At 44.0% G+C, this 72,089-nt stretch overlaps 1 protein-coding gene across 3 annotated transcripts; it reads left to right on the top strand.

Annotated features, from left to right (window-relative positions):
• Window positions 1–19,414: 19,414 nt before the first annotated feature.
• Window positions 19,415–26,512, top strand: rdh14a (retinol dehydrogenase 14a). 3 transcript variants are annotated; one of them, XR_008085961.1, is made up of 3 exons: window positions 19,415–20,194; window positions 23,878–24,865; window positions 25,105–26,512. XR_008085961.1 is itself a non-coding variant. In XM_035742403.2 (2 exons), exons 1-2 carry the CDS (start codon window positions 19,952–19,954, stop codon window positions 24,493–24,495), a joined length of 861 nt encoding a protein of 286 aa, XP_035598296.1. In that variant the 5' UTR covers window positions 19,415–19,951; the 3' UTR covers window positions 24,496–24,958. The 3 variants fall into 3 exon arrangements, 1 of the variants encoding a protein (XP_035598296.1); XR_008085960.1 differs by having other exon boundaries at window positions 24,989–26,512; XM_035742403.2 differs by lacking the exon at window positions 25,105–26,512 and having other exon boundaries at window positions 23,878–24,958.
• The last annotated feature ends 45,577 nt before the right edge of the window (window positions 26,513–72,089 follow it).

Here is a 72,089-nt window from a genome sequence, read left to right as displayed (position 1 = left end):
TTAAACACTATATCCACATGTAATGACCCAGTAATACCTGTAGTTAATTAAACACTATATCCACATGTAATGACCCAGTAATACCTGTAGTTAAACACTATATCCACATGTAATATATCCCAGTAATACCTGTAGTTAATTAAACACTATATCCACATGTAATGACCCAGTAATACCTGTAGTTAATTAAACACTATATCCACATGTAATGACCAGTAATACCAGTAATACCTGTAATACCTAGTTAATTAAACACTATATCCACATGTAATGACCCAGTAATACCTGTAGTTAATTAAACACTATATCCACATGTAATGACCCAGTAATACTTGTAGTTAATTAAACACTATATCCACATGTAATGACCCAGTAATACCTGTAGTTAATTAAACACTATATCCACATGTAATGACCCAGTAATACCTGTAGTTAAACACTATATCCACATGTAATGACCCAGTAATACCTGTAGTTAATTAAACACTATATCCACATGTAATGACCCAGTAATACCTGTAGTTAAACACTATATCCACATGTAATGACCCAGTAATACCTGTAGTTAATTAAACACTATATCCACATGTAATGACCCAGTAATACCTGTAGTTAAACACTATATCCACATGTAATGACCCAGTAATACCTGTAGTTAATTAAACACTATATCCACATGTAATGACCCAGTAATACCTGTAGTTAATTAAACACTATATCCACATGTAATGACCCAGTAATACCTGTAGTTAAACACTATATCCACATGTAATGACCCAGTAATACCTGTAGTTAATTAAACACTATATCCACATGTAATGACCCAGTAATACCTGTAGTTAATTAAACACTATATCCACATGTAATGACCCAGTAATACCTGTAGTTAATTAAACACTATATCCACTGTAGTTAATTAAACACTGTATCCACATGTAATGACCCAGTAATACCTGTAGTTAATTAAACACTATATCCACATGTAATGACCCAGTAATACCTGTAGTTAATTAAACACTATATCCACATGTAATGACCCAGTAATACCTGTAGTTAATTAAACACTATATCCACATGTAATTACCCAGTTTATTTATTGGTTGAAACGAAATTGACCTCAACCCAGATCTCATGTAAATTACATTGCCTTTCTTGTGTATTTTATTCTCGCTCGACCCATCGACTCCAAGTCCTCCAGCTGCAGATGAGGGCTTACTCCTGGACCTCCTTGTCATCCAAACAGCCAAGAGCCCCCCTTAGATAAAACGGACCATGTTTATTATGGGACGAGGGGGAGAGAAAGGAGTCCGGGTCACGTCTGCTCTGCATGGCTAGCAGGTGGCTCTCCCAAACATGGCATAGCAACCAAACGAGGGAGGAGAGGGGAGCAGTGGAGGATTGAGAACTACAGTATCCACACAAGAACAGTGCCCAGAGAGAGAGAGAGAGAGTGAGTGAGTGTGTCAGAGAGAGAGAAAGAGTGAGTGAGTGAGTGAGTGTGTGATATAGAGTGAGACAGAGAGAGAGTGTGAGAGAGTTTAGAGAGAGAAAAGAGAGAGAGAGATTAGAGTATATTTTAGAGAGAGAGTGAGTGAGTGTGTGTGTGTGTGATATAGAGTGAGACAGAGAGAGAGTGAGAGTGAGAGAGTGTGTTTTAGAGAGGGAGAGAGAGAGAGAGAGAGAGTATCCACACAAGAACAGAGAGAGAGAGAGAGAGATAGAATGAGAGAGAGTGAGAGTAAGTGAGTGTGTGATAGCGAGAATGAGAGAGAGAGAGAGAGAGAGAGAGAGAGAGAGAGAGAGAGAGAGAGAGAGAGATAGAGAGAGAGAAAGAGAGAGAGAGTGTGTGATATAGAGTGAGACAGAGAGTTAGTGAGAGAGTGTGTTTTAGAGAGAGAGAGAGAGCTATAGAGAGAGAGATAGAATGAGAGAGAGTGAGAGTAAGTGAGTGTGTGATAGCGAGAGTGAGGGTTGGAGAGAGAGAGAGAGTTTTAGAGAGAGAGAGAGATATAGTGTTATAAAGAGAGAGAGAGAGAGAGAGAGAGAGAGAGAGAGAGAGAATGAGAGAGAGTGAGAGTAAGTGAGTGTGTGATTGAGAGAGAGTGAGAGAGAGTGAGTGAGTGAGTGAGTGAGTGAGTGAGTGAGTGAGTGAGTGAGTGAGTGAGTGAGTGAGTGAGTGAGTGAGTGAGATAGAGAGAGCGATGCTACCATACGTAGGATCCCTGACCAGATAGTCACTGATTAGATTACAGGGAAGTACTTGTATTATTATCTGGGTAACTTCTTGTCTGAGGGGCAGGATGGTGCAAAGACTGCATTGTGGGTAAGTGCAGACTCTGTATGTAAAACGCAAAAAAGAAAATAAGGAAATGTCGCCCCTATGTGGTTTCAGTTTGACACAAGGATCTACACAATCCAAACTGATCCATCTTGGATCAAACTGGATCTGATTGGACAAGAAAAACATGATTTCCCCATTACTTTAACCAAACCAAGGCAGATGCATTCATGTTAAGCTCCAATTGACTGAGATATCATTCAGTATGTGCAGCTAGGACAGACCATTTCAAGTGTCAACTCTCACTCTCTCAGTCCAGAACATGCTGGCGTACAAATGAAACGCACCTCTGACAGTACACCTTGGAAGACTGGAAGACCACAATCTGATGGACCACAATTGATTGAACAGCAACATTGCCTCATCATGAGAACACAGTATCCTAGCGTGCTTACAAGGACAGGGAGCAGATTTTTTTTTCTCTCACTACTCTGGTAGCAGTACACTGAGGTAAGTTCACAAATCAGGATCCTTTTCTTACTGGAAACTGCTGCTCTAAGTTCTCTATAAATGTAGTCCTCACTCCATCATTCATTAACATGTAAATAATTAAGTAATACGCACACCAGGCCATTACCACAAAAACTTCAATTGAAACCACAGTAAGTGAAAGAAAATAAATACAACATCCCCTTTCATCTTAAAAAAAAGGAGGAAAAACTAGACCCTTTTTCCCCTTCGATGTAAAGTGAACCAATGCGGCTCGATGGTATATCGTCTTTCAAATGTACCCAAAAGCTGAAAAAACAGGAGATGTTGACCTTGGAGACGTGGAGAGTGGTGGAATCACAGATTTACTATTACGTCAAGACGACTCGTCTCAAGCGAAAGGAGTATACTCACCGGTTAGTGTATTACAGTCACGCACTAACACACACTGGATTACCTACCAAGACAGGTGAATAACCCACCTGGTGCAAGGCCTCACCATTTGCAGTAGAACCGCAGGCACTGTCTCAAGTGCTCTGCAGTACCTCATGTCAAACTCAATTCCACAACCTGTCAGGAGATTGGTTGACCAACTGACTTCTTTAATTATTTGTTATTTTTCTATTTTCTTCTTATTTTTTCATTTTTGTAATTTTATTTATGTATTGTTTACTTCAGTTTATTTAGTAAATACTTTAACACTTATTCTTTCTTAAAACTGCATTGCTGGTTAAGGGGTTGTAGGTAAGCATTTCACTGTAATATTTTGATTTGATTTTTACTCACAATGACAGACCACTGCACTGTATGCGTCAGACGTAGCATAGCAACGAGTCAGAGAGCATTCAGTTATTTTTAGTCGGAAAAGGGGAGAAAAAAAAAAGGTGATCTGGTTATCAGCCATTTTGGTTGTTACAGATGGTGAAAGGTGGCAAGCTGCCTACCATCCAGTCCCTGGACAATTATGACAATGTTTTAATGTCTGACTTTTTAGCAGACTAAAAGTGATAAATGTAGTTCATTGCTTCTCCTGCGGTCAGCCGTGCCAAGAAAGACAAGCAGGGAGAAGGTCAACACAGTTAGGCAAAGCAGCGCTGAGGGGGAGTCTGAAGGAGGTTAAGTGTCCCCCCTCACTCCCTCAATCCATATCTCCCTTATTGTTGCACACAATGATGAATGGCTCTGGAAGACATAATGGGAGCCCTTCGGTAAGCAACAGTTTGGACCACAGGGTTGAATATAGCATTAGTACTCTCCTGAGCTTACACACAATACATACTCACACTTTCCCCCTCTCTCCACTTTCCCCCTGTCTCCACTTTCCCCCTCTCTCCACTTTCCCCCTCTCTCCACTTTCCCCCTCTCTCCACTTTCCCCCTCTCTCCACTTTCCCCCTGTCTCCACTTTCCCCCTGTCTCCACTTTCCCCCTCTCTCCACTTTCCCCCTCTCTCCACTTTCCCCCTGTCTCCACTTTCCCCCTCTCTCCACTTTCCCCCTCTCTCCACTTTCCCCCTCTCTCCACTTTCCCCCTCTCTCCACTTTCCCCCTCTCTCCACTTTCCCCCTGTCTCTATAGCCTATAAACCTGATTAACATCAGGATCAGAAGCGAGCAGGTAGGTATCTTAATTTTTTTTTTTAACTGCAAGACTACATAAAATATAAACATATTTATTTGTTTAGCTTGACACCTCTCTATTCCACTGGCCTCTCAAACAGGTAGATAAATCTTCTGGGACAGAAGAATCTTGGATCACCACTTATCATAAGAGTACACACATGCAACAACGTGGATCAAATTCTTCTGTGTGAGACGAGGACGAGGCAAACGAAACTTGACACCTCTCAAAAAAAAAGTATGGTTGAAAGAATGCTTTTCTTCACACTTATTCTCTTTCCAAAGGTCTTTGCTCAGGTTTTCCGGTGGATGGGAAATCGGGTACAGGATCATGTCAAACGTTTTTTTTTTTCTCTGAAGAAAGGCATGAGGCGAATAGCCCAAAATTCAACCTACTGCCGGACGCAATTGGGAAGTGATTGAACCTGAAACCCATTTTCATATTAGTGTAACGACCATTATGGAAACAGGAAGCTAATTAGCCAATGGCGTTGCGAGTTGGTCCAACTTGGCAAAGCTTGGTTGCACTGCAATGCACGAGCTGGAAACGGAAAAGGTTATCTGACATCCAATTGAAATCTTTTCTTTGTACTTTTCAGCAACCTGTCATTGATTTATTTTACAACTTCCCAGAAAGTTTACCTTACACCATTACACCAGCTATTGCCAATGCCACATCATCAATAGAGCACAATATTTACATCATGAAGGTGCTACAATTTACCTTCAGACTTAGGGCTTGATTCAATCAGATCCGCTTCAGCCAACATCCACTATATAACCTACAGTTTCTCGTTCTGAACTCCTAGCGGAAATGGGGCGGCTGACAATAATAGCAAGAGCAGCTGCTGACCGATTTGATGCACCAACCGGACATCACCATTAATGCTTGATCTGACTGGCCTTAGAGAGGTCATACGGCGAGCAGGGTCAGTTGACCTACTCTGTCTTGGTGAGACCTGCTACTTATCTTTTCATCTCCATGGATATATTTGCTTCTTGTTTTTGATCAGTAACACATGGGCGGTCTGGATGATGACGACTGAAGTTTCCTTCATTGTCCATCCTGGTCCACAACGAGCTACAAACACACACACACACACACACACACACACACACACACACACACACACACACACACACACACACACACACACACACACACACACACACACACACACGAACACACGAACACACACACACACACACACACACACACACACACACACACACACACACACACACACACACACACACACACACACACACACACACACACACGAACACACACACACACACACACACACACACACACACACACACACACACACACACACACACACACACACACACACACACACACACACACACACACACACACACACACACACACACACACACACACACACACACACGTTCGGGCTCGTAACAAGAAACCTGACAGAAACGTGAAGTGCTGAAACCCGAGCTACCTGAGCCAAGTCCCAAGGCAGTCCGTCAGAAGGCTGGTTGATGTATCGCTACGGTCGCATCGGTCATGGCGACTCGAGGAAACGGACGGACGTTTGCCCTGGGACGTCTTAGCAATGAGTGTTAACATCCAGAGTGGAGACAGGCCTATCACTCGTCTGCAGCCTCCACGCCCCAACATCAGCATCCATTAATCACAGCCAAGCCTTGGCCAGCGCTGGTGACACACGGGGACTAGAGTTGTCATTCAGGCCATACATTATGTCAGTTGAAGCTGTTTTTTATTAACAGCATGACTGATTGCTTTTTAATTGTTTTATTTTTCTCTTTATTTTTTCTGCTCATGTGGGAACAGATTGGATGGATCGTGGGAATCGCTGGACTCAAAGGCCGTTGCAAAGGTCAGAACGGAGACCTTGGAGAAGAGAGAAGAGAGCTGTCTTTTATTGCCGTTAATTTGTTTTAATTGAAAATAGAATGTTCATTTATTTTGTTTATTCAGGGTGATGTCACAGACAGGTTCCAATGAAGTGTTCCGATGACATTTGGACTTGGACGGGCCTCAGTTGAACATCTGACCCATATCTTTACTTTAAATAAATAAACCAAATCAGGGTTTTGGACACTCTCCTCCTAGGTAAACGTAGTGATCTGCTGTCAACGGCGATTTGCGCTCTGGCAACAGTGTTTGTGGGTGAAGGATTGGATAAAGTGTGACCTTTGGCTTAACCCCAGTAGACAAACTGTGTCACCCCTTACTTGTCTTTTGAAGAAAAAACATTTTTTTTTTAGATCGATCCCAAGATCTAAACTGAATGGAAGGAGAGAGCACAACTCAATGTAAACCATTGTTTTTAACAGCCAGATCACATCAATTATTTTACTAAATCTTTCCAAAAAGGATTAGAGAAGAAAATCATTAAATAAAATGAGAGAGAGTATCAACATGATTTATTTAATTCTCTGTCACTGGTTGTGTATTTGGAAATCACTAAGTCCAACTTGGACGGTGCATATCCAAATCTATCTGTAATGTGGCTATAAATGACCTTTACAGGGCTTCAGTAGGCGATGTTTCAATGACATGAGGGAATGCTTAAAAATTAGGAAAAAAAGCCCTGACTTCTAATTCTTTCTTACTTTTTTTTTTTAAGAGCGCTCTGTTTGAAACAACAAACACCACCGCATTCTATTGCCGTGGGTCAGTGCTGAGAACGGCCCTTCTCCTTGAGCTCAATACAAGCGACCATTTTTCATCTGCGGGCTCAGTCTGCAAGTAAAATAAACGGCAACTGCTCGCCCGATCGCATGGATGGTGTTATACCAGGAAAGCAAATCAAGACTTGCTGACAGAAAACTGCCACCATTTTCATGTAAGTGATCCTCAGGTGTAGGGACGCCATGACATCATAACTCCTACGGGCCCTGAGATAAAGTGTGGCCAGCCTACTGCAGTTTGAGTGCTAGGCACAGTGTGTGTGGTGTGTGTGGTGTGTGTGTGTGCGTGCGTGTGTGCGTGCGTGCGTGCGTGTGTGCGTGCGTGCGTGCGTGTATATACCATATAAGACAGAGCGAAAGAGAGAGTGGATACTGTGTTGAGAAGAAGAAAAATAAATCCTCTCACATTTAAACAGACATTTACTAGATGGTATAAGCTTAGTATTAACGTATTGCTGCCGGGTTAAATCCAATTTTGAAAGGACACCACATCAGGAGACCCAGTCCACCTCAGGAATGTCTCCAGTACCAAGTGGGGGAAGTGACAGTGTGAGTGACTGCAGACCTGGGAACATGCTGTACTTGGCCACCGAGGACCTCTAAAGTGTTTGGTTTATTTTCTTAAGAACTTGGACAGTGAAGAAAAAAAAAGAGGCGGTGGGAATTGTTTAATTAAAAGGAAAACTGAAAGAGGGTAGTGAGTGAGGAAAGTATATACAGTGTCTGGTCTGGAGTGTGAGGCTACAGCTGCCTTCCACAGAGAGGGTTAGGGCCAACCGCAGTTGGAGCGAATGGACTGGCTTGTGTTTGATATATTCCATACTGATTCCGCTCCAGCCATTAACACGAGCCCGTCCTCCGCAATTAAGGTGCTACCAACCTCCTTTGTGTTAAGGGGATACCGGTTCATTTTCTAAGATTATTTTTTAACATTCATTGACTGACCAAGAAAATGTGGTTCTAATCATGCAAAGCAAACTATTTAGATAAACTGAAACCGAACCACAAATTGTAATAGTATTTTATATGTTAACATAATGTTAACATTACTATAATGAAGTTATTATATAATAACAATTATTTTTCAATAACGTATTTTTATTAATTTAAAACCTTTTTTCATGTTGTTATACAGTGTTCATTTTCTTACAAGTATTTGCATACAATTAGTTTTAGTCTTCTGGGACACCTTCAGAGCACCTCAGTGAATTGAATAGCTCTAGGGCACCGTGCCTGGCTTTTCCCTGGCAGCAACGACTGACACTTGTTGTATTCATCCATCAGCCTGCGGTATGAGGGAAATTAGCAACGACAAGAATTCAGAGATAGAGGCGGCTTATGACACTGACAGGGTGAAAGACTGGACAGTGGAAAAAAGCTTTCTTTGACAGATTTAAAAACAACCAAAGAGCCTCAACCTGCGAGTAGTTTATTTGTGTTCACATCACAGTATGAGGCAATCAAACTAGGTCATTCCACACAAGTGACATTTTAACTCCTTTGCTTGTATGCTAGTATTCACAATTTAAAATACCTGCAGACCGAACCGAAGCAGTTTCATCCTGTACATGATTTAATATGGTAAAGGAAAGAAAACTGAAAGAGGACGAGGGACTGGAGATGTTGAGCACCAGCAACAGCATGAAGACCAGCCCCTAATGCCTGGAATGGCATTTCCTTTTGTGAAGGTATCTATCGGGTCTGTCTTTCATCTGTGATTTTTTTTTTTAATAATGGGTACCATGTCCAATACTGTCACTTGAACTGTAAATGTGTGGCATTTGAGTAGTTTTCTTAGCAGAATGTTATTAAATACATGTAAACAGGACTGGTTTGTCAGGTTCATCAACAATTCTAAACATTCTCACTTGTTTTAGTATGCCAAGCATAGTTATTATTAAGTCCATAGAACAGATGCAGTTCTCCATAGTTCTCCGTAGGTGCACTTTCTCCCTGGATTTTCTGTGAGGTTGTGATTTCTGAAGGCTAATGTGTTGTGTTTTGTGTAAACATAGTGCCCTGATGTGTTTTATGTAAACACCGTGCCCTGATGTGTTTTATGTAAACACAGTGCCCTGATGTGTTTTGTGTAAACACAGTGCCCTGATGTGTTTTGTGTAAACACAGTGCCCTGATGTGTTTTGTGTAAACACAGTGCCCTGATGTGTTTTGTGTAAACACAGTGCCCTGATGTGTTTTGTGTAAACAAAGTGCCCTGATGTGTTTTGTGTAAACAAAGTGCCCTGATGTGTTTTGTGTAAACACAGTGCCCTGGTGTGTTTTGTGTAAACACAGTGCCCTGATGTGTTTTGTGTAAACACAGTGCCCTGATGTGTTTTGTGTAAACACAGTGCCCTGATGTGTTTTGTGTAAACACAGTGCCCTGAAGTGTTTTGTGTAAACACAGAGCCCTGATGTGTTTTGTGTATACGATAAGTGTCTCCAGGGTCCAATTGCGGCGAGCTTTACACCACTCCAGCCGACGCTTGGCATTGCGCATGGTGACCTTAGGATTGTATGCAGGTGATCGGTCATGGAAACCCATTTCATGAAGCTTCCAATGAGCAGTTCTTGTGCAGATCAGAAGTGAGTGTTGCAAAACCGAGGACAGATGATTTTCACTCACTACTGCGTGCTTCAGCACTCAGTGGTCCTGTTCGGTGAGCCTGTGTGGCCTACGACTTCACGGCTGAGCCGTTGTTCCTCCTAGACGTTTCCAATGCACCTGTCAGCAAAGGGTTTGGGTGAAATTTCTGAATCTACTCATTTGAAGCAGTGTCCACATAAACTCAGCAGAAAAAGAAACGTCCCCTTTTCAGGACCTTGTCTTTCAATGATAATTCGTAAAAATCCAAATAACTTCATTGTAAAGGGTATAAACACTGCTTCCCATGCTTGTTCAATGAACCATAAACAATTAATGAGCATGCAGCCGTGGAACGGTCGTTAGGACACTAACAGCTTACAGATGGTAGGCAATTAAGGTCACAGTTATGAAAACTTAGGACACTAAAGAGGCCTTTCCACTGACTCTGAAAAACACCAAAACACCTGCTCATCGACATGAACATGCCTTAGGCATGCTGTAAGGAGGCATGAGGACTGTAGATGTGGCCAGGGCAATAAATTGCCATGTCCGTACTGTGAGACTCTTAAGACAGCGCTACAGGGAGACAGGACGGACAGATGATCATCCTCTCAGTGGCAGACCACATGTAACAACACCTGCACAGGATCAGTACATCCGAACATCACACCTGCGGGGCAGGTACAGGATGGCAACAACAACTACCCGAGTTACACCAGGAACACACAATCCCTTCATCAGTGCTCAGACTGTCCACAATAGGCTGAGACAGGCTGGACTGAGGGCTTGTAGGCCTGTTGTAAGGCAGGTCCTCACCAGACATCACCGGCAACAACGTAGCCTATGGGCACAAACCCACCGTCGCTGGACCAGACAGGACTGGCATAAAGTGCTCTTCACTGACGAGTTGTGGTTTTGTCTCACCAGGGGTGATGGTCAGACTCGGTTTATCGTCGAATGAATGAGCGTTACACCGAGGCCTGTACTCTGGAGCGGGATCAATTTGGAGGTGGAGGGTCTGTCATGGTCTGGGGCGGTGTGTGTCAGCATCATCGGACTGAGTTTGTTGTCAACGCTGTGCGTTACAGGGAAGACATCCTCCTCCCTCATGTGGTACACTTCCTGCAGGCTCATCCTGACATTACCCTCCAGCATGACAATGCCACCAGCCATACTGCTAGTTCTGTGCGTGATTTCCTGCAGGACAGGAATGTCAGTGCTCTGCCATGGCCAGAGAAGAGCCCGGATGTCAATCCCATTGAGCACGTCTGGGACCTGTTGGATCGGAGGGTGAGGTCTAGGGCCATTCCCCCCAGAAATGTCCGTGAACTTGCAGATGCCGAGGTGGAATAGTGAGGTAACATCTCACAGCAAGAACTGTTAAATATTGTGCTGTCCACGAGGAGGAGATGCACTGCAGTACTTAATGCAGCTGGTGGCCATACCAGATAGTGACTGTTACTTTTGACCCCCCCCTTTGTTCAGGGACACATTATTCCATTTCTGTTAGTCACACGTCTGTGGAACTTGTTCAGTTTATGTCTCAGTTGAATCTGATGTTCATACAAATATTTACACATGTTATGTTTGCTGAAAATAAACGCAGTTGACAGTGAGAGGACTTATTATTTTTTTGCTGAGTTTACATGCAGTACACTATATATACAAAAGTAACATTCATTTTTTTTAAGTCTGCATCCTTTTAATGTAGACTGAAAAAATCAATACCAATTTATCACGTTGTGACAAAGCCCATCTGAACAAAAATCAAAGAGTTTGAGTTTAATTCCATAAACATTGTATTGAATAAGGCCTTATTTCATACCAAATAGAACTATATTTATTATTTTATTTGTCTCCAGTAAGAGGTTTAATCTCTTCTTTCCTTGCTAAAGGCTTGTGCAATAGCTCTCATTGCTGCTTTATCAGCCCACCTTTCCAACCTGAATGAGGAGATATTCAAATATTTGTTGATACTGTTGCAAGGCTAACTAAAATGCAACATTCCCCAAGTGAGGGTGGCCTTCACTCCAGCGGTGATGACTTCATGAACTTCGACGGAAATATCATGATCATTAGAAAACAAATGGACTCCTCTTTGAAAATACGGATTTCTCCAAAACTCAGTTGTCCTGAAGCTGCATAGAAATGCCAGGACCTCGGATCAATGGAGACGCTCAAGTTTTTCTTAATCCTGCATCTCGACACACCTCTAAACCTTCTGTAACCTTCTGTAACGTAGATGCAAGGAGTCAGGAAGCGGATGCAGATGGTGAGTTTAATAATGAACATGCAGAGTACAAAACAAGACAAGCATCTGGACATGAAAACTGAACCAATACTGACTGAAGAGTGATGTGTGCCTCATGATGAGGTGCAGGTGTGGTTCATGAGGGTTGCCAGGTGTGCATCATGATGGGTTGCCAGGTGTGCATCACGATTGTTTGCCATGTGTGCATCATGATGGGTTGACAGGTGTGCATCATGATGGGTTGCCAGGTGTGCATCATGATGGGTTGCCAGGTGTGCTTCATGATGGGTTGCCAAGTGTGCATCATGATGGGTTGCCAGGTGTGCATCGTGATGGGTTGCCAGGACCGGTGGTTAGTAAACTGCCGATGTTGAGCCCTGGAGTGGGGTAGAGGGGCCGGCGGGGGGCGGTCGGCAAAGGTGGAAATCTCAGATGTTGTTGGGATCTAGAATGGAACCCAATACCGCTCCTCTGGACCATACCCCTCCAAGTCCATCAGGTACTGGAGCCGACCCCCACAATGTTGGGAGTCCAGGAGGGATCTGGCGGCAGGGCTTCCCTCGATGTCCAGGAGAGGGGTATGATGGGGGACAGCGTCAGCCAGGGGACCAGGAACCACTGGCCTGAAGAGGGGAAACACGAAGAGGGTGAGATCCGGTAATTAGTGGGGAGCTGTAATCTACATGTTACCTCATTGACCCTCCGGAGGACCTTGAAGGGCCCTACAAACCGGGGGGCTCAGCTTCCGGCAGGGTAGGCAGAGCGGAAGGTTCCTATTCGAGAGCCAGCCATTGAGAGATACATGGCCCCCACCTCCATAGGTTCAGGCTCTGCCTCAGGAGAGCTAAATGAGGGAGGCGAGTGGCGCGGTGGACATCGGCGCTCCCGAAAAAGGTTATCCAGATGGATGGCCAGCGAGACGAGAGTGTCCAAGGATAAGTTGTAATCTTGACATGCCAACACCGTCTGGACCTCCTCGCACAGTCCAATGTGGAATAGACCACGGAGAGCCGGCTCATTCCATCCGCTGGATGCTGCCACATTCAGAAAGACTTTGGGTGTATTCCTCAGTGGTCTGACCACCCTGCTGGAGTTGAAAAAGTTGCTTACCTCCCCTCTCAAGGATGGTCGAAGACCGCCCTGAACCTCTCATAGGAACCCTACTCACCCTTTCTCCCAGACGGCCGTAGCCCACTCCAACACCCATCCGGTCAGCAGGGAAGTGACCACTCTGTTATTAATATCTAACTTGGATTCTGCATGGATTCTGCGATGCTGTTTGCTTTTAACAGCTATGACCGCTAATTCTTAGTCCCGGAATCCCACTTAACCTCTCTGGGATATGGCCAAAAGCCAAAAGCCAGGGTAGATGCAGTGCGCCAAATTCAAATAAATTACTATAAAAATCAACCTTTCATTAAATCACACATGCAAGATAGCAAATTAAAGCTTCACTTGTTGTGAATCCAGCCAACATGTCAGATTTCAAAAAGGATTTTCGGCGAAAGCAAATGATGCTATTATCTGAGGAAAGCACCTGCGTAAACAAATAGAGAAAAACATATTTCAACCTTGCAGGCGCGACCCAAAACGCAGAAATATAAATATAATTCATGCCTTACCTGTGACGAGCTTCTTTTGTTGACACTCCAATATGTCCCATAAACATCACAAATGGTCCTTTTGTTCGATTAATTCCGTCGATATATATCCAAAATGTCAATTTATTTGGCGTGTTTGATCCAGAAAAACACTGGTTCCAACTTGCTCAACGTGACTACAAAATATCTCAAAGGTTACCTGTAAACTTTGCCAAAACATTTCAAACTACTTTTGTAATACAACTTTAGGTATTTTTTTACGCAAATAATCGATAAAATTGAAGACGGGATGATCTGTGTTCAATACAGGAAGAAAACAAACTGTAGCTAGCTTTCTGGCCACGCGCCTCTATCTAACAGTACACCTCAAATGATCCTCGTTCAAGATGGCCGTACTTCTTCATTACACAAAGGAAAAACCTCAACCAATTTCTAAAGACTGTTGGCATCCAGTGGAAGCGATAGGAACTGCAAGAAGGTCCCTTAGAAATCTGGATTCACATTGAAAACACATTGAAAAGAGAGTGACCTCAAAAGAAGAAAGACATCTGAATGGTTTGTCCTTGGGGTTTCGCCTGCGAAATAAGTTCTGTTATACTCACAGACATGATTCAAACAGTTTTAGAAACTTCAGCGTGTTTTCTATCCGAATCTACTAATAATATGCATATCTTATCTTTTGGGGATGAGTAGCAGGCAGTTGAATTTGGCCATGCATTTCATCCGGACGTGAAAATACTGCCCCCTGTAACCAAGAAGTTAACTAACAGGTTAAAGCCAGCTTGAAAGAGCCACTAACCTAGCTAATCTGCTATCATTAGCCATCAAGCTAATGAAGTTAGTCCCAGATTAGTTTTCCAAGGGAGCCCTCTGTCTGGAGAAGTAAATGAATGTTTCCAGCATTGTAGGAGCTGTACCTATGACACTTTGTTACAGGACAAACTGGATTACTCAGCATTCCAATGAGGCAATTATAGGCTTGAGGTGGGCCTCCTTGATCACACCGGTAGCCAGCCTACGTAAGAGATGCAGAGTGGAATGTTTACCTTTTCTACACCGGTGGCTGTCGTCTTTTGTTATACGACTGGCCGGTCTGGCCCAGAGTTCGTTCGCCTGCCTCTCCTACCCCATCTGATAGCTGAGTCGAAAGGAGCACAGCAAGAGGAGTATGACAATCAACGATAGTCGCATGTCATGAGCTGTGGAAGCCAAAGACAGCAGCCTCCCGTAAAGCAGTCTACACTTCCAACAAGAGGCCTGGAGTGGATACAAACAAATAGTTTGGCCGCCCTGGAGCCTGATCTTTCTGCACCGTCGCTGGGGGTACCTGTATCTGTGGCCCTGTCCTTCCCATATGATTTCGAAGTTGGCAACCTTACATCCTGAGCCAGGAACCTTTCGCAGGGAGTCAGGAAGCAGGTACAGATGGTGAGTTTAATAATAACGAACATGGATAGTACAAAACAAGCAACGTGTCTGGACATGAAAACTGAACCAATACTTCCTGAAAAGTGACGCTAGGGAGTGCTAGATAAAGGGAGAGTAATCAGGTGTGCCTCATGATGAGACACAGTTGTGCGTATGGAGGGTTTCCAAGTGTTTATCATGATGAGTTGCCAGGACTGGTGGTGAGTAAACCTGCAAAACTATTGAAAGAGCTACTTCCTGCACTTGGCCCTCCTATGTTGAACATAATAAATGTCTCCCTATCCACCGGATGTGTACCAAACTCACTTAAAATTGAGGTAATAAAGCCTCTCTTGAAAAAGCCAAACCTTGACCCAGAAAATGTCAAAAACGAACAGAGTATGTCGAATCTCCCATTCCTCTCAAACATTTTAGAAAAAGCTGTTGCTCAGCACCTCACTGCCTTCCTGAAAACAAATGATGTATCCATAATGCTCCAGTCTGGTTTTAGCCCCCATCATAGTACTAAGACTGCACTCGTGAAGGTGGTAAATGACCTTTTAATGGCGTCAGTCCAAGGCTCTGCGTCTGTCCTCGTGCTCCTAGACCTTACTGCTGCTTTCGACACCATTGATCCCCACATTCTTTTGAAGAGATTGGAGACCCTAATTGATCAACGCAGACAAGTTCTCACCTAGTTTAGATCTTATCTGTCGGAAAAATATCAGTTAGTCTCTGTGGAAGGTTTGTCTTTGACAAATCAATGGTAAGTTTGTGTTTCTCAAGGTTCCGTTCTAGCATAACAATTGTTTTCACTATATATGCTACCTCTTGGTGATGTAATTGGAAAATACAATGTCAACAATATTATAACTTTCACTATGCAGACGACACACAGCTGTACATTTCGATGAAACATGGTGAACCCCCAAAATAGCCTACCCTGGAAGCCTGTGTTTCAGACACAAGAAAGTAGATTGCGGCAAACGTTGTACTTTTAAAATTGGCCAAACAGAGATGCAATTTCTAGGTCCCAAGAAAAAAAGAGATATGCTATCCAATCTGACAATTCATTTCAATGGCTGCACAGTCATCCCAAGTAAAACTGTGAAGAACCTCTGCATTTCTCTAGACTCTGATCTTTAGACAAACATATACAAAATATTTCAGCTCTCTCCATCTTCTGAACATTGCAAAGTGGGTGGGGATATATCCTTCGCCCATTCCGGGGGTAAATTTGGACCCTCTCTCGCCACATTTCGACCCTCTCTCTCTCTCTCTACCGCCCCTGCTGTCTCGACCTCTGAATGCTCCGGTATGAAAAGCAAACTGACATTTACTCCTGAGGTGCTGACCTGTGTCACCCTCTATAACTAATGTGATTATTATTTGACCCTGTTGGTCATCTATGAGCATTTGAACATATTGAAGAACAATCTGGCCTTAATGGTTATGTACACTTCTAATCAGGCACAGCCAGAAGAGGACTGGCCTGACCTCAGAGCCTGGTTCATTTCTTTGTTTCTTCCTAGGTTCCTACCTTACTAGGGAGTTTTTCCTATCTACCATGCTTCTACATCTGCATTGCTGCTCTTTCAGGTTTCAAGCTGGGCTGTCTGTATAAGTACTTGTAAAAAGTGCTTTATAAATACATTTAACTTATTGATGACTCTGAACAGTCATCCTTGGGAAGCTCCGGGTTTTTCTTTATTTTTACTATTTTCTACATTGTAGAATAATAGTGAAGACATCAAAACTATGACAAAACACATATGGAATCATGTAGTAACCAAAAAAAGTATTAAACAAATTAAAATATATTTTATATTTGAGATTCTTCAAAGTAGCCTCCATTTGCCTTGATGACAGCTTTGCACACTCATCCCTAGCCGCGTCCACTCGTCCACTCGCGTCCACTCATCCCTAGCTGCGTCCTCAGAGCTTGCGCAGACCAGCTGGCTGGAGTGTTATGCACATATTCAATCTCTCCCTATCGCAGTCTGCTGTCCCCACAGCAGAAACCAAAAGGTATCTGAACTAAATTACTATCGCCCCTTAGCACTCACTCACTTCTGTCATCATGAAGTGCTTTGAGAGACTAGTCAAGGATCACCTCTACCTTACCTGACACTCTAGACCCACTTCAATTTTTTTACCACCCCAATAGATCCACAGACAATTCAATCACCATCACACTGCACACTACCCTATCCGATCTGGACAACAGGAATGCCTATGTAAGAATGCTGTTCAAAGACTACAACTCAGCATGAATAGGGGAGACGCTAGCGTCTCAACTGGCCAATTGCCAGAGGAAATGCAGAGCGCAACTTTCATTAAATCACACATGTAAGATACTCAATTAAAGCTACACTCGTTGTGAATCCAGCCAACATGTCAGATTTAAAAAATGCTTTTCGGTTGAAAGCACAATAAGCTATTATCTGATAGCCTGCACCCATCTGCACCAGCAGTAAACAAATGAGCTAGCATAGCAGGCGCTACACAAAACGCTGAAATAAAATATAAAATACGCATTACCTTTGACGAGCTTCTTTTGTTGGCACTCCAATATGTCCAATAAACATCACAATTGGTCCTTTTGTTCGATTAATTCCGTCCATATATATTGAAAATGTCCATTTATAAAGTGCGTTTGATCCAGAAAAAGACAGCTTACAAAAACGCGTCACTACAAAATATTTCAAAAGTTGCCGATAAACTTTGCCAAAATATTTCAAACTACTTTTGTAATACAACGTTGGGTATTTTTAAACGTTAATAAACGATCAAATTGTAGACGGGACAATCTGTATTCAATACAGGAACAAAAACAAACCAGCAATGCTGTTCACGTCTTGCGCAACTCACAAAAGTGTCCCCAGTTCCGAGTTGGCCTACTTCTTCATAGAACAAAGAAATAACCTCAACCATATTCCAAAGACTGGCGACATCGTGTGGAAGCGGTAGGAACTGAAAATGGGTTCCTATTAAATATCCAATGGCAAAAACAATATAGTGAACAGAGAGGGGGGGGGAAAATAATAATATTTGAACAGTTAGTCCTCGGGGTTTTGCCTGCTACATAAGTTCTGTTATACTCACAGACATGATTCAAACAGTTTTAGAAATTTCAGAGTGTTTTCTATAAAAATATATGAATAATATGCATATCTTATATTCTTGGCATGAGTAGCAGGAAGTTGAAATTGGGCATGCTATTTATCCAAAAGTGAAAATTCTGCCCCCTAGCACCATAGCACCCTCCAAGCTCATCATTAAGCTCCAAGCCCTGGGTCTGATCCCCACCCTGTGCAACTGGGTCCTGGACTTCCTGACGGGCTGCCCCAGGTGGTGAAGGTAGGAACTAACACCACCACTTTGCTGATCCTCAACACTGGGGCCCCACAAGGATACGTGCTCAGCCCCCTCCTGTACTCCCTATTCACCCATGACTGCGTGGCCATGCACGACTCAATCATCAAGTTTGCAGACAACACCACAGTAGTAGGCCTTGTTACCAACAATGAGGATACACCCTACAGGGAGGAGGCGAGGGCCCTGGGAGTGTGGTGCAAGGAAAATAACCTCTCACCCAACGTCAACAAAACAAAGCAGCTGATCGTGGACTTCAGGAAACAGCAGAGAAAGCCAAACCTCCCCCCAGGTGGAAAGCTTCAAGTTCCTTGGTGTACACATCACTGACAAACAGAAATGTTCCACACAGAGCCTCTTTGGCTTGGCACCTAAAACCCTCACAAACATTTACAGAGGCACAATTGAGAGTATCCTGTCAGGCTGTCTCACCACCTGGTACAGCAACTGCACCGCAGCAACCACAGGGCTCTCCAGAGGGTGGTGCGGTCTGCCTAACACATCACTGGGGTCAAACTACCAGGACACCTACAGCAACCAATGTCACAGGAAGGTCAAAAAGATCATCAAGGACAATCAACCACTCGAGCCACTGCCTGTTCACCCCACTATCATCCAGAAGGTGAGGTCAGTACAGGTGCATCAAAGCTGGGACCGAGAGAGTGAAAAACAGCTTAGATCTCAAGGCCATCAGACTGTTAAATAGCCATTACTAACACAGAGACTGCTGCCCTTGAAATCACTGGCCACTTTAATAATGGGACACTAGTCACTTTACTAATGTTTACATATTTTGCATTACTCATCTCATATGTATATACTGTATTCTATCCTATGCTACTGTATCTTAGTCTATGCCCTCTGACATTGCTCATCCAAATATTTAGATATTCTTAATTCCTTTACTTTAGATTTGTGTGTATTGTTGTGAAATGTTTTAGATATTGCTTGTTAGATATTACTGCACTGTTGGAGCTAGACACACAAGTATTTCGCTACACCCTCAATAACATATGCTAAACACGTTTATGTGACAAATACATTGAATTGATTGCTGACTTTTATTTTGAAAGAGGGACCTTTCGTGCACCACCGCTTGACGTTTGCTTCGCATTCTGGGTAATGTAGTGCTTAGTCCAGTTGTTATGGACTTCCACAGAGGTTCGTTTCTCTTCTCTTCGTGATAAAGGTAGACATTGCAGTCACCGAATAGGAACTGTATAACATTTTCTAAATCCACAGGCGCAACGTCGCGATATTTCCTGGAACGCTTCCTTAACAGACCAGGCAGGAGATTTAGGGTTTGAGAAGTGAAAAATGCTTCCTTAGTTCATTTTCTCGAAAGCTAAAGGCACAACCTAGATTGGAGCCAATGTCTTTTAACATGTTATTACTCCAACCTCGTGAAAGTGACAAACTGACAAGTAAAAAAAAATTATAGTCAGAAAAACAACTGTATATCGAAGTAGGGGCTTTGATTTTGACGGCCTGCACATGGGATGAATAGAAGACTGTTTGACCCGATGACGTGCTTCTACGCTTTGAGCTGAACTTGCCAACGTCGCCTGTACAAGTGTAATCAGTTTTTTTCTTTTTAACTTGGAGAAGCACTTTTAGCCAATCTTTATACTGTACTGTATTTGACTGTACCCTTCCAAATGATGCGTGGAAAAACTATAATAGTGACTGGTGCCAACAGTGGCATAGGTAAAGCCACAACAGTTGAACTACTAAGGCGCGGGGGTCGGGTGATCATGGCTTGCAGGGACATGAAGAGGACTGAGGAAGCAGCGCAGGACATTCGACTGGAGACTGGTCCAGATTCGGGAGAACTCCTCATCAAGTGCCTGGACCTCGCATCACTGAAATCCGTGCACAGTTTCTGCGAAGACATCATCAAGGTACTCTATCAATTCAGACGTGTGAGATGACATCTGGTCAAGTTAGTTAACTGTTTTTAGCATAGCATACGTAGTTAGTCATTTAGCTAGCTAACCAGCCAGGATTGATACTGCATATTTAGATCGCTTGCTGTAACGTTATAGCACTGTAGCTAGCTAAGTAACGTTATATGGCTCTGCTTTTCTTGCACAAATTATTTTGCTCTTAGCCCAAAAGCTGCCAGCTACATGTAAACAAATCAAAGCTGTTAGCTAACTAGCTATTACAAATGTCACCTAGTCAGACCATTATTGTTGCAGCTGGCTGATAGGCGTTATTAGGTAAGTAAAGTTAAGCGCTGCACAGATCATTTTCGACCAACCTTTAGTTGGCGAAAGTTCCTAAATTCCAGACTTGGAAGACAACACATGTCTAATAAACGTCCATGCTGTTTTGCAAGGGGGTTCGCTTTGAAAAGTAGCCGCCCTTTGCCTCGATGACAGCTTTGCACACTCTTGGCATTCTCTCAACCAGCTTCACGAGGTAGTCACCTGGAATGCATTTTAATTAACAGGTGTGCATTGTTAGAAGTTAATTTGTGGAATTTATTTCCTTCTTAATGCGTTTGAGCCAATTAGTTGTGTTGTGACAAGGGAGGGGTGGTATACAGACGATAGCCCAATTTGGTAAAGAGCAAGTCCATATTATGGCAAGAACAGCTCAAATAAACAAAGAGAAAAGACCGTTCATCGTTACTTTAAGACATGAGGGTAAGTCAATGCAGAACATTTCAAGAACTTGAGAAGTTTGTTCAAGTACAGTTGCAAAAACCATCAAGCACTATGATGAAACTGGCTCTCATGAGGACTGCCACAGGAAAGGAAGACCCTGAGTTCCTTCTCCTGCAGGGGATAAGTTCATTACAGTTACCAGCCTCAGAAATTCCAGCCCAAATAAATGCTTCATAGTTCCAAGTAACAGACAGACACATCTCAACATCAACTGTTCAGAAGAGACTGCGTGAATCAGGCCTTCATGGTCGAATTGCTTCAAAGAAACCACTACTAAAGGTCGCCGATAAGAAGAAGACTTGCTTGGGCCAAGAAACACAAGCAATGGACATTAGACCGGTAGAAATCTGTCCTTTTGGTCTGATGAGTCCAAATTTGAGATGTTTGGTTCCATCCGCTGTGTCTTTTTGAGACGCAGAGTAGGTGAACGGATGATCTCTGCATGTATGGTGCCCACCGTGAAGCATGGAGGAGGTGGTGTGGGGGGGCTTTGCTGGTGACACTTAAGTGATTTATTTAGAATTCAAGGCACACTTAACCAGCATGTCTACCACAGCATTCTGCAGCAGTACGCCATCCCATCTGGTTTTGGCTTAGTGGGACTATCATTTGTTTTTAAACAGGACAATGACCCAACACACCTCCAGGCTGTGTAAGGGCTATTTGACCAAGAAGGAGAGTGATGGAGTGCTGCATCAGATGACCTGGCCTCCACAATCAACCGACCTCAACCGTTTGGGATGAGTTGGACCGCAGAGTGAAGGAAAAGCAGCCAACAAGTGCTCAGCATATGTGGGAACTCCCTTCAAGACTGTTGGAAAAGCATTCCAGGTGAAGCTGGTTGAGAGTATGCCAAGAGTGTGCAAAGCTGTCATCAAGGCAAAGGGTGACCTCTTTGAAGAATCTAAAATATATTTAGATTTGTTTTTTAACACTTTTTTTTTGGTTACTACATGATTTCATATTTGTTATTTCATAGTTTTGAGGTCTTCACTATTATTCCACAATGTACAACTTTTGACTGGTACTGTATTTAGCAGATGTTATTGCGTGTGTAGTGACATGCTTGTGTTCCTAGCTCCAACAGTGCAGTAATATCTACATTTCACAACAATACACACAAATCTAAAGGTAAAAAAATGGAATTAAGAAATATATCAATATTATAACGAGCAATGTCAGAGTGGGATAGAATACAGTAGAATAGAATACAGTATATACATATAAAATGAGTAAAGCAGTATGTAAATGTTATTTAAAGTGGCTTGTGTTCCATTATTAAAGTGATCAGTGATTCCATGTATATAGGGCAGCAGCCTCGAAGGTGCAGGGTTGAGTAACCGGGTGGTAGCTGGCTGGAGATGGCTATTTAAGTCTGATAGCCTTGAGATAGAAGCTGTTTTTCAGTCTCTCGTCCAAGCTTTGAGGCACCTGTATTGCACTAGTATTCTGGATGATAGCGGGGTGAACAGGCTCGGGTGGTTGATGTCCTTGATGATCTTGTTGGCCTCCCTGTTACCTCGTGCTGTAGGTCAATCTGTAAATATTTGTGAGGGTCTTGGGGTGCCAAGCCAAATTTCTTCAGCCTCCTGAGGTTGAAGAGGCGCTGTTGCGCCGCCTTCACCACACTGTCTGTGTGGGTGGACCATTTCAGATCGTCAGTGATGTGTAGGAACTTGAAGCTTTCCACCTTCTCCGCTGTCAGCTCCTTCATTTTGTTGACGGTTATTGTCCTGGCACCAGTCCGCCAGGGCCCTCACCTCCTCCCTGTAGGCTGTCTCGTCATTGTTGGTAATCAGGCCTACTATGGTTGTGTCGTCCAACAATGTGTACCGCGCCATCTTGTCTATTTCACATCTTCTCTCATTGATTGAGACAGGTGAGTGTCATGATCACTTTGGGCTGGACACCAACGTGCTCCTTTTTTAACTGTCTTTGTTGCCATTTATGAATGTGTTTGTTATTCAATGCATTTCTATGAGCTATAGCAGTAAAAGACACATTTCTATATTTTATCAATTTTTTTAATATTTTCTTTTATATATGTAAAGTGGTAGCCTAAATGATCTATGGTATGACCATCTTAAAACAATTCCATATGTTAGCTTAGTCAGAAAAATTATCAGTGCTATGCTTAACGTTACCTACCTAATAACGCCTATTAGCCAGATGAAACATTTTATGGTCTGACTAGGTGACATTTTGAATAGCTACAAGCTATCTTGTTTGCCGGAAGAGGAAGGGGTTAAACAGCTTGCTAGCTAGCAACTGTTGCAGAGAGAAATAGAAGAGGCATAACAGGTACCATTTCACTGTACAATAACATTTGCATCACACTAGTCTTTACACACTAGAGTCTACTTTACACTCTTAGAAGAATAAAAAAATGAAGTGCTATCTAGAAACTAAAGTTGTTCCCTTAGGTGAATAAAACATTTTTTGGTTCAAAGTAGAAACCATTTGGCTCCATGTAAAAACCTTTCCACAGAGAGGACCCAAAAATGCAAGAAGGGTTCTCCTATGGGGACAGCCAAATAAACCTTTTGGAAGAGTTTTGTCATTTGTCAAATCTGGGACTTAATGCACATGCACTCATGTCATAAATAGCTAACTTACTTTAACTGTACCTATTAAATAAAGCAGTTGTTCCCAAACTTTTTTGGTTACTGTACAACCAACTGAATACCTCTGAAGTACATTTTAATAGGTACAGCCTATGGTCTCATGACTCTTTTCAAATACCCCTTGTGGATAGGCCAAGTACCCCCAGGGTCCTAGCACCCCAGGTTGGGAATCACTGGAATAAAACATCGACCCATCTATAAACACGTCATAAACATGACATTACAGCAACATGGAGCATTATTAAAGCTTGTAACCAATCTTATTTTTATGTGTATGTTTTACAACAGGAAGAGCCCAGGATTGACGTGCTGATCAACAATGCAGGGATCTACCAGTGCCCTTATACCAGGACGGAGGATGGCTTCGAGATGCAGTTCGGGGTGAACCACCTCGGCCACTTCCTCCTCACCCACCTCCTCCTGGACCTCCTGAAGCGCTCTGCGCCCAGCCGCGTGGTTGTGGTCTCCTCCAAACTCTACAAGTACGGCGAGATCGACTTTGACGACCTGGATAGCGAACGGCGCTATGACAAGGCCTTTGCCTATGGCCGAAGCAAGCTAGCCAACCTCCTCTTCACCTGCGAGTTGGCCCGCCGCCTGGAGGGGACGGGGGTGGCGGTCAATGCATTGACCCCGGGGATAGTGAGGACTAACCTGGGCAGGCATGTCAATATCCCCCTCCTGGCCAAGCCCCTGTGGGAGCTGGCATCCAGGGCCTTCTTCAAGAGCCCAGAGGAGGGGGCGCAGACCTCGGTCTACCTGGCCTGCTCGCCCGACGTGAAGGAGGTCCAGGGGAAGTGCTTTGCGGACTGCCAGGAGCAGAAACTTCTGCCCAAGGCTACGGACCAAGAGGTGGCCAGGAAACTTTGGGATATTAGTGAAGTCATGGTGGGCATAACCATGTGATAAAGAACGTCAACCTTTCACTCCCTCCAATTTGAACGCAAAGAGAGGACTTTGGACCTCTCAAAAAAGGTGAAGTGAACTAGCAAAAGGCAAGGGCAGTGTGAACGCAAAGAGGAGAGAGGTTTTTGTTACTTCGTACTGCAGAGAACTGTGCCCTGGATGCCTGTTGCTATGCATTGTGATTAGATTGCCTTGACACAATTATTTTTCACTGGTATGTTGTTATACCATGCCGGCAATTATATTCAACTCTAAGTGAAGGGAGATTGTTGCAAGTGACTTTAATAAGGGTTCATAGCTTTCACCTGGTCAGTCTGTTATTTTCACTCTGTGTATAATGATGTGTATAGACAGTATATGAATAGAAAAGGTGTGTACAGCAGTAGTTATATAGGATGGTGTGTATAGACAGTATAGACAGTAGTTATATAGGATGGTGTGTATAGACAAGTTATATGGATGGTGTGTAATAGACAGTATATGAATAGAAAAGGTGTGTACAGCAGTAGTTATATAGGATGGTGTGTATAGACAGTAGTTATATAGAATGGTGTGTATAGACAGTAGTTATATAGGATGGTGTGTATAGACAGTATATGAATAGAAAAGGTGTGTACAGCAGTAGTTATATAGGATGGTGTGTATAGACAGTAGTTATATAGAATGGTGTGTATAGACAGTAGTTATATAGGATGGTGTGTATAGACAGTAGTTATATAGGATGGTGTGTATGGACAGTAGTTATATAGGATGGTGTGTATAGACAGTAGTTATATAGGATGGTGTGTACAGCAGTAGTTATATAGGATGGTGTGTATAGACAGTAGTTATATAGGATGGTGTGTATGGACAGTAGTTATATAGGATGGTGTGTATAGACAGTAGTTATATAGGACGGTGTGTATAGACAGTAGTTATATAGGATGGTGTGTATAGACAGTAGTTATAAAGGATGGTGTGTATGGACAGTAGTTATATGGATGGTGTGTATAGACAGTAGTTATATAGGATGGTGTGTATAGACAGTAGTTATATAGGATGGTGTGTATAGACAGTAGTTATATAGGACGGTGTGTATAGACAGTAGTTATATAGGACGGTGTGTATAGACAGTAGTTATATAGGATGGTGTGTATAGACAGTAGTTATATAGGATGGTGTGTATAGACAGTAGTTATATAGGATGGTGTGTATGGACAGTAGTTATATAGGATGGTGTGAATGGACAGTAGTTATATAGGATGGTGTGTATGGACAGTAGTTATATAGGATGGTGTGTATGGACAGTAGTTATATAGGATGGTGTGTATAGACAGTAGTTATATAGGATGGTGTGTATAGACAGTAGTTATATAGGATGGTGTGTATAGACATTATGGACAGTAAATTAATAGAAAATGTATGTACAGCAGTAGATATAAATAGGATGAGCCATAACTAGAATGAGGTATATACATTAACGTTCAAAAGTTTGGGGTGACTTGGAAATGTCCTTGTTTTTGAAAGAAAAGCACAAATAACATCAAATTGATCAGAAATACAGTGTAGACATTATTAGTGTTGTAAATGACTATTGTAGCTGGAAACGGCATATTTTGTATGAGATATCAATATAGGCATACAGAGGCCCATTATCAGCAACCATCACTCCTGTGTTCCAATGGCACGTTGTTAGCTAATCAAAGTTGATCATTTTAATAGGCTAATTGATCATTAGAAAACCCTTTTGCAATTGTGTTAGCACAGCTGAAAACTGTTCTGATTAAAGCAATACAACTGGCCTTCTTTAGACTAGTTGAGTATCTGGAGCATCAGCATTTGTGGGTTCGATTACATGCTCAAAATGGCTAGAAAAAAATAACTTTCTTCTGAAACTCGTCAGTCTATTTTTGTTCTGAGAAATGAAGACTGTTCCATGTGAGAAATTGCCAAGAAACTGAAGATCTGGTACAGCGCTGTGTACTACTCCCTTCACAAAACAGCGCAAACTGTCTCTAATCAGACTAGAAAGAGTGGGAGGCCCGGTAACACAACTGAGCAAGAGGGCAAGTACATTAGAGTGTCTAGTTTGAGAAACAGATGCCTCAAGTCTTCAACACCAGTCTCAACGTCAACAGTGAAGAGGTGATTCCGGGATGCTGGCCTTGTAGGCAGAGTTGCAAAGAAAAAGCCATATCTCAGACTGGCCAATAAAAATAAAAGATTAAAATGGGCAAAAGAACACAGACACTGGACAGAGGAACTCTGCCTAGAAGGCCAGCATCCCAGAGTCGCCTCTGGGATGACTTGAGCATCTGTTTCTCAAACTAGACACTAATGTACTTGTCCTCTTGCTCAGTTGTGCACCGGGGCCTCCCACTCAACAAGTCTAATGAAGGCCAGTTGTATTACTTCTTTAATCAGCGCAACAGTTTTCAGCTGTACTAACATAATTGCAAAATTATTTTCTAATGATCGGTTAGCCTTTTAAAATTATAAACTTGGATTAGCTAACACAACGTGCCATTGGAACACAGGAGTGATGGTTGCTAATAATGGGCCTCTGTACACCTACGTAGATATTCCATGAAAAATCAGCCGTTTCCAGCTACAATAGTCATTTACAACATTAACAATGTCTTCACTGTATTTCTGATCAATTTGATGTTATTTTAACGGATAAAAAAAAAAAAGTGCTTTTCTTTCAAAAACAAGGACATTTTTAAGTGACCCCAAACTTTGGAAGACGGTAGTGGTCATATGAAGTGGTTGAAACAGTATGTAAACATAGTGACCAGTGTTCAATACTCCATGTACATTATTATAGTGACCAGTGTTCAATACTCAATGTACATTATTATAGTGAACAGTGTTCAATACTCAATGTACATTATTATAGTGACCAGTGTTCAATACTCAATGTACATTATTATAGTGACCAGTGTTCAATACTCAATGTACATTATTATAGTGACCAGTGTTCAATACTCAATGTACATTATTATAGTGACCAGTGTTCAATACTCAATGTACATTATTATAGTGACCAGTGTTCAATACTCAATGTACATTATTATAGTGACCAGTGTTCAATACTCAATGTACATTATTATAGTGACCAGTGTTCAATACTCAATGTACATTATTATAGTGACCAGTGTTCAATACTCAATGTACATTATTATAGTGACCAGTGTTCAATACTCAATGTACATTATTATAGTGACCAGTGTTCAATACTCAATGTACATTATTATAGTGACCAGTGTTCAATACTCAATGTACATTATTATAGTGACCAGTGTTCAATACTCAATGTACATTATTATAGTGACCAGTGTTCAATACTCAATGTACATTATTATAGTGACCAGTGTTCAATACTCCATGAAACACATGGTATTAACTGAAACTTACCATCCCAACATGAAACCATATACTATGACATGCTACAAGGGCACTTATAGAGAACTCTTGATGCAGTACTATCACTGATTATCAGTGAATTCTGAGATGGGTTTTTGTGATCAGCCTAATTCTTATGTATTAAAACTATGCTAATATGAATGGACTTGAATTATCCTACTGCACAATGTACCTAATGTAGCCTAATACACAATCTACCAGTCATTTAAAAATATATATATATATATTTAACCTTTTATTTAACTAGTCAAGTCAGTTAAGAACAAATTCGTATTTACAATGACGGCTTACACCGGCCAAACCCGAACACGCTGGGCCAATGTGCACTGCCCTATGGGACTCACAATCACGGCTGGCTGTTATACTGCCCGGAATCAAACCAGGGTGTCTGTAGTGACGCCTCAAACCCTGAGATGCAGTGCCTTAGACCGCTGCGCCACTCGTGGGAGCCCAATCATGTTATGCCAAATGATCCCGTTTTTAATTCACGGTAACCGTCTCATGATGAATACAGGTTATGCCACTTCTGTAATGTAGCCTCCTATTTCAATGATTGGTTTGAGTGGTTTTCAAACCTTGTGACACACTGACTACATCTGCTAGCTGACCGTGAATCAATTATTGACTTGCATATCAGGCAAATTCTTCCGCACCGATCTTGACAAACCATTTCTGTATGGACCTCACTTTGTGCACGGGGGCATTGTCATGCTGAAACAGGAAATGGCCTTCCTCAAACTGTTGCCACAAAGTTAGAAGCACAGAATCATCTAGAATGTCATTGTTGTCTTCATTTCAAACGGTTCTGTGCTTAATGGAGGTAGTGATGAGCCGAATGTAATTAACTCCCACACTGCTTTGCCCCAATGTAGCCTTTTCACATTACAGGTGGTTAACATACAAACTCAATAAAGTTCATTATTTATTGTTTTAATGTTTAAAAAAAATAAAAAATGTAAATGCTTTTTACAGCAGGTACAGGGGAGAAATTGCACAGATGTTTTGGTGGTGTGCGTCACCTTCAGTGTGTTTGGATAGTTTTCCTCGTAGTGCCGAAATACAAGGGTCCATTATTGTACGCTCATAATTAAATAAACCTTATGGACTGGCTTCATTTACAGACTCACTTCGAAGAAAAATAGGTCCTAAATCGGAGCCATTTTGGAAGCCAGTTAGGCCCTAATCAGCCATGCTAGTTGCTTGTCCTGTATACAGTATTTTATAATGCACAGTAATTACTCAGGAATGTTTTCTCTCTATATTAAAATTGTAGATTAACCGCTTCTTTCCAAATGAAATGGTAGCAAGACCCTCAGATTTATAATGCATTTGCCACCTGCAATTTCCATTAGGGGCATTTTCTGGATCATTTAGAAGGAGCACTGACAAGCCTGAAAACAAGTTGGAAATCCAAGGGTAGAGCAGAGTTTATCCGATCCATCTTTATCGCTGAGAAAAAGGTCTCAGGCCATTTCTCATTGAAGATAAATCTTGTTTGTTTAACAAATAAAGAAAATAAGCCTAATTCTGGAACATAGTGCCTTTTAATGATGCATACCGCATTGGTGCCTCACAAGTGGGAGGCAATCTATGCTGCCAAGTATTGCGATTCCTTATTTTGTGACTTACAGTGCAGGCTCTGTTAGCCAACATAAAGTTAGTTAGCCAACCCCCTTTTCTAATCAACAAATAAAATATGTTACTACCTTTTTAAAGAGGCACTATGCAGAAATCACTCTGCCATTTCCTGATTGCAAAAATTGTTAGTTTTCCTAATTTCAGTTTGTGAGAAAACAAGCAAGTATAATGCAGAGAATCGTTGTATCATCCGAAGTGCTGTGAAATATCTTTTCCATAACCAAAAATATATTTTCAGCTGTTTGAAGCTGGTGTACAAAACCGAACGTAAAAGATACAAAAATTAAACTTAAAAACTGGAAGCATAGAAATAGCGCAGTTAGAACAGATTACTGTTTCTTAGAATTGATTTAAATGAAAATGACACATCTATAACTGATATTTCAATGTGATTTTTGTTGCGTTCCCCCCAAAAATGTACATATTGCATCTTTAAATACATGACAACTTTTGTGAAAGGCAGACTCAATTTAATAGATTGCTGGACACCTCAATGTAATGTATGGTACACAGTCTAATGCGTGTCTGAATGTCCTCTTTATCATGTAGCGCTACACTGGGGGCAGATAAAGCCTGTATTCCTGCATTTCCATTGGTTAAATTTGTGTATGAAATGCTGTTATGTGTACGTATGCAATACAGCAACTGAAAATAAATGCATGTCATTTCCTTTTTGGGGGACTTTTCTGGTGAGTAAATTTGAAACTCAAATTTAAGACTCACTTGTTATTCCCAGAATAGCACAACGTGTCATGTTCAGTTCTCCACCCATTACACTGATTCAATAAAAAAAAAATGAATACAGTATATTAGCGTTGACATTATTAGGCTACAGACTTCATTTTAGTTATATCGTTCCACTGGTATTGAATTACAACCATAGTCTCACTGTTATTTCGTTGTTCGCTACATCAATTATTTTTTATTCAGTCATGTATTTATGTTGGACTTGGCCCCAAAGATGATTAAAAAAAATGCTATCTACTTTATTGCCTTGCTCATTTGTTTTACACAAAGTGAAAATAAATCGGGAGTGCCTGTAAAATTTGAGAGAACATTTCTGGGGGATTGGGTTTTATTGACCTAGCCTAGCGTAACCAGTAGCTGGGAAACTGCTCGGGACGACACAGCTATTAACTCGCCTCCCCTTCTGAAACGGAGGCCTGTGGTTCTCAAGCCAAGTGGTTTGTTTATCCAAGATATCCAACAGGAAGGAGGATATAGGACGTTTTTGACATTCTATAATGAGGTGAAGTGCTCCAGTGCGAGTCGAAGTGACGACAGCAACTGGCCAAACGATAAGCAAATATAACATCTTCAGCGAAGTGCCAAGAAAATCCACAGATTCCGAATGCATCCCCTGAGTTAGCCGTTGCTGTTTAGACATACGATTCGGAACACAGTTCATTTTTCTCACAGTTTAAAGACATATCTGGGTCTCTGGCAAGTCTAAGAAAAACACGCAGCCGTCTTTTTACTTCTGTCATTTGCAACGTTATTCAATGATACGGGTGCTATTTCACACATGGCTGTGATTAAATGAGTGTAAATCTATCATGGGAAATGTGTAGATTTTCCAACGAAGGGAAGTCAAGCATTGCCTCATCAAGCTGATAACTTGGGATGTACTAAAGCAGGGCATATATGGAGCTGAAAGTGGTGCTATAGCAAAGTTACACAGTATTGGCCCAGAGCATCTGCATGTGGGCTCCCGAGTGGCGCAGCAGTCTACGGCACTGCAACTCAGTGCAAGAGGTGTCACTACAGTCGCTGGTTCGAATGCGGGTGCTTGGTTTTGATATAGCTAATCAAGCAATAGGTAGAGCAAGATGAAGGCACTGCAATTCTCTGACATTTAATAGCAGTCGCAAATATGCCAATTTATGTTTTCTTTTCCCTCAAATTCTCTACTAACTCACCTTTTACCCAAAGGACACATCCTTGTCATAGACATCCCCATCTACTGACAACGTAGACAAGTAAATATGTTTCACTAATGCTACTGGTGGGACTGAGCGAAGGATGGGAATTGTATGTAGACACCTAATTTGGAAAAACCAAACAGCATTTTACAATAAACATTCCTCCAGCAACTCATTTGTAACGCAACATGCTTCAATTGTTTCTAAAATTTGATCCCTGGAGGAACATTTTGGGGTGATTTACAAAGTGAATAAACATTTGCATCAGATGGACTCTTGGAAGGGACTCTATTTTAGTGTTCCAAGCCCTAATGGGAGAATCTACATCAATACCCGCATGACCTCCAACACAAACACTGTATAGTTAGACCTCAAACGGTGAAGACCATGCAAACACACAGGCTAAATCATGTAGAAACTGAAAGACTTATTGAGAAGCTGTAAGATATTTCTTAATATGTTCTCCATTGACCTTCATTTAGAATCTAGATGCAATATATTCACTGAGGGCTTTCAGCAGGCTGTATACAGCACCAGGATGGTGGGCACGATCCTGGGACCACCCATACCTAAAATGTATGCACGCATCACTGTAATTCGCATAGGATAAAACGGTCTGCTGAATGGCATATATGATTATTATTATTGTGTTGAAATGACACGAGGTTGATTAAGTTAGATAGCTAATGTATCACTCGTTAAATCTAATGAAACACATGTCTCATACAGGCCAAACATCATGTACACTGTATGACCAAAAGTATGTGGACACCTACTCGTCGAGCATCTCATTTCAAAATTATGGGCATTAATAAAAAATAAAAAAAATATATCACTAGCCACTTTAAACAATGCTACCTAATATAATGTTTACATACCCTACATTATTCATCTCATATGTATACGTATATACTGTACTCTATATCATCTACTGCATCTTTATGTAATACATGTATCACTAGCCACTTTAACTATGCCACTTTTTACATACTCATCTCATATGTATATACTGTACTCGATACCATCTACTGCATCTTGCCTATGCCGCTCTGTACCATCACTCATCCATATATCTTTATGTACATATTCTTTATCCCCTTACACTTGTGTGTGTATAAGACAGTAGTTTTGGAATTGTTAGTTAGATTACTTGTTGGTTATTACTGCATTGTCGGAACTAGAAGCACAAGCATTTCGCTACACTCGCATTAACATCTGCTAACCATGTGTATGTGACAAATAAAATGTGATTTGATTTGATTTGATTTTTAACATGGAGTTGGTCACCCCTTTTCTGTTATAACAGCCTGCACTCTTCTGGGAAGGCTTTCAACAAGATGTTGGAACATTGCTGTAGGGGACTTGCTTTTCATTCAGCCACAAGAACATTAGTGAGGTCAGGCATTGATATTGGGTGATTAGGCCTCCTGGCTCGCAGTCGGCGTTCCAATTCATCCCCAAGGTGTTTGGTGGGGTTGAGATCAGGGCTCTCTGCCCGGCCAGTCAAGTTCTTCCTCACCGATCTCGACAAACCATATCTGTATGGACCTCACTTTGTGCACGGGGGCATTGTCATGCTGAAACAGGAAAGGACCTTCCTCAAACTGTTGCCACAAAGTTAGAAGCACAGAATCATCTAGAATGTCATTGTATGCTGTAACTTTAAGATTTTCCTTCACTGGAGCTAAGGGGCCCGAACCATGAAAAACAGTCCCAGAACATTATTCCTCCTCCACCAACCTTTACAGTTGGCGCTACGCATTTTGGCAGATAGCGTTCTCCTAGCATCCGCCAAACTCAGGTTCTTCTGTCGGACTGCCAGATGGTAAAACTTGATTCATCACTCCAGGGAATGCGTTTCCACTGCTCCAGAGTCCAATGGTGGCGAGCTTTACGCCACTCCAGCCAACGCTTGGCATTGCGCATGGTGATCTTAGGCTTGTGTGTGGCTGCTTGGCCATGGAAACCCATTTCATGAAGCTCCTGACTAACAGTTCTTGTGCTGAAGTTGCTTCCAGAGGCAGTTTGGAACTCGGTAGTGAGTGTTGCAACTGAGGACAGACCATTTTAACGTGCTACACACTGCTGCATTCAGCTTGGGTGGCCTACCACTTTGCGGCAGAGCCGTTGTTGCTCCTAGACGTTTCCACTTCACAATAACAGCACTTACAGCTGACCAGGGCAGCTCTAGCAGGGCAGAAATTTGACGAGCTGACTTGTTTGGAAAGGTGGCATCCTATGACGGTGCCAAGTTAAAAGTCTCTGAGCTCTTCATTAAGGCCATTCTACTGCCAATGTTTGTCTATGGAGATTGCATGGCTGTGTGCTCAATTGTATACTCTACACCTGTCAGCAATGGGTGTGGCTGAAATAGCCAAATCCACTCATTTGAAGGGGTGACCACATTGTTTTGTATGAATTGTGTTCAAAGAGGAATTTTGGTCCCTTACATAAAACATTATTGAAATACCTTTGTTCATACGTTTTATTTATTGGGTGTATTTTGCTCGTGGTCAAAAAGTAAAACAAATACATTCATACTGGATAGTCCATAAACAACAGTCCTCATTTTAGTCAGCAAATGTAAACATACCTTCATTCCGCCCAGGGACTTCACGCTACGCATGACATTCAGATCCTTTCCATTGCCTTCCTTTAGTGCTGCAATTATTGTGTCATGCAGGGTCAAAGTAGCTAATGACATGCTATTCGAGGCATTCGGTCTGGCAATGATAACTGCCAAAGGACCTACATTTGAGAGACTACTCCACTAACTATTGCCTCTCCTTAACACGAAGCAGGCCCCTTCATCAAAAAGTAAGACGCTAGACATGATTGTTTCAGATACGCGAGTGCAGTCTGCAACCTAGTCATTATGAAAGGTACTGCAACCTAGTCATTATGAAAGGTACTGCAACCTAGTCATTATGAAAGGTACTGCAACATAGTCATTATGAAAGGTACTGCAACATAGTGGTTGCATACGGTTGCATACGGTTGCATTACACAACAAGAGGACAATAAAGATACATGTGATAACCCTGAAACATTTAGCTGCATCGCCAGAAGGCAGGGTCCCGCTCGTCATCAACACAATGTTTGTAGATCAAGTTAAAGTTGTCAGGTCAGAAGCACACATAACATTTATAAAACAGATATCCCACGTCTCATCTGATACAGGTGGCAATGATTGGATGATTAATGAGATACTGTAATGTCAGAGTAGCGGGTCTAAGCCCCTGCAACAGACATTGGGAGACCCTGGTGGCTGGCTTCTCTTCAGTGGTCTGACACTGGTCTGACCTTCATAGAGATGGCCAAGAAAAATCCAATAAAATAACTTTTCCACGTAGCCCAGTTAACACCAGTAGTAACATATTGTGTCTTTCCCCATACGTACAATCTGTTGAAGTTTGCATTGTGACAACTCATATACCAAAATGCAGCATATTATCTATTTGCAAAATTCTGAGGCGGAGCGTCATTGTCTTTGTCGAAGGCGGTTCATTTCTACCCGGTTAAGAAGCTTCAGTGAGTCCCTTGAAAAACAGAGAAAAAAAATGATCATGAGTCCAATTGTCCCGTGTTTATGAGTGGTACTCCTTTTTTTTGCATAATAGGTATGCCATTACAGCCAAATAAAGTATTGGTGAACATTTTCTCTGAGGTTTATAGGACAAACACAGTACTGTGCATGTGCTCCCAGAAAACTACGAAGATGGAGCAGTGTATGAATGACTTTTGTGTTAATATTCCCAAAAAACAACATATATCTAATTCCTCACTCACCTGCACTTCCATTTTTGGAAGCCAGTGACGTGCATCTTGTAGCCGTCAGCCTCTGAGTCTCTCTGTTTTCCTCAAAGTCATCCATGTCCACCCTTCTTCCTTCTTAGTAAAGAAGTGGATGTTCTCCAGTCCTGAAGAATTGATGTTTCCTCATGTTTCTATGAAGTAAACTCTCACCCGGCCAGGACTCTCCAGACAGAGCATGTTTCTATGAAGTAAACTCTCACCCAGCCAGGACTCTCCAGAAGTCTCACCCAGCCAGGACTTTCTAGACAGAGCATGTTTCTATTAAGTAAACTCTCACCCAGCCAGGACTCTCCAGACAGAGCATGTTTCTATGAAGTAAACTCTCACCCAGCCAGGACTCTCCAGACAGAGCATGTTTCTATGAAGTAAACTCTCACCCAGCCAGGACTCTCCAGAAGTCTCACCCAGCCAGGACTTTCTAGACAGAGCATGTTTCTATGAAGTAAACTCTCACCCAGCCAGGACTCTCCAGACAGAGCATGTTTCTATGAAGTAAACTCTCACCCAGCCAGGACTCTCCAGACATAGCATGTTTCTATGAAGTAAACTCTCACCCAGCCAGGACTCTCCAGACAGAGCATGTTTCTATGAAGTAAACTCTCACCCAGCCAGGACTCTCCAGACAGAGCATGTTTCTATGAAGTAAACTCTCACCCAGCCAGGACTCTCCAGAAGTTCACCCAGCCAGGACTTTCTAGACAGAGCATGTTTCTATTAAGTAAACTCTCACCCAGCCAGGACTCTCCAGACAGAGCATGTTTCTATGAAGTAAACTCTCACCCAGCCAGGACTCTCCAGACAGAGCATGTTTCTATGAAGTAAACTCTCACCCAGCCAGGACTCTCCAGAAGTCTCACCCAGCCAGGACTTTCTAGACAGAGCATGTTTCTATGAAGTAAACTCTCACCCAGCCAGGACTCTCCAGACAGAGCATGTTTCTATGAAGTAAACTCTCACCCAGCCAGGACTCTCCAGACATAGCATGTTTCTATGAAGTAAACTCTCACCCAGCCAGGACTCTCCAGACAGAGCATGTTTCTATGAAGTAAACTCTCACCCAGCCAGGACTCTCCAGACAGAGCATGTTTCTATGAAGTAAACTCTCACCCAGCCAGGACTCTCCAGAAGTCTCACCCAGCCAGGACTCTCTAGACAGAGCATGTTTCTATTAAGTAAACTCTCACCCAGCCAGGACTCTCCAGACAGAGCATGTTTCTATGAAGTAAACTCTCACCCAGCCAGGACTCTCCAGACAGAGCATGTTTCTATGAGGTAAACTCTCACCCAGCCAGGACTCTCCAGAAGTCTCACCCAGCCAGGACTCTCTAGACAGAGCATGTTTCTATGAAGTAAACTCTCACCCAGCCAGGACTCTCCAGACAGAGCATGTTTCTATGAAGTAAACTCTCACCCAGCCAGGACTCTCCAGACAGAGCATGTTTCTATGAGGTAAACTCTCACCCAGCCAGGACTCTCCAGAAGTCTCACCCAGCCAGGACTCTCTAGACAGAGCATGTTTCTATGAAGTAAACTCTCACCCAGCCAGGACTCTCCAGACAGAGCATGTTTCTATGAAGTAAACTCTCACCCAGCCAGGACTCTCCAGACAGAGCATGTTTCTATGAAGTAAACTCTCACCCAGCCAGGACTCTCCAGAAGTCTCACCCAGCCAGGACTTTCTAGACAGAGCATGTTTCTATGAAGTAAACTCTCACCCAGCCAGGACTCTCCAGACAGAGCATGTTTCTATGAAGTAAACTCTCACCCAGCCAGGACTCTCCAGGCAGAGCATGTTTCTATGAAGTAAACTCTCACCCAGCCAGGACTCTCCAGACAGAGCATGTTTCTATGAAGTAAACTCTCACCCAGCCAGGACTCTCCAGACATAGCATGTTTCTATGAAGTAAACTCTCACCCAGCCAGGACTCTCCAGACAGAGCATGTTTCTATGAAGTAAACTCTCACCCAGCCAGGACTCTCCAGACAGAGCATGTTTCTATGAAGTAAACTCTCACCCAGCCAGGACTCTCCAGACAGAGCATGTTTCTATGAGGTAAACTCTCACCCAGCCAGGACTCTCCAGAAGTCTCACCCAGCCAGGACTCTCTAGACAGAGCATGTTTCTATGAAGTAAACTCTCACCCAGCCAGGACTCTCCAGACAGAGCATGTTTCTATGAAGTAAACTCTCACCCAGCCAGGACTCTCCAGACAGAGCATGTTTCTATGAAGTAAACTCTCACCCAGCCAGGACTCTCCAGAAGTCTCACCCAGCCAGGACTTTCTAGACAGAGCATGTTTCTATGAAGTAAACTCTCACCCAGCCAGGACTCTCCAGACAGAGCATGTTTCTATGAAGTAAACTCTCACCCAGCCAGGACTCTCCAGGCAGAGCATGTTTCTATGAAGTAAACTCTCACCCAGCCAGGACTCTCCAGACAGAGCATGTTTCTATGAAGTAAACTCTCACCCAGCCAGGACTCTCCAGACATAGCATGTTTCTATGAAGTAAACTCTCACCCAGCCAGGACTCTCCAGACAGAGCATGTTTCTATGAAGTAAACTCTCACCCAGCCAGGACTCTCCAGACAGAGCATGTTTCTATGAAGTAAACTCTCACCCAGCCAGGACTCTCCAGACAGAGCATGTTTCTATGAAGTAAACTCTCACCCAGCCAGGACTCTCCAGACAGAGCATGTTTCTATGAAGTAAACTCTCACCCAGCCAGGACTCTCCAGACAGAGCATGTTTCTATGAAGTAAACTCTCACCCAGCCAGGACTCTCCAGAAGTCTCACCCAGCCAGGACTCTCCAGAGATCTCACCAAGCCTCTCACTCACCTCCCCAGATGTTTCCAGAACCAGTTTTGTACTGGTCCCAGGGTCTGTAGAAGTTCACAGTGCCGTCCATTTTCCTCTGGTACACAAACACACACACACACACATACACACACACACACACACACACACACACACACACACACACACACACACACACACACACACACACACACACACACACACACACACACACACACACACACACACACACACACACACACACACACACACACACACACACACACACACACACACACACACACACACACACACACACACACACAGAGAGAGAGAGGAGAGAGCTACCGTATTTTTCTGTATTTGTAAGGATGTCAAAGATACAGAAATAGTGATGTGCTACTCTCAGTCAACATTTTTGCAATCAGTGTCCATGTCACACTAGGCCTGGACAGGTGACAGTGATGCAGATGGTGCAAATGGAACCCTCAGTTGAGACTTCGTCGCTGTCCAACATTTGAGAGTGGTTACATTTCTCCAGCCCCATCCCTCAGCCGTTTAACAAAACAGTGGATTGCATTGTTATATTTCTAACTGCAAATTTCTCCTTTAAATTATAATTTTATCAAATTTCAAACAAAACATCTATCTACCAGTTTAATATTGAAGTACACGTACAAAATATGTAATGAGAAAACAAATACATGTAATGTCTTACCATCATTGTGAAGTCCGAAGGTTGTAGCTTCCAGTTCAACTATTCAACAGAAGTATTAAATAAAACAAATTATTTTAAACAACTCAATAAATCTAAGAATGATCAAATGACTTGAGTATACAGTACAACTCCAAAGTGTCACTGCCTTACCTCTAGGCTGCCTGCCGGTCTTACCGCTAGGCCGCCTGTTGGTCTTACCGCTAGGCCGCCTGCCGGTCTTACCGCTAGGCCGCCTGCCGGTCTTACCGCTAGGCCGCCTGCCGGTCTTACCGCTAGGCTGCCTGCCGATCTTACCGCTAGGCTGCCTGTTGGTCTTACCGCTAGGCCGCCTGTCGGTCTTACCGGGCCGGTCGGTCTTACCGCTGGGCCGCCTGCCGGTCTTACCGCTGGGCCGCCTGCCGGTCTTACCGCTAGGCCGCCTGCCGGTCTTACCGCTATGCCGCCTGTCGGTCTTTCCGCTAGGCGGCCTGCCGATCTTACCGCTAGGCCGCCTGTTGGTCTTACCGCTAGGCTGCCTGTCTTACCGCTAGGCTGCCTGCCTTACCGCTAGGCTGCCTGCCGGTCTTACCGCTAGGCCGCCTGTTGGTCTTACCGCTAGGCTGCCTGTCTTACCGCTAGGCTGCCGGTCTTACCGCTAGGCCGCCTGCCGGTCTTACCGCTAGGCCGCCTGCCGGTCTTACCGCTAGGCCGCCTGTCGGTCTTACCGCTAGGCTGCCTGCCGATCTTACCGCTAGGCCGCCTGTTGGTCTTACCGCTAGGCTGCCTGTCTTACCGCTAGGCTGCCTGCCTTACCGCTAGGCTGCCTGCCGGTCTTACCGCTAGGCCGCCTGTTGGTCTTACCGCTAGGCTGCCTGTCTTACCGCTAGGCTGCCGGTCTTACCGCTAGGCCGCCTGCCGGTCTTACCGCTAGGCCGCCTGCCGGTCTTACCGCTAGGCCGCTTGCCGGTCTTACCGCTAGGCTGCCTGTTGGTCTTACCGCTAGGCTGCCTGTTGGTCTTACCGCTAGGCCGCCTGCCGGTCTTACCGCTAGGCTGCCTGTTGGTCTTACCGCTAGGCCGCCTGCCGGTCTTACCGCTAGGCCGCCTGCCGGTCTTACCGCTAGGCTGCCTGCCGGTCTTACCGCTAGGCCGCCTGCCGGTCTTACCGCTAGGCCGCCTGCCGGTCTTACCGCTAGGCCGCCTGCCGGTCTTACCGCTAGGCCGCCTGCCGGTCTTACCGCTAGGCTGCCTGCCGATCTTACCGCTAGGCTGCCTGTTGGTCTTACCGCTAGGCCGCCTGCCGATCTTACCGCTAGGCTGCCTGCCGGTCTTACCGCTAGGCCGCCTGCCGGTCTTACCGCTAGGCCGCCTGTTGGTCTTACCGCTAGGCTGCCTGTTGGTCTTACCGCTAGGCTGCCTGTTGGTCTTACCGCCAGGCCGCCTGTCGGTCTTACCGCCGGCCGCCTGTCGGTCTTACCGCCGGGCCGCCTGTCGGTCTTACCGCCGGGCCGCCTGCCGGTCTTACCGCTGGGCCGCCTGCCGGTCTTACCGCTGGGCCGCCTGCCGGTCTTACCGCTAGGCCGCCTGCCGGTCTTACCGCTATGCCGCCTGTCGGTCTTTCCGCTAGGCGGCCTGCCGATCTTACCGCTAGGCCGCCTGTTGGTCTTACCGCTAGGCTGCCTGTCTTACCGCTAGGCTGCCTGCCTTACCGCTAGGCTGCCTGCCGGTCTTACCGCTAGGCCGCCTGTTGGTCTTACCGCTAGGCTGCCTGTCTTACCGCTAGGCTGCCGGTCTTACCGCTAGGCCGCCTGCCGGTCTTACCGCTAGGCCGCCTGCCGATCTTACCGCTAGGCCGCCTGCCGATCTTACCGCTAGGCCGCCTGCCGATCTTACCGCTAGGCCGCCTGTTGGTCTTACCGCTAGTCTGCCTGTCTTACCGCTAGGCTGCCTGCCTTACCGCTAGGCTGCCTGCCGGTCTTACCGCTAGGCCGCCTGTTGGTCTTACCGCTAGGCTGCCTGTCTTACCGCTAGGCTGCCGGTCTTACCGCTAGGCCGCCTGCCGGTCTTACCGCTAGGCCGCCTGCCGGTCTTACCGCTAGGCCGCTTGCCGGTCTTACCGCTAGGCTGCCTGTTGGTCTTACCGCTAGGCCGCCTGTTGGTCTTACCGCTAGGCCGCCTGCCGATCTTACCGCTAGGCTGCCTGTTGGTCTTACCGCTAGGCGGCCTGCCGGTCTTACCGCTAGGCCGCCTGCCAGTCTTACCGCTAGGCCGCCTGCCGGTCTTACCGCTAGGCCGCCTGCCGGTCTTACCGCTAGGCCGCCTGCCGGTCTTACCGCTAGGCCGCCTGCCGGTCTTACCGCTAGGCTGCCTGCCGGTCTTACCGCTAGGCCGCCTGTTGGTCTTACCGCTAGGCTGCCTGTCTTACCGCTAGGCTGCCTGCCGGTCTTACCGCCAGGCCGCCTGCCGGTCTTACCGCTAGGCTGCCTGTTGGTCTTACCGCTAGGCTGCCTGCCGGTCTTACCGCTAGGCTGCCTGTTGGTCTTACCGCTAGGCCGCCTGCCGGTCTTACCGCTAGGCTGCCTGCCGGTCTTACCGCTAGGCTGCCTGCCGGTCTTACCGCTAGGCCGCCTGCCGGTCTTACCGCTAGGCTGCCTGCCGATCTTACCGCTAGGCCGCCTGCCGATCTTACCGCTAGGCCGCCTGCCGATCTTACCGCTAGGCCGCCTGCCGATCTTACCGCTAGGCCGCCTGTTGGTCTTACCGCTAGTCTGCCTGCCGCTCTTACCGCTAGGCTGCCTGCCTTACCGCTAGGCTGCCTGCCGGTCTTACCGCTAGGCCGCCTGCCGGTCTTACCGCTATAGGCTTCCTGCCGAGTTTACCCAGATAACCGATGAGGAGAGTCTCAGTGTCCAGTGTCTGCAGGGTCTCATGGTTCAATCTCTCTCAGAGATTCGGGGAGACTTTTATACAGCCAGATAGAAATTATCATTTACATAATCGATGAGACAGGAGCTTTTCCCCCAAATTACTTCACAATCAGTCTTATTTCCGAAACAGTTGCCTAGATTAAAGTGAGTGCAAGAGACACATCCAAGACCGTTGTTGATTGTCATCTGTTCCTTTACAATACGTTGTTAACATTGCTTAACTTGTGCCGGATCCTGCCGGAAAAGGATCCTGCCGGAAAAGGATCCTACCGGAAAAGGATCCTGCCGGAAAAGGATCCTGCCGGAAAAGGATCCTGCCGGAAAAGGATCCTACCGGAAAAGGATCCTGCCGGAAAAGGATCCTGCCGGAAAAGGATCCTACCGGAAAAGGATCCTGCCGGAAAAGGATCCTACCGGAAAAGGATCCTGCCGGAAAAGGATCCTACCGGAAAAGGATCCTGCCGGAAAAGGATCCTACCGGAAAAGGATCCTGCCGGAAAAGGATCCTGCCGGAAAAGGATCCTACCGGAAAAGGATCCTGCCGGAAAAGGATCCTACCGGAAAAGGATGCTGCCGGAACAGGATCCTGCCGGAAAAGGATGCTGCCGGAACAGGATCCTGCCGGAAAAGGATCCTACCGGAAAAGGATCCTGCCGGAAAAGGATCCTGACGGAAAAGGATCCTGCCGGAACAGGATCCGGCATCTCTCCGTTTTGGACGGTTGCTTTCCAAAACGTTTTAAAATAGGGTCACACAATTCAACTTATATTACAACAATATCACTTGAGAAGATCTGTATTTTACTTTTGAATCCAGACTGCTTTACACAATTTTTTGTGCAAGTTTTTATACTCAGCTGGGCAATTTAGATACTGATTAAAAGGAGAGGATGACTACCTGCACTTGCGGGCTTGATTTTTCTTTCATACTATATCAATGCAATACATAGGCATTGCTATAGTAGAGGGGCTCCCGAGTGCCGCAGCGGTCTAAGGCACTGCATCTCAGTGCTAGAGGCATTACTACAGACCCTGGTTCGATCCCGAGCTGTATCACAACCTGCCGTGATCGGGTGCCCCATAGGGCCGGCGCACAATTGGCCCAGCATTGTCCGCGTTAGGGGAGGGTTTTCACCGGGGTAGGCCATCATTGCAAAAAGAATTTGTTCTTAACTGAATTTGCCTACTTAAATAAAAGGTTAAATACATTTTTAAAAATTAAAATAGGCAAGGGAAAAAAAACGTTGCTAAGGTTACAGTGTGACTCAACTCTACTGTGAAAACAAAAGTTTCCTGGTAAAAATAGCCTAACCGGTGTAAATAAACAGAATGTCTCGTGGCTCACTTTACTAAACCACATAATCATTGCATCAACATGGGAAAAAAATTGGTGCCTCACATCAAGCATGCGGTCCAACGAGTCGGTTTCTTTACTGTGTGTTCCTGCTCTCGGCCAGGTTTACAACACAGTTCATTTCTCAGCTGCTGAGTCACCCATGGGAACGCAACGACTAGGCGGTTTGGCGAAATTAGTGGCAGGCAAACTCTCCCGTCCATTGCTGATTTCAAGAAGTATACCGCAACCGATTGCATGTAGTGTTGGGAAAACGATGCATTTCAGTGCATTACAAGAGCACTGATTGTTTGAGGTTTCATCGTAGCAAAGGCTCATAGGGTATTCTGTAAAAGACTTCTTTCAGATACCTCACACAAACATAAGACTTCCCTGCTGTCTAAGATGGGTAGGAATGTTAGCTGTTAACATCTCTTAGCATTCTGTCACATAAACATTATGGAAGCATGTACTAACCTCAAGATAGGTGTCTCTTGGTCGTGCCGTCAATGTCACATGCTCTGGTCCGGCTTCCTTTTCCATCGTGCCATTTATGTGCCAGTCCTAAATACTTCCTGGCCACAGGCCAAGCCAACCACAAGTACAAGGAAAACAGTGGCGTTATTTTTGCTTAGCCCAGAGTATCCTGTACATCCACCACTGTACAGAGCTTCCACACAGAACCCTGCTATTCAACTTTTCAACTTCTCCCCATGTCCATAATGAATTATTCTACGCTGTCATAACTCTGGTGGTTTATTGTGCCGTTGCGATTTGTAATGATTACTAACACAAGGTTTCAAAGTGAGTAATTGCTGAGTGATAAGACGGGTATTCGGATCAGTGGGGATATGTATGTAAAATACTCGTTCTACTGTTAATACTCTGTCTACCTTTTAAATGCTATGGCAGTGTAGATTTAAGCTCGAATGCAAGGTTATTGATGGCATTGTTGCGCATGTGGGACATTTTGCAATGAATCATAGGGTAGGACTCAGTAATGAAAACATCGGCACAACAGAGTAAAATACCCATATATATATATATATACGACTAGGCGGTTTGTATATATATATATATATATATATATATAGTATGTTCTCACTCATCACATATGAAAGTTCACTGAGTTGGATAAATATATGGATATTGTGAAATGTAGTTACATTTATGGCCCGGGCTGGTGCCAGTAACACAGGTTCTTCATGCTCGTTTTAGTGTAGTGTCATGGTGTGACTTAGACCATGTTAGGTGTTGAGTCTTCCATTTCTACTGCAAGGCTCATGGTTTGAGACATTTGACATATCAGTTCAGTTCTTGTTTTGCTATCCTGCCTCAACACTCAGTCAAACATGTTGTATGGTGCAGAATACCTACAGTATATAGCCAGCTGGGCCTCAGTAATGTTGCCATGCCTAGCCTCTTATCCTTTGGGGCGCAGAATGCTGGTGAATCCAGGATTAGATATTAGGTGATATTGACTCCCTACATTAGTGCCGTGGCCCCAGTAGACAGCTCACGTTTCTAGGATTGGTGAGCAAAGGTGAAAAAAATGCACAAATAAACAAATCTATCCTTGAATGGGGCGGCAGTGGTTAGAGCGTTGGACTAGTAACCAGAAGGTTGCAAGTTCAAATCCCCGAGCTGACAAAGTACAAATCTGTCGTTTTCTGCCCCTGAACAGGCAGTTAACCCACTGTTCCTAGGCCGTCATTGAAAATAAGAATTTGTTCTTAACTGACTTGCCTAGGTAAAATAAAAATAAAATAAAAAAATGTGCAGGAGTCCTCAGACTCCAGGCAACATCGGTACGTATCTCGTCTCCCCTCTTCTTTCTCACTATCGCTGTCCATAAAACAATAAAATACCCCAAAAAATGTATTTAAAAAAAGGTATCCTTGAATAGTCCCTTGAATATCACATTCACAGTAATTTCATACTGAGTTTGCCTTCATGGAATGGAATTTCGGTAGATTTATTTAGCAACACTCTTGCACACAACGCAGGTGGTGCGGAATCAGTGTAACGCCAAAAGCCTCACATTCTCCTGAAGTGACACTGTTATTTATAGTCCACATAACCATTGGCATTCATCAATACGGCCTGCTTTGACACTCTAAAGTAGCCTTTGCAGTTATTTGCTGGGTTTTTCAATGGCTTTCTGGGTCAGTACAGTTTGGAGTTAGATACGGTGAGTTATTTTGAGTTGCATATGGTGAGTTAATTTGAGATAGTTTGTCAATGGCCTCGTTGGTCAGAACAGTTTGAGCTACTTGCAGTGAGCATGTTGAAGAGCGTTTCAGTCCATGTAGCACAGAGTGTTGTGTTCTAGTGAAAGCCAGGACAGGGGCAGCAGTGAAGAGTCACGCGTGTCACTCAGCGCTCGTTAATCATCTGCAAGAGTTTACTGTAAAGTAGCAGGAGAGTTCAGGAGGAGCCCTGGTGCTCTACTGTAAAGTAGCAGGAGAGTTCAGGAGGAGCCCTGGTGCTCTACTGTAAAGCAGCAGGAGAGTTCAGGAGGAGCCCTGGTGCTCTACTGTAAAGTAGCAGGAGAGTTCAGGAGGAGCCCTGGTGCTCTACTGTAAAGTAGTAGGACAGTTCAGGAGGAGCCCTGGTGCTCTACTGTAAAGTAGCAGGAGAGTTCAGGAGGAGCCCTGGTGCTCTACTGTAAAGTAGCAGGAGAGTTCAGGAGGAGCCCAGGGCGCTCTACTGTAAAGTAGTAGGACAGTTCAGGAGGAGCCCTGGTGCTCTACTGTAAAGTAGCGGGAGAGTTCAGGAGGAGCCCTGGTGCTCTACTGTAAAGTAGCAGGAGAGTTCAGGAGGAGCCCTGGTGCTCTACTGTAAAGTAGCGGGAGAGTTCAGGAGGAGCCCTGGTGCTCTACTGTAAAGTAGCAGGAGAGTTCAGGAGGAGCCCTGGTGCTCTACTGTAAAGTAGCAGGAGAGTTCAGGAGGAGCCCTGGTGCTCTACTGTGAAGTAGCAGGAGAGTTCAGGAGGAGCCCGGGTGCTCTACTGTAAAGTAGCAGGAGAGTTCAGGAGGAGCCCTGGTGCTCTACTGTAAAGTAGCAGGAGAGTTCAGGAGGAGCCCTGGTGCTCTACTGTAAAGTAGCAGGAGAGTTCAGGAGGAGCCCTGGTGCTCTACTGTAAAGTAGTAGGACAGTTCAGGAGGAGCCCTGGTGCTCTACTGTAAAGTAGCAGGAGAGTTCAGGAGGAGCCCTGGTGCTCTACTGTAAAGTAGCAGGAGAGTTCAGGAGGAGCCCTGGTGCTCTACTGTAAAGTAGCAGGAGAGTTCAGGAGGAGCCCAGGGCGCTCTACTGTAAAGTAGTAGGACAGTTCAGGAGGAGCCCTGGTGCTCTACTGTAAAGTAGCGGGAGAGTTCAGGAGGAGCCCTGGTGCTCTACTGTAAAGTAGCAGGAGAGTTCAGGAGGAGCCCTGGTGCTCTACTGTAAAGTAGCGGGAGAGTTCAGGAGGAGCCCTGGTGCTCTACTGTAAAGTAGCAGGAGAGTTCAGGAGGAGCCCTGGTGCTCTACTGTAAAGTAGCAGGAGAGTTCAGGAGGAGCCCTGGTGCTCTACTGTGAAGTAGCAGGAGAGTTCAGGAGGAGCCCTGGTGCTCTACTGTAAAGTAGCAGGAGAGTTCAGGAGGAGCCCTGGTGCTCTACTGTAAAGTAGCAGGAGAGTTCAGGAGGAGCCCTGGTGCTCTACTGTAAAGTAGCAGGAGAGTTCAGGAGGAGCCCAGGGCGCTCTACTGTAAAGTAGTAGGACAGTTCAGGAGGAGCCCAGGGCGCTCTACTGTAAAGTAGCAGGAGAGTTCAGGAGGAGCCCTGGTGCTCTACTGTAAAGTAGCAGGAGAATTCAGGAGGAGCCCTGGTGCTCTACTGTAAAGTAGCGGGAGAGTTCAGGAGGAGCCCTGGTGCTCTACTGTAAAGTAGCAGGAGAGTTCAGGAGGAGCCCGGGTGCTCTACTGTAAAGTAGCAGGAGAGTTCAGGAGGAGCCCTGGTGCTCTACTGTAAAGTAGCAGGAGACTTCAAGATGAGCCCTGGTGCTCTACTGTAAAGTAGCAGGAGAGTTCAGGAGGAGCCCGGGTGCTCTACTGTAAAGTAGCAGGAGAGTTCAGGAGGAGCCCGGGTGCTCTACTGTAAAGTAGCAGGAGAGTTCAGGAGGAGCCCGGGTGCTCTACTGTAAAGTAGCAGGAGAGTTCAGGAGGAGCCCGGGTGCTCTACTGTAAAGTAGCAGGAGAGTTCAGGAGGAGCCCGGGTGCTCTACTGTAAAGTAGCAGGAGAGTTCAGGAGGAGCCCGGGTGCTCTACTGTAAAGTAGCAGGAGAGTTCAGGAGGAGCCCGGGTGCTCTACTGTAAAGTAGCAGGAGAGTTCAGGAGGAGCCCTGGTGCTCTACTGTAAAGTAGCAGGAGAGTTCAGGAGGAGCCCTGGTGCTCTACTGTAAAGTAGCAGGAGAGTTCAGGAGGAGCCCTGGTGCTCTACTGTAAAGTAGCAGGAGAGTTCAGGAGGAGCCTGGGTGCTCTACTGTAAAGTAGCAGGAGAGTTCAGGAGGAGCCCAGGGCGCTCTACTGTAAAGTAGTAGGACAGTTCAGGAGGAGCCCTGGTGCTCTACTGTAAAGTAGCAGGAGAGTTCAGGAGGAGCCCAGGACGCTCTACTGTAAAGTAGTAGGACAGTTCAGGAGGAGCCCTGGCACTAGGCCAGTGGAATTTGTTTGGTTTAACCAATTCATAGAGTCAGGAGAAAAAAGGCCTTGGGCTCCTCACTCCCCTTTCCACACAATTCTCAGTGGCGATCACTCTCCTGACCGTCCTCCTCTCTCTTTCCCTTTCCTTATTTTCCCGTCCGGTTCATATACTCGTCCTCTCACACTCACCGGGTTCTTGTCTAACGTAAACACACACTTTTTGCAGATTCCACTTGTCTCAACTAAACTGTCTCTAATTTCTCAATGGCACATACATACATGTTATCTCTGATGCATGGATTTCCAGAGCTATTGCTTCCACACTATGTGACTTAACCTCCCTGTTAGATCCATTGGCAGACTTTGTGCTACTCCAGCTAACACATTACATTCTGAGAACCGTATGTTTTTTAGTGCTTGGTTAGAGCGTGCTTTGCACTCTCAGCACATTTAAGAAACTGGGCAATTAAAAAAAAATTATATTAGTATTTCATTACTTTAACAGAACATTTCCGAAAAGTTGGATACATTGAATTGACATTTTGGTAATGTTCTAGGAAACGTTCTCCAACTGTTTTGATGTTGGAAATGTTCTCAAGAACGTTAAGAAGCAACCTTCTTCTGTGGGAATTTCAGTACTTCAGCATAACGTGTCCTGCAGGTTTCTTCATAGTTCTATTTAAATTCCTGTTCTCAAATTGTTCCAAGAACGTAAAAGAAACAACGTTCTTCTCTGGGAATTTCAGTACTTCAGCATACTGTAACATTTCTCACATGATCTATTTAAAGTCATGTTCTCAAATTGTTCCCAGAAAGTTAAGAAAACTCTCCATAAAAACCACAATAAAACTTTAATGTTCAGAGAAGGTTCTAAGAATGTTATTTAAAAACATATACATTCCGTTCTCAACATCAACAAAACTCTCTCTAACCTCTATATGTTAAGTGTGTTCAGGTGTGTTGGCCGTGACCACTAATTGGCCACACCAAATCTTAATGAGTGCTTGTGTCTTTTGATATGGGGTTTGAATAGACCGAAATGAACAGCTTTGTAGGCGTAAAAAAAAACATGGCATTCTAACTCTGTCCTGGTGGTGCAGTGGACTAATTCCACGGATAGAAAACAGAAGATATAGGTTTGAATGCTGTGATGCTGTGTCACAATAAAAAAGTTATGTGTTTGCTTGATTAATGTCTAAGGAAATTAATTTCCATGTATCCTATCTGTGCTGGGAGTTCAAAAAAGTTAACCCAAAACAAGCTAGTAGTGTTATTAAAAGTCGTATTCAGTGAACATTTTTAAGGAAGTTATTCAAAAATCTTAAAATAAACTATAATTTCTGTAGGTTTCATAAAACCTCACAAGAAACTTTCAAGGAACCAGAGTAAGACGTTCTCAGAACTTCCCTGCAACCTAAAAATAAACGTTCCAAGAACGCCAAAACTTTCACTTCTGTTCTCATAATGTTTAAAAAACGCTATGTTTTACCCAGTCAGGAAACGTATGGCTTCATTCCCACAGCCAATGTGGAACAAAAAATATTGTTCCCATAACTTCCAAGGAACCAAAATGTGCTAGCTGGGACTTTCCATTTCCTGACAATTCTCTCTCACTGATCATTTGGGGACTTAGGGTACTATTATTGGCTAATAAACAGGGAAAAGTTAAACACACATTTTCTCAATTTAAAGTACATTATTGTTTTGTGTTAACCCCAACATACCTGTTTGCCAGCTCTGATTGGCCTAAATGACAACATGTATCCAGGTGGGACACCACAATGCACCCTAACATCCATATTGTAAACATGGCTTGACTCGACCACTGCATCCCATTTCGGGCACAAAGTCGCAAGAAAATATCACAGCGAAGTTTGAACTAATTTCCTTCAAGGAGCAGTCTGACAAATGCTCCTTCTACACCCTCCATAGCAATGTGCTCTGTTCTCTGTGATGAAACTCAGAGCCAAGCGGGGCGTCAGTAGGCCCTAGGCAGCCTTTAATCTCCGAGCTTGGGGACTGCAGTGAGGGGATGTGGAGATGTGTGTTTCTTCCCCCAGAGTGACGGCACAAAATGGACGCTGTCACGTAGTGACCCACCTGAGTGACTGGAAACAGCTGACTCGTTGGGCTTTGGCTCGAGACGTTATTTAATGTTAATATCAGAGAAATGGACGCTGTCACGTAGTGACCCACCTAAGTGACTGGAAACAGCTGACTCGTTGGGCTTTGGCTCGAGACGTTATTTATTGTTAATATCAGAGAAATGTATCCTGTCACGGTGGCCCCCGTCTCTTAAAGAGAGCTCCTGCTCAATGTCACAACCCTGTTAGTTGTCAGAGCCAAGTCAGACCACGATGCATCATGGGTTGCAGTGTGATTTTTTTTTCACTCCGAATGTTTCAGAGGTCTGTGAATTGTGGCTGTTGTTGTCCACGTCTAACGTCTTCCTCTTTTCTGTGTAATCCACCGTATGTGCAATCAAGTCGCGTTAATGTGATTGGTGACCCTGGAAATGGGGTATTGTCTCAGCAAATCAAATTCTGGCCTCAAAACAGAGTAAAGGAGAGTGATCTATCCGAATTGAGAAATTGTTGACTATAGCTGTGGAATATACTGTAGCTGTCCTTCATTGACATGAGTTATCTACATGACCTGTGTCACCATCTGCCCAGGCAAGAAACTTCTACACAAAACAAAAGGACATCAAGACGTGTATAGCGATATTGCAGTGAAATAATCATAAAAGTCAGTAAAAACATAAAATGACTAAAGATTTAGTTGAACCTTTGGGGGCCAGAAATTTCTCAGGGCCATAATGGTCATTCGTCCATCAGCTATAGAAACCGAGCCCACAGACTCAAAGGCAATTAGGCAATCAGCCAGTAATCTTTTCTAATAAATGACCATTGAAATGATAGAGCTACACGGAATCATTAATTTCACATTTCATTGTTCACTTGTTCCGGGGAAGATTTACAGTGCTTACATTGGGTAAGACTTATTCACTTGTACAGCTGGATTTGATTGTGCTCAGTGCTGCAGTGCAGACCTCGGTTCAAATACTTTTTTGAAATCTTTCAAACACTTGGGAGTGTTTGGTCCAGCCTGCCTGGATTGCCAGGTGGGCAGGGTTTGCAGTTTTGGGACTATTCCATCAGTTTATTAAGCCAGGCAACCACAACCAAGCACATATAATGTATTTGTAACTATTTCAAAAAGTATTTGAAGACAGGTATGTTAAAGTGTTCGGGTGAAGTGTCTCATAACTGCCCCAACTGATGGTTAAACCTTTAACCGGGGGGACATAAAGGCAGGTGAGCCGGTGACCAATGCTCCACATTGCTGCTGGTAAGTGTACAGTAGTATAAACGCCATGGAGAAGGGCCTTAAACCAAAATCTAACCCTGACTCTGCTGCTGCCTGACAAATGTAGAGTCGTGGCTCCCTCTTCTGTCTGGAGAGAAAATGTACACTCGTTAGATACTGTATAATAAGAGAGAGAGAGAGAGAGAGATACAGGGAGGGGGAAGGAGGGAGAGAGGGGGAAGAAGATAGATAATGAAGGGGGTAGAGAGATCCCACTGAGCCACAGCTGATTTTATGAAGCAGGACATCCAAGCATTAAAACACAGTAAATGAGCTTTGTGTTTGCAAGACACTAAATAGCAAGATGCTCTCATTCTCTGAAATATAGGCTGATAGCTACCATTCAACAAGTAAACCAAACGTTGCGTGAAACAGATTTGCACTAACAACCAGGGCCCATAACTAGCTGCAGTAACCATGCATGCTAAGTTTCTACAAAGACATTGGGCCATATGCAATCAAGTCCATTAACCAGAGGAGTTAGCAGGCTCACTAAGGCATTAACTTGGGTCAAGAAGAGGGCTCAGCCTTTTGCCAGGTAGGTAACTAAAGGCAACAAGGTATCCAGGAGTTGTATAGCGCAAAACTTATTTCAGAATTATAGGAAACAAACATGCTTGAATCGAATCTGTTTGAAAAATTACAGTTGGTTTCACACATTTCAATTTGTCTCGAATTACTAAACAAATCCATTCTCACAGTGTAAGATTTTACCCAGGAACCTGGAGACTGGAGACTTCTATTACTCTACATTTGGAAAGAATAAATGCCTCATGGACGGCTGTCGAACTCTGGGTTTGTTACATATGCTTTTCTGTTACCCACCTGTCTTATCTTCTAGAAAGATGAATGGAGACTCTCAGCCTCGTACCCCCGGCGCTCCACGCACACCATTCAGAGCACTTAGGTCTCTCAGGAAAGAGAACTCTTAATAGTGGCCTCTCTCCGAAACAACGATTTATCAGTTGTAATGGGGCTATGCGTTGAGGAAAATGTTGTTTACTATTCGTTCCCCAGAAGGAAGTGGATATAATATACACACGTTGTCAGGGGCTTCTGTAAACGGTTAGGGATGGGAGGGCCTGAAGGGGCCTAAGGGGGTGGGTGGGAGACAGGGGCGGTAGTGTTTGCATTTCAATGTGGCTTTTTAGCCATGGGCAGACGTGAATATCGCCCGCCCACACACACATGCAGAACTTGGCACTGTCTCAAAGAGTATAACTGGTCCGTTACCACGTCCTTGCGACCTCTTCCTCTTTATAAAGGGGACAGCTTGAGAAACCTTCAATTCTGATATTTTTGGAGGGACAAAAAAAAAGAAGGTTTTGAGATGTGATTGCAATGACGTGTGCATGCAACCTGAGTTATAGTGTCGATGGTGGTAATACAAGGCCATATGACCCATACACACACACACACACACACACACACACACACACACACACACACACACACACACACACACACACACACACACACACACACACACACACACACACACACACACACACACACACACACACACACACACACACACACACACACACTATACATGCACACTTATTCTAAAAGGATTGAATTGCCAGTGTTAATGTAACGGATGTGAAATGGCTAGCTAGTTAGCGGTGTTCGCGCTAAATAGCATTTCAAATAGGTGACGACCTTGAAGTAGTGGTTCCCCTTGCTCTGCAAGGGCCGCAGCTTTTGTGGAGTGATGGATAACGATGCTCCGTGGGTGACTGTTGTTGATGTGTGCAGAGGGTCCCTGGTTCGCGCCCGGGTATGGGCGAGGGGACGGTCTAAAGTTATACTGTTACATTAAGACGAAGCTCCCACCGGAAACCTCCCAGTTAAACATCTGAAAGCAGAGGTACAGTGTTATGCAAATGAAGGTCTTTGAGTAGCCAATCGCAGGCGTCCAGCAGAGGTCCATGGTGGAGAGGAAACGCATCCTATAGCCAGTCGCAGGCGTCCAGCAGAGAGCCATGGTGGAGAGGAAACACGTCCTAAAGCCAGTCGCTGGAGTCCAACAGAGAGCCATGGTGGAGAGGAAACACGTCCTAAAGCCAGTCGCTGGAGTCCAACAGAGAGCCATGGTGGAGAGGAAACACGTCCTATAGCCAGTCGCTGGAGTCCAGCAGAGAGCCATGGTGGAGAGGAAACACGTCCTAAAGCCAGTCGCTGGAGTCCAGCAGAGAGCCATGGTGGAGAGGAAACACGTCCTATAGCCAGTCGCTGGAGTCCAACAGAGAGCCATGGTGGAGAGGAAACACGTCCTAAAGCCAGTCGCTGGAGTCCAACAGAGAGCCATGGTGGAGAGGAAACACGTCCTATAGCCAGTCGCTGGAGTCCAACAGAGAGCCATGGTGGAGAGGAAACACGTCCTAAAGCCAGTCGCTGGAGTCCAACAGAGAGCCATGGTGGAGAGGAAACACGTCCTATAGCCAGTCGCTGGAGTCCAACAGAGAGCCATGGTGGAGAGGAAACACGTCCTATAGCCAGTCGCTGGAGTCCAACAGAGGGCCATGGTGGAGAGGAAACACGTCCTAAAGCCAGTCGCTGGAGTCCAGCAGAGGGCCATGGTGGAGAGGAAACACGTCCTAAAGCCAGTCGCTGGAGTCCAACAGAGAGCCATGGTGGAGAGGAAACACGTCCTAAAGCCAGTCGCTGGAGTCCAACAGAGAGCCATGGTGGAGAGGAAACACGTCCTATAGCCAGTCGCTGGAGTCCAACAGAGAGCCATGGTGGAGAGGAAACACGTCCTAAAGCCAGTCGCTGGAGTCCAACAGAGAGCCATGGTGGAGAGGAAACACGTCCTATAGCCAGTCACTGGAGTCCAACAGAGAGCCATGGTGGAGAGGAAACACGTCCTAAAGCCAGTCGCTGGAGTCCAGCAGAGGGCCATGGTGGAGAGGAAACACGTCCTAAAGCCAGTCGCTGGAGTCCAACAGAGAGCCATGGTGGAGAGGAAACACGTCCTAAAGCCAGTCGCTGGAGTCCAACAGAGAGCCATGGTGGAGAGGAAACACGTCCTATAGCCAGTCGCTGGAGTCCAACAGAGAGCCATGGTGGAGAGGAAACACGTCCTATACCAGATGGGTTTGTTTCCTTGTTTCTTTCATTTAGTCCTCTCTTCCAAGTGCTCTGTGTGACAGACTTGTGAAAATACTGTTTTTTATTGTTCTGACAAAACACCGCTCACCTCCCTTAGAAAATACTGTTTTTTATTGTTCTGACAAAACACCGCTCACCTCCCTTAGAAAATACTGTTTTTTATTGTTCTGACAAAACACAGCTCACCTCGCTTAGAAAATACTGTTTTTTATTGTTCTGACAAAACACAGCTCACCTCACTTAGAAAATACTGTTTTTTATTGTTCTGACAAAACACCGCTCACCTCCCTTAGAAAATACTGTTTTTTATTGTTCTGACAAAACACAGCTCACCTCGCTTAGAAAATACTGTTTTTTATTGTTCTGACAAAACACAGCTCACCTCGCTTAGAAAATACTGTTTTTTATTGTTCTGACAAAACACAGCTCACCTCCCTTAGAAAATACTGTTTTTTATTGTTCTGACAAAACACCGCTCACCTCCCTTAGAAAATACTGTTTTTTATTGTTCTGACAAAACACCGCTCACCTCCCTTAGAAAATACTGTTTTTTATTGTTCTGACAAAACACAGCTCACCTCCTTTAGAAAATACTGTTTTTTATTGTTCTGACAAAACACAGCTCACCTCCCTTAGAAAATACTGTTTTTTATTGTTCTGACAAAACACCGCTCACCTCCCTTAGAAAATACTGTTTTTTATTGTTCTGACAAAACACAGCTCACCTCCCTTAGAAAATACTGTTTTTTATTGTTCTGACAAAACACCGCTCACCTCCCTTAGAAAATACTGTTTTTTATTGTTCTGACAAAACACAGCTCACCTCGCTTAGAAAATACTGTTTTTTATTGTTCTGACAAAACACAGCTCACCTCGCTTAGAAAATACTGTTTTTTATTGTTCTGACAAAACACAGCTCACCTCCCTTAGAAAATACTGTTTTTTATTGTTCTGACAAAACACCGCTCACCTCCCTTAGAAAATACTGTTTTTTATTGTTCTGACAAAACACCGCTCACCTCCCTTAGAAAATACTGTTTTTTATTGTTCTGACAAAACACAGCTCACCTCCTTTAGAAAATACTGTTTTTTATTGTTCTGACAAAACACAGCTCACCTCCCTTAGAAAATACTGTTTTTTATTGTTCTGACAAAACACCGCTCACCTCCCTTAGAAAATACTGTTTTTTTATTGTTCTGACAAAACACAGCTCACCTCCCTTAGAAAATACTGTTTTTTATTGTTCTGACAAAACACCGCTCACCTCCCTTAGAAAATACTGTTTTTTATTGTTCTGACAAAACACAGCTCACCTCGCTTAGAAAATACTGTTTTTTATTGTTCTGACAAAACACAGCTCACCTCACTTAGAAAATACTGTTTTTTATTGTTCTGACAAAACACCGCTCACCTCCCTTAGAAAATACTGTTTTTTATTGTTCTGACAAAACACCGCTCACCTCCCTTAGAAAATACTGTTTTTTATTGTTCTGACAAAACACCGCTCACCTCCCTTAGAAAATACTGTTTTTTGTTGTCGTCTTTGATTCGCTCAAAACAGGAGACAAAAACAAACTCTCCACGGGGACACATCTTGAAAGTGAAACATTCCAACACCTCGCTCATAAGTACTCGTGGTTTACACAAATGTTGCTCACAGCAGGAAGTGGACGACTGGTTCACGGACCGGAGCACGGGACCTGATGACATGAGTTTCAGCTTTTCCTTTGGCCTCATCAGATTCTCAGCTTTCATGTCACTTCGATATTTTTATCTTATTTGTTCACATATTTAGTTTTTGTCTCTGTTGCTCACGACGATGGAATAGAATAAAAAACATTACTGCTGACGTGTGTGTGTGTGTGTGTGTGTGTGTGTGTGTGTGTGTGTGTGTGTGTGTGTGTGTGTGTGTGTGTGTAAAGCAGGATTTGAGTATGCCAGCTGCATTACTTCGACTTTCCTTCCTCACAGGTTACACTGTAACCAGGAGAATGAAAATTTGAATGTGAGGGATGGAGACAGGGGACAAACACCATTGGCTGATGTTCTTGTTCTGTATGACCATCAACATGCTGTGTACTTACACTTCCTTTCCCTATTTCCCAGCCTGGTCAAGCACCCTTATACAGTGCATGGAAACAGTACAGGAAATGCAAGACATCTGTAGCCGAACGAGAAAACATGCAGTGAATTTGTTCCCTTGCTGGTGTGTTCCTGACATGTGTATGGATGTTCCTCCGGGGGACCGTGTTCGGACAGGGGTATATGCAACCGCCCCGTTTGACATACAGTGACGTGCAAAAAACGACCAAATAATCTCCCTTCCTGCTTTCGATTGTGTGTGTATATATATATGAGGCTGAACGTTTGCTTCGTGATGTGTTTACAGTGTGTACTGTATGTTGAATGATGTCTGCACTGCTGCCTGTAAGACCACAAGGGGCTTTACGTCAGGGCCTGGCTGAGGTCTATTAGTTGAGCTTGATGACAGAGGCTGACATTACTCAGTCGCTGTACAAGTACTGGGGCACACACCCAGCCCTCAGCCCTCTCTTTGAAATCAACATTCCTGAGAGAGGTTTAGAAACACAAGAGCCAAAAGGACAACACACCACCCGGAGAGATGACAAATTCATTACCTAATTCTCCCCACTTCAGATTTTCTCCAATGTGTGTGTGTGTTTCTCCAGAGATTCTGTGCCACTATTGGTCAATATGTAAAACGGGAGTCTGGAGTCACTCTGACTCGTTCTCATGACTCCACCGTGGTAAACCCGAAAGGGAGCGAGCTCCTAGCAGTGAGACCTGTTTCGTGCAGACAGATCCAATGTTAATGTCAATAATATGCCAGCTCTCATTGAGATGAATGGCAGTCAAGGATTTCAGGTGTGGCACATAACAGCTCAGGCGGGCCATTGCAGCAAAACAATTCTATTCCTGAAACGTAACTATCTAATCGCAGCTGAAATCAAATGTGTAGTCCAATATGTAATTATTTATTTAGATGTTATTATTCCTCCCGCCATCCTTGTGTATACAACACCAAACCACCATTGTAGGAAATTCCCCACACTACCCCTAAGGTCCTGTCATCATCATCCTCAACTATCAAGTAATGGTAAAATGTGAGAGGTCCTAGTGTTTTAATGGGCACTCAAGTGTGAAGCTCTGCGCTCCGCACCAGCAACTTCCTTCCATATTTTTTTTAATTGTCCTTCGAGGTGGATGAGCTTTTGCAGAGCTTTTCCCATCGCTCTCCACCCAGGGGCACCGCGGCTGACCTTGTACCTCTCAACGTTTGGTGTCTGATGGTCGTTGATAAAAGGCAGAAGACAAGAATAACAAAAATGGACAAAAGAATCTATTCTAAACAACAAGACTGTGATGTAGCCCTCTCTACATGGCCACTGCGGGAATAGTCGAGCTGCCACAGCATGAAGCTGTTGAAACGGAAACATGGAATATACGCGGCTGCTTACAAGTGTTCCAGCCCTCCGCAACCAAAACAAAACAGCCAGAGAGTGGATCATCTGGACAGATGTCGGTACAGTTTCCGCAGCCAGCACTAGCTTACCATACTCCTTTATGATGATCTAGGTGACAGTTTTATAACTGTTTGTTCAGCTCCACAGAGCAAAGTGTTGTCAGACGGACGCCATTAGCCAGACTTGCTCTCTGAGGCGTTTTATTATAGTCTAATCTGCTTTCACACTCTCACAGACTGACTTTAACCGGAACACGTTTCTCTTGAGCCTCCTCAGACTTTCTGATGTGATTTCTCAGCAGCTTAAAAAATAAAGGACCAATGAACATTACGACATTGTCAAGGTAATTGATTAACTGTGTCCACTGAGGTGAAGTTGAATGTGTTCATTTTTTAACTCAAAACTATTTTTTTGCGTTAAGCACTTTAACTTTACACCTGATCTGCTACTATACAGATCCAATCAATTGAATTCTGTCTGTGTGCCTCTATAAAAAAGGAAACCATAAACATGCCGTCCCCCACGAATGATGCAGGGCCTTGGGTCAATCAGTGTACTTTTGTAAATATGGATCTCAGTGGCAAGACGCATCATTCACCAAAGTTTCATTAAAATCGGGCCCTTAAGTGTCCTACATATTGTGTGGGTTAGCTAAACTCACATCCCTGAGCATGTGTGCCAAATTGCATCACTATGAGAAAGGCAAATCAAGAGATATAGATGTGCCCGTTATAGCACCACAATGTGGTCGATATTAATGTTGTTGCATATGTTGAGTATTGACAGAATTTCCAACATGTGTACCAAGTTTTGTTCCATTACCAATATCTTTGACTGATTTATATGCATTTATGTGCAATACCACGCCCACGTGAATGTTTATTGGTTAACGGCGGACATATTTTAGGTAATAGTCTCAAAAATATGATGTTGAGAGACTATTGTCCATCTTCGCCACATGTTTCGTGCAGATCGGTGATTCGGTGCCTGAGGAGTATCGTTTTAAGTGTTTTTCACAAAAAAAATGTATGTTTCCCTGAGGCAAATTTGTTCCCTATGATGAGAGGAACCAATGTACCGAATTTCATGACATTAAATTAAATGGGGTGAAGGGTGTGACTTTTCAAAGTTAACATTTTCAATCTCTTGTTATAGACCGATCCATAGTCCCCTCCCTGATTTCATTGGCAGGTTTCTCCATTTGGCAGTACCTCGAACCGGCCTCATAACCACAGATCATGTGTAAGGCGTCGTGTGGGCGAGCGTTTTGCTGATGTTAACGTTGTGAACAGATTGCCCCATGGTGGGGGTGGAGTTATGGTATGGGGATTCATAAGCCACAGGCAATGAACACAATTGCATTTTTATCGATGGTATTTTTATCGAACGCACAGAGATACCATGATGAGATCCTGAGGCCCATTTTTTTATTTTAAGGTATCTGTGAGATGCATATCTGTATTCCCAATCATGTGAAATCCATAGATTAGGGCCTAATGAATATATTTTAGTTGACTGCTTAACCTGATATGAGCTGTAACTCAGGAAAATATATTTTTTAAGTTGTTGCATGTTGCGTTTCTATTTTTTGTTCAGTATGATACACAAAACTAAGTGTATTATACCGGTCCATCATGCATTTCAGGTTGTCAGGCCTCCATAAATAGACCGTAACCATTATGAAACATGAGTCCTGACTGTCCTTACTGCTCCAATTCGGCCGCAAAGGGAAGCTGCTTTCTTTTTTAAACATTTCTTCATTGCATCTTGACCCTGCTGGAGCGCAGAGGGCAGGAAGGAATCGTCCCTCTCCTCCCCTGAGTGATTTACTCCCTATCCACTGAACCAGAACATCTCCACCATCAGTTGCTACATCCTCCCTCTGCCAAGCACTTAAACGACAAACATATGGACCACGGCATCGCATTTCTCCATGGTTTTCACCAGCCACACTCAGGTTTTTTATTTGGAACAGCCTGGCTGAGTTGACTTTCTATGAGGATTTGTTGTGAAAGAGAAATTTCGGGTCAACCTAATTTGGTCGTTGGCAGAGCTGGCCGTTCTAACGCCAAGGACTACTGTCACAGCTGTACACAATAGGCTGCACTCGCTTTAGGACGAGTAGGGTGCAACGAGAATTCTTGTGACCATCTGCCTATAATGGTAACGTCTTACATCAGTCCATAAGCATGGTATGACAGCAAATAGCATTCAATATCAAAATACAATCCCAGAATGATTGGAATTATGACATCACATGTGAAAATGCTAAACCAATCACTGTACGTTGTTAACTTCGTACTGAAACCTGCATGTTATCCTGAGTTATAAAATGAATAGTTTGGGCCAGAGCATTGTGATTGGCCGAGAGGTATTTGAAGGCCTGATGGAACCTTAGCATCTGTTTTCATACTACTTCGTCCAACCTACATGTGTGCCATGCTATTGGCTATATTTCTCATGCTGAAGTATTGATGGAGCATTGAGAGAGAGAACAAGCTAGTCACAACAGTAGGTTTAATATTTGGCCCAAAACAGACTTCATCGTGGCAAGCCTGTGTTTGACGTTTAAGACAGCCAAGAATACATTTTTTTTTAAGTATAACTAACACCAAAAAGATTTCAAAACATATTATTGAATGCGTCGTCTGTTCTTCATTTCCCCGAATGCAACTTTTTTTTTCAGCAGTCACTCTGATTATCAGTGGAGCAGTCTCTGGTCGATGCAACCGTACCAAACCAAAACCAGACGTATGAGCCACAACATGTGGGCTTGGAAGAAACATTGTCAAGTTCATACAGCATTCAGCATCAGTGGAATGAAAATGACCCAAGAACGCTTTTCCTTTCAATCTCTTTGTCATGTTGTAAAAGTGCAATATGTACGAATCGCTACGCCATTTCCTGGTTGCTAAAAAATTAGGCTAGTTCCCCTAATTACTAGTTCCCCTAATTGCTAGTTCCCCTAATTGCTAGTTCCCCTAATTGCTAGTTCCCCTAATTGCTAGTTCCCCTAATTGCTAGTTCCCCTAATTACTAGTTCCCCTAATTGCTAGTTCCCCTAATTGCTAGTTCGCTAGTTCCCCTAATTGCTAGTTCCCCTAATTACTAGTTCCCCTAATTACTAGTTCCCCTAATTGCTAGTTCCCCTAATTACTAGTTCCCCTAATTACTAGTTCCCCTAATTACTAGTTCCCCTAATTTCAGTGTATGTGTGAAAACAATTCATGTGTAGTGTAGAGAATCATTGTACCATCTTAACCCGCTGTGAAATATATTTTCAATGAGCAAAAAATATAGTATTTTCAGCTTTTTTGAAGCTGTTGTACAAAAACCGAAAGTAAAAGATGCAAAAACTATTCTTAAGAACGGGAAGCATAGAAATAGGACATATAGAACAGATCTACAGGTTATTAGATTTACAGATTACAGAATTACAGATCTATAACTGACATTTCGTCAGGTTGCCCAAAAAGTTACATAAATCAAATTCAATTGTGTTAGCCACATGCGCTGAATTCAACAGGTGTAGTAGACCTTACAGTGAAGGAAATGCTTACTTACAAAGCCCCTAACCAACAATGTGGCTTCAAAATAAATACAGATAAGAATTAGAGATAAAAGTAACAAGCAATTAAAGAGCAGCAGTAAAATACAATAGCAAGACTATATACAGGGGGTACCGATACAGAGTAACCGGGGCACAGGTTAGTTGAGGTAATATGTATATGTAGGTAGAGTTAATAAAGTGACTATGCGTAGATGACAACAGGAGAGTAGCAGTGGTGTAAAGAGGGGGAGGGGGGCAATGCAAATAGTCTGGGTAGCCATTTGACTAGATGTTCAGGAGACTTATACGTAGTTTATCTCATCTGGTAGGCTTGTGTCACTGGGCAGCTCTCAGCTGTGCTTCTCTCTGTAGTCCGTCATGGTTTGTCCTGCCACATCGGACGAGCGTCGGAAAGTAAGATTCCTTTAGTCAATTCCACGTTTACAAATTTATTTTGCAATTTGGGTGAACTATCACTTTACATGTGATATATAGACTGCAAGCATTTGGTCGCATTTTGCTATTCTTTGACTTTGCTGTGCGATTTGCATTTTTCATTGGTCGCATCAGTGCAAAAACAAAAACTATCATTTATTTTTTAAGCATGATTTTGTCGAACAGTACGTCTTTACCCTCTGTTTTACAAGCTGCTATATGAGCTGTGTGCAAAACATGTGTAGATAATTCGCTCCAGTGCCATTAAGATACATTTAAAAAATAAAGTGTAAATAGATTCCCCCCCCCCTCTCACCCAGTGCCTTAGTAGACGAACCAGAACATGATCATTCTAATTCTCACCAAGAACCGGTGTGCGAGAGTGAAAAAAACAAAAACAACAACCTTTCGTAACGATTGGCTGGCATAGGTCACATGGGTCAGTTACAGAAAAACGACAAATGTAATTCACTGTACTTACTGAAAACAGTGTGGTCTATAGCAATATCTGGAAATATAAAGTTTATGACTGTAAGCAACCCAGTTTGAAACTTGAGACCTTGAAGCTGCACAACAACAAGCACAGGCTTTGTAGGGCCAAGTGCCCAACCCGGGAGGCTGCCTCTGTCGCAGAGGGCTTTCCGAGGCAGGACAGAGCCAACAGATTGAGCCAGGAAGCTAAGCTAATTGTTCAATTCAATACGGCCTATAACATCGCCAAGAAGGAGATGCCATTTTACTATGTTTAAATTCGAGATAAACCTGCAGAAGAAAAACAATCTCCCTGTCAATACAACCTATGCAAATTATATTTATTGCGCACAGTTCATTGGTGTCAACTGGACACGTTAAAAGAGAAGACCGCTGCCGTAGTAGTTACTAGACATGAGTCATGAGGCTTAATATGGATTTCAAATATGTGGCCTCCACTCCCCTCTTCTGTATCTGTCATGTCATTGGGCCTGCTCTCTCTTCATTGGGCCTCCCTCCCTCTCCTCTTCTGTATCTGTCATGTCATTGGGCCTGCTCTCTCTTCATTGGGCCTCCCTCCCTCTCCTCTTCTAGATCTGTCATGTCATTGGGCCTCCCTCTCTCCTCATTGGGCCTCCATTTACATTTACATTTAAGTCATTTAGCAGACGCTCTTATCCAGAGCGACTTACAAATTGGTGCAAACACCTATGACAACCAGTGGAACAGCCACTTGCATCTAAATCTTGTGGGGGAGATTGGGGGGTGAGAAGGATTGTCTTGCCCTTACTTACCCTATCCTAGGTATTCCTTGAAGAGGTGGGGTTTCAGGTGGGCCTCCCCTCCCTTCTCTATGTCTGTCATGCCATTGGGCCTCCCTCTCTCTTCATTGGGCCTCCCCTCCCTTCTCTATGTCTGTCATGCCATTGGGCCTCCCTCTCTCTTCATTGGGCCTCCCTCCCTCCCCTCTTCTAGATCTGTCATGTCATTGGGCCTCCCTCTCTCCTCATTGGGCCTCCCCTCTTCTAGATCTGTCATGTCATTGGGCCTCCCTCTTTCCTCATTGGGCCTCCCCTCCCTTCTCTATGTCTGTCATGCCATTGGGCCTCCCTCTCTCTTCATTGGGCCTCCCCTCTTCTATGTCTGTCATGTCATTGGGCCTCCCTCTCTCCTCATTGGGCCTCCCTCCCTCCCCTCTTCTAGATCTGTCATGTCATTGGGCCTCCCTCCTTCCACATTGTGCCTCCCTCCCCTCTCTATGTCTGTCATGTCATTGGGCCTCCCTCTCATTTTCTAGATCTGTCATGTCATTGGGCCTCCCTCTCATTTTCTAGATCTGTCATGTCATTGGGCCTCCCTCCCTCCCCTCTTCTATATCTGTCATGTCATTGGGCCTCCCTCTCATTTTCTAGATCTGTCATGTCATTGGGCCTCCCTCTCATTTTCTAGATCTGTCATGTCATTGGGCCTCCCTCCCTCCCCTCTTCTATATCTGTCATGTCATTGGGCCTCCCTCTCATTTTCTAGATCTGTCATGTCATTGGGCCTCCCTCTCATTTTCTAGATCTGTCATGTCATTGGGCCTCCCTCTCATTTTCTAGATCTGTCATGTCATTGGGCCTCCCTCTCATTTTCTATATCGATCATGTCATTGTGCCTCCCTCTCTCCTCATTGTGCCTCCCTCCCCTCTTCTATATCGATCATGCCATTGGCAGTAGTAGAGTGATTAGTTTCGCTGACTGTAGACAAAATGCCACATCCACAAGACCAGTTAAGGACGGGTCAATAAAAGCGATGCGGTGACCTCCCCCTTCCATAAAACAAAAAGCTTATTGAGCCGACGGAGTCCTGGTTGTTCGTCTTCAACACCTCATCAGATTGGAGTCAGAACGTGGCTCCGCCGTGGACACCTTCGACAAGTCTCATTGAACTACTCCGGGGTTGGGGAGCAGACACTGAACCTGAACCGTAAAGGTTATATACGCTTTTGACAACTGATCAAGGGGTAATCCTGCTTTAGGTCAGACGTTCACTTGTCGTTCATTGATGTCAATGGAGGACGCATGAAATTTTGATCTCCATGTCAAACGTACAGATCTCAAGGTAGGATTCTGGACTTCTTTACTCCCTTTGAGATCTGAAAGGACTGAATCTTTAAGAATGTTATCAGACCATAATTGAACCTTTCTTTCATTAAAAGGAACCTGAGGTATAGTATATCACACGGTACACAATGGTCACATTGGTTTATCATCTAAAACTTCAAATGTTTTCTGAATTTCTTCTTCCCGAGAAACTTGACTTCCCCACAGGTAATCATCCACGGTTCCATTTCTACATGGAAAACTGTATCCTTTGACTACATAGTGGATGTTCCAAACAAACCAATGTTTAGTTGTTGGAGACTCATGAATGTTTGCTTTGGAGATTCCACTCTGAGCGAACTTTTGCATTCTCTTCAAATGACTGTCTTTCTGCTACACACACACACACACACAGAGAGAGAGAGAGGGCGAGAGAGAGCATTTATGGTCAACAGCATTGCTTTCCAGTTTTCCAGTTTCATAAAGCCTTGAATTATCATGGGGGGTCCACTATAGGTGTCCAAAACTGCTCATATGCAGCCGATCCAGGAAACATTTGGGAAAATACCCCCCACATTCGTCACTGTGTGGAATTTGCAACAGTCGTTACATTCTCCAGTGACAACCAGATGAACGATGTCATGGGGAGGAGGACAGAGAATTACATGATGTCAAATGAAAACTTGGAGATATAACTGGAGCTAATGATTGATGAGTAGTGGCTCAAGCTATTTCCCCCCAATTCGCTCAGCGTAAACCTTGGCAGGTTTTCACTGCGGTTTTTCACATTTGGCAATGTTAGTGGAGTTGTTAAACTGTGCAATACTGCCATCTAGCAGCCACACCGTTGGTTCACAAGGATGAGGAAGGCTCAGGATATAGGCTAAGCCTACATCGTAATGAAAAACAATTCTATATATATATCGAAGTTTATTTGACAAAACGGTAGCATTAGACTCACCATCCCACTGTATGTATGTGATACATACAGTGGGACATGGAGGCAGTCTGACTTTGAGACAACTCCCAGGTGTTAACAACTGTTCATTTGATTTATTTTGATGTAAACTATCCATTTAATCCCTTTAGTATTACACATTATGTGCCACCGAGCCTCTACTCAGGAAGACATTCGGCCCATAGCTCTCAACATGGTCTCCAACAGCACCTGGAAAACATTGTTTTTATAGGGTCTATTCCCTACTTTTTTCCCCCCTTTCATTTAAAAAAAACTAGAATGCTTCCAAAGAGGACCTCTCGCCAAACCCAAATATCTGAAAGCTAAGAACAGATTGTGTGTTGCCCACTAGGGATTTTCTCTCTCTCAGATAACTGTCCTAGCCAGCAGTTCATGATATGAAGTCAGCATTGGCAATGAGCCAAAAAATGTCTGTACTGAGTCTGGGCTTTTTCACCTGACCTGCTGCCCATGCACTGGCATCACTCACCCACTCCAGCGCCAAGAGAGTGGCGCACGCTGAGGCTGCAGGTCATGAGGATGGGGATAGCATGCAGTCTTCTTCTGGGTTTTCTCGAATGGACTCCATAAGTCCAAAAGATTTGTAGAAACATTTAGGGGTAGGCTAGATGTGACGGTGAGGCACAACAGCTATATAATATAACTAATACAAGCTTCTGATTCTATAACACCATGTGCACTATGCACTACCTTTATTAGTAAAACCTGATTCTAGAACACCATGTGCACTAAGCACTACCTTTATTAGTAAAACCTGATTCTAGAACACCATGTGCACTAAGCACTACCTTTATTATTAGTAAAACCTGATTCTATAACACCATGTACACTAAGCACTACCTTTATTATCAGTAAACCTGATTCTAGAACACCATGTGCACTAAGCACTACCTTTATTATTAGTAAAACCTGATTCTAGAACACCATGTGCACTAAGCACAACCTTTATTAGTAAAACCTGATTCTAGAACACCATGTGCACTAAGCACTACCTTTATTATCAGTAAACCTGATTCTAGAACACCATGTACACTAAGCACTACCTTTATTATTAGTAAATCTGATTCTAGAACACCATGTGCACTAAGCACTACCTTTATTATCAGTAAACCTGATTCTAGAACACCATGTACACTAAGCACTACCTTTATTACCAGTAAACCTGATTCTAGAACACCATGTACACTAAGCACTACCTTTATTATCAGTAAACCTGATTCTAGAACACCATGTGCACTAAGCACTACCTTTATTATTAGTAAAACCTGATTCTAGAACACCATGTGCACTAAGCACTACCTTTATTATCAGTAAACCTGATTCTAGAACACCATGTACACTAAGCACAACCTTTATTATTAGTAAAACCTGATTCTAGAACACCATGTACACTAAGCACTACCTTTATTATCAGTAAACCTGATTCTAGAACACCATGTGCACTAAGCACTACCTTTATTACCAGTAAACCTGATTCTAGAACACCATGTGCACTAAGCACTACCTTTATTATCAGTAAACCTGATTCTAGAACACCATGTGCACTAAGCACTACCTTTATTATCAGTAAACCTGATTCTAGAACACCGTGTACACTAAGCACTACCTTTATTATCAGTAAACCTGATTCTAGAACACCATGTGCACTAAGCACTACCTTTATTACCAGTAAACCTGATTCTAGAACACCATGTGCACTAAGCACTACCTTTATTATCAGTAAACCTGATTCTAGAACACCATGTGCACTAAGCACTACCTTTATTATCAGTAAACCTGATTCTAGAACACCGTGTACACTAAGCACTACCTTTATTATCAGTAAACCTGATTCTAGAACACCATGTACACTAAGCACTACCTTTATTATCAGTAAACCTGATTCTAGAACACCATGTACACTAAGCACTACCTATACAATCAGTGAACCTGATCTGCTAATATACAGACCCAATCAATTGAATTGATATAGTGTTGCACTTAGATTTTTTTTGTTTGCAGTAAATTGTCTATTTTTATGAAAAAGTGATACTGGTCTGTGTGTCTTTACAAATGAGGGTGAACCGAAGTACACTGTTCTAGAATCTCACAATGGAGATCATGCACACAGTTCATCTCATGATCAAGCTTTTTCTAAAGCTTCATTCCATTCATTTTCACCAACCCCTCTAAACTGAAAATGTTTGTCCAGCCCAGCCCTGCACGCCTCTCCCAAGAATCTCATTTCTAAATGATTCATGACCATCAGACCAGCCACTCAGCAAAACTACCTGACCAAGACAATTAAGACCCCACTGCATTATTTTCAACGGCTTGCTTCCTAAATAGCATCCTATTCCCTACATACGGTGCATTCGGAAATATTCAGACCTCTTGATTTATTCACATTTTGTTACGTTATAGCTTTGTTCTAAAAGTGTTTTTTTTTTTTAAGTTCCTCATTAATCTACACACATTACCCCATAATGACAAAGGGAAAACAGGTTCATTGATTAAAAATAAAAACAGAAATACCTTTTTACATTTAGTATTCAGACCCTTTGCTATGAGACTCGAAACTGAGCTCAAGTGATACTTGTTTCCATTGATCATCCAAGTTGTATATGTTTCTACAACATGACTGGAGTCCACCTGTAGTAAATTCAATTTTTTGGACATAATTTGGAAAGGCACACATCAGCCTATACAAGGTCCCAGTCCATGTCAGAGCTATGAGGTCGAAGGAATTGTCCGTAGAACTCAGAGACAGGATTGTGTCAAGGCACAGATCTGCGGAAGGGTACCAACAAATTTCTGCAGCATTGAAGGTCCCCAAGAACACAGTGGCCTTCATAATTATTAAATAGAAGTAGTTGAACAACCAAGACTCTTCCTAGAGATGGTCACCTGCCCAAACTGAACAATCAGGGGAGAAGGGCCTTGGTCAGGGAGGTGACCAAGAACGCAATGGTCAATCTGACAGAGCTCCAGAGTTCCACTGTGGAGATGGGAGAACCTTACAGAATGACAACCAGAATGACAACCATCTCGGCAACACACCAATCAGGCCTTTATGGTAGAGTGGACAGAGGGAAGCCACTCCTAAGTAAAAGGTACACAACAGCCCACTTGGAGTTTGCCAAAAGGCACCTAAAGGACTTTCAGACCATGAGAAACAAGATTCTCTGGTCTGATGAAACCAAGATTTAACTCTTTAGCCTGAATGCCAAGCGTCACATCTGGAGGAAACCTGGTACCATCCCTGCTGTGGGGATATTGTCCAGTGGCAGGGACTGGAAGACTAGTCTCTGGATAGCCATAAAAATAGCTGTGCATTGACACTCCCCATCCAACCTGACAGAGATTGAGAGGATCTACAGAGAAGAATGGGAGAAGCTCCCCAAATACAGGTGTGCCAAGCTTCTAACATCATACCCGAGAAAACCGAGGCTGTAATTGCTGCCAAAGGTGCTTCAACAAAGTACTGAGTAAAGGGTCTGAATACTCATGTACATTTGATATTTAATTTTATTTTTATTTTTTATAAATCTTCAAAAATGTCTACAAAAAACTGTTTTTGCTTTGTCATTATTGGGTTATTGTGTGTAGATTGATGAGGGGAAAAACAATTGAATCCATTTTAAAATAAGGCTGTAAAGGTCTGAATACTTTCTGAATGCACTGTAGGGCACTACTGTTGAACAGGGCCCACGTGGGAAGAGATCTCTCTCTCTCTCTCTCTCTCTCTCTCTCTCTCTCTCTCTCTCTCTCTCTCTCTCTCTCTCTCTCTCTCTCTCTCTCTCTCTCTCTCTCTCTCTCTCTCTCTCTCTCTCTCTCTCTCTCTCTCTCTCTCTCTCTCTCTCTCTCTCTCTCTCTCTCTCTCTCTCTCTCTCTCTCTCTCTCTCTCTCTCTCTCTCTCTCTCTCTCTCTCTCTCTCTCTCTCTGAGAGGATCCCTACTGTTAACCTCCTCAGTCAAAGAGAATTGAATGTATGTCAAATAAATCTCCACTTCAAGCACTCCACTTAAAATATGAATAGTCGTTGAACGAGATCCATTTTCATTGCGCTGAACTAAGCCCATTCTGAGCTGGGGTAGTGAGACCATTCAATGACACAATGACACAGTGTTAGTCAACGAGGACTGAGGGGCCAGTCCATTTAGCTTCTTGACCTACGTGTTAGGATCAATTGAATGTACAGTAACAACTCGAGCATTCATGAAAATGGTACAGCACTCGTAAAGCAAATGAGGTTCATCTATTGACCACTTCTGAAAGATTTGTGTCCATTGTAATAGAACAAAAATATTAATTTGATTAGAGAACAGATATGTCTGTTAATAATTTGGATGGACAAAAGTCAGAATATAACTCCACTGTAGATTATTACAGATGCTATGCATTGAACTCGTGGTTTAGTATTATGAATTGCTTCTTGATACGGACCTAAAAGAACCAACTGCCTGCCACAGGATGACATTAATCAGAGGACTCGTCTGTTGTATTTCCTTCCTTGCCCTGGAAGTCCAAGCAACATACCGACTTCATGGAGAATACCATCCTCGGCAGCATCAGGCAGACAGCCCTATCGTGCCACGGCAAACGTTTCAGCAGCAGGGCTTCCAACAGCAACAACCATTTCAGAGTGTTCAGCAAGGTCAGCAACAACCATTTCAGAGTGTTCAGCAACCAGCTCAGTTGTCTCAGAATCAAAGAACTATTGACTTGGGAGGTTGGTTCATTTTCATGCATTGTCTATTATTCTGTAGAGAGGCTTTCTGTCTATAGTGCGCAGACAGCGGTAGCTTCTGTCTATAGTGCGCAGACAGCGGTAGCTTCTGTCTATAGTGCGCAGACAGCGGTAGCTTCTGTCTATAGTGCGCAGACAGCGGTAGCTTCTATCTGTAGTGCGCAGACAGCGGTAGCTTCTGTCTATAGTGCGCAGACAGCGGTAGCTTTCTGTCCATAGTGCGCAGACAGCGGTAGCTTCTGTCTATAGTGCGCAGACAGCGGTAGCTTCTGTCTATAGTGCGCAGACAGCGGTAGCTTCTGTCTGTAGTGCGCAGACAGCGGTAGCTTCTGTCTATAGTGCGCAGACAGCGGTAGCTTCTGTCTATAGTGCGCAGACAGCGGTAGCTTTCTGTCTATAGTGCGCAGACAGCGGTAGCTTCTGTCTATAGTGCGCAGACAGCGGTAGATTCTGTCTATAGTGCGCAGACAGCGGTAGCTTCTATCTATAGTGCGCAGACAGCGGTAGCTTCTGTCTATGGTGCGCAGACAGCGGTAGCTTTCTGTCTATAGTGCGCAGACAGCGGTAGCTTCTGTCTATAGTGCGCAGACAGCGGTAGCTTCTGTCTATAGTGCGCAGACAGCGGTAGCTTCTGTCTATAGTGCGCAGACAGCGGTAGCTTCTGTCTATGGTGCGCAGACAGCGGTAGCTTTCTGTCTATAGTGCGCAGACAGCGGTAGCTTCTGTCTATAGTGCACAGACAGCGGTAGCTTCTGTCTGTAGTGCGCAGACAGCGGTAGCTTCGGTCTGTAGTGCGCGGGTAGCCGGTATTTGGAATAGTCAACGCAGACTGCTTGACAACTGACCAGACCACTTCTCGAGGACATTTTACTGATAGCGATAAATACAATAGTCTATATTACAGAAATGTGATGTTTGACATGAAATAAGTCTGCTAATATGGGCAATTACTAACAGGACAATAAATAACTACAATTGATATCTATGATATTCAAACTAGAAGTAGTTCTAAGGGCAATATAGAAAGTATTTTTAGGGGCACTTTAAAGGGATACTGCGAGATTTTGGCATCAGGCACTTGTTCTACTTTCTCCGTCCTCTCATGTAGCTAACGAAGGTGACTGGTCCAATTTATCTCATGGGACAATGTCATTAAAAACCATTAACCGTGTCCATCTATGTGAAATATCCCACACCTTTGCACCCCGTCCCTCCCCCTTGGGTCCTTTGGGAGGGTGCTAGAGTTTGGCAAGAACATTACATCACCAGCCACTTCTCCCGTCTTCCTTTCTCAACCCCTCCTCCCTTTCTCGCATATATTATTATTATTATATTATTCCCTTTCTCCCCCCTCCCTTTCTCGACCCCCCTCCCCCCCCTCCCGAGACCAGCAATATAATCTAAGGGTAGTGATGTGGATTGTGTGTGTGTGTGTAGTAGTTTTGACTTTACGCGTTAAGCCATGCTGTTTGCACACTCATACTTTAGCCTCAGCTAGCGCCCATAGGTGGAAGATGGGGTGGGGGGAATGACTCCCCCCCCCCCTCAGGTGTCTTGGGGTAAATCATAGATAAAAAAAGGGGGGGGGGGTTGGCGAGCTAGAGATTTATAGAAGTGGTGGGCAGTGTTACAAAGTGGCCATCAGGTTAATGGAGGGGTTGGTGGGGAAGGGGCATGGTCGAGGGTTGGTGGGGAAGGGGCATGGTCGAGGGTTGGTGGGGAAGGGGCATGGTCGAGGGTTGCCACTTCAACCTCCCTGGACGAGCTCAGCCAATAACTTTGAAACCACTGTTACGTTCCCCAGTTTCCTGAAATCCCCCAAAGCAGCTGATTGGTCAGAGAGCTGATGATTAGTGTCCTATGTTGGTTGTTGCTGAGAGAGAGCGAGAGCAAGTGAGTGAGATAAAGAGCTGATTTGATGTCCTGTCTTGGTTGTTGCTCAGAGACAGATTTTGTTAAGTATTGTGTAGCCGCTGCTTCTGAGGTATGTGTGTGCCAATGGGATGCAGTGGTTTTGATTATTGAAATGGTTTACTATTGTTTGTATTATTCTGTTTCATTTGTTCCTAGGTGGGAAGGGAGTGCTTAGGCAAGAGGCCTGCGGGCATACCTAACCCATAGTATTTACTGTCTATATACACTAGGACCTGGGCGGACCATCCCC

The sequence above is a fragment of the Oncorhynchus keta genome, chromosome 29 (assembly GCF_023373465.1).
Source record: "Oncorhynchus keta strain PuntledgeMale-10-30-2019 chromosome 29, Oket_V2, whole genome shotgun sequence".
Taxonomy (NCBI): domain Eukaryota; kingdom Metazoa; phylum Chordata; class Actinopteri; order Salmoniformes; family Salmonidae; genus Oncorhynchus; species Oncorhynchus keta.
Note: the sequence above shows the minus strand (reverse complement) of the source record. Positions and strands in the feature narration are given on the sequence as shown.

Excerpts from the sequence above, each read along its gene's own strand:
- rdh14a (XM_035742403.2), top strand. The coding sequence starts at position 19,952 with ATGATGCGTGGAAAAACTATAATAGTGACTGGTGCCAACAGTGGCATA. Across the intron at positions 20,195-23,877 it reads TCTGCGAAGACATCATCAAG|GAAGAGCCCAGGATTGACGT; the intron begins GTACTCTATCAA and ends GTTTTACAACAG.